We start from the raw sequence: 72,089 nt of genomic DNA, 5'->3' as shown, positions 1-72,089 counted from the left end.
TCCCTGGCACAGACGCTCCTGCTGGGGATTCAGAAGCGTCTGCTGACGTCTTGGGCAGGACTTCCAAGGTCATTCTGATTGGCAGTCAGATCCTTGCTGCCTAACTGGAGAAGCCGGCTGTCGGTCAGAATGACCTCGGAACTCTCACCTCGTCGCAGATGCAGCTGAATCCCTGGCAGGAGAGGTCTATGACCACTCTGTGCCGGTAAAGAACGGTGCCGTGCCCAACAGGCAGATAAGTTGCAACTACCTGCCTGTTTGTGCTTAGGTACATTTCTTGTAAAGTCCTGGATATACCTGTGGCGCCCATGTCTGTAGCGCCACAAAATGACTGCATGTGTGATATACTAAAAATTAGGGGACACTTAAACAACAGAATATAACTCCAAGTAAATTAAACTTTTGTGAAATCAAACTGTCCACTTAGGAAGCAACACTGATTGACAATCAATTTCATATGCTGTTGTGCAAATGGAATAGACAACAGATGGAAATAATTGGCATTTATCAAGACCCCCTCAATAAAGGAGAGGTTCTGCAAGTGGGGTCCACAGACCACATCTCAGTACTGTCAGGGTCCTGACAGCGCCGGCGTACAGTCTCCACTAAGCAGGGACTCACCCGCACCGTAGGGACTCCTGGGGACAAGAACAGTCGGAAAATAAAGATGCACGGGAACTGAATGTAGAAGTTTAGAAAGCAGGCACAGGACCTACGGTCATGTCACTACAAGGGGCGGGGCTTAGCATCCTGCTTTCAAAGAAGGCAGAAAACTCAAAGTCGGGCAAAGCAGGGGTCATGCACAATACAGGCAAGCGAGGTACAGGAGAGATAAACAGACGGGAGGTCAGACAAAGCCAAAGGTCATACACAAGATCTCAGTAAAGTACCAGGGATGAGACAGAACGGATAGTCAGAGCCAAGCAGAGATCAAAACCAAACAGACGTAGAAGGTACTAGGCAGAATCCAAAGCAGAATCCAGAGAACAGACCGAGTCATACACAGAGAATCATGCAACAAGAACACAGCACTAACACACTCAGGGGTCACCACACAATGCCAAGGGCGAAAGTATAACTGACGGGGGATGGGAGCTTCCTGAGGCTATAAGAAGCCTCCCCAGAACCAATGAGAGGCCACCATAATAGGTCCCAGTTGTGCAGGTGAGAGTCTGCACTGAGGTCAGAACATTAACCCCAGCAGTGCCGGTCACCCAGCACTGGTATCATGACAGTACCCCCCTCTCAACGGGGGGCCTCAGGACCCCCAGGCTTGCCCGGGTATCTAGCATGGAAAACCCGAACCAGAGGATCCGCATGCATCAACCGGGCCGGCACCCAGGACCTGTCCTCCGGCCCATACCCCTTCCAATGAACTAGGTACTGTACTGACCGCCGTACCAACCTAGAATCTACAATGTGACCAATCTCATATTCCACATGTCCCTCAACCGAAACCGGAGGAGCAGCGGACTCGGATTCTCCCTGGACTGCTTCAAACGGTTTCAGTAGAGATCTCTGGAAGACGTTAAGGATCTTGAAAGAGGGTGGAAGGCACAGCCTGTACGCTACTGGGTTGATTTTTTCCGCAATCTTGTACGGGCCAATGAATTTGGGGCCCAACTTGGCTGACGGAATCTTTAACTTAATGTTTCGCGTGGAGAGCCAAACTTTCTCTCCAACCTGAAACATGGGACCAGGTGTTCGTTTCCTGTCCGCGAAAAACTTATACCTGCCTTGAGACCTAGATATACGCCGCTGGACTTCTGCCCATGTATTTTTTAACCGCTGAACAGAGTCCTCAGCCCTGGGGCACCCCGAATCCAGACGAGAAAGCTCACCAAAATGAGGACTGAACCCATAGTTGATCTAGAAAGGGGACATACCAGTGGATTGACTCACCTGACTATTGAAGGCAAATTCAGCCAACGGCAGTATATCACACCAGTCATTCTGTCTAGCAGAAGTCAGACATCTGAGGATCTGTTCCAGAGACTGATTAGTGCGTTCCGTCTGACCATTACTCTCAGGATGGTATGCAGACGAAAAGGACAGAGATATCCCTAATTTTTTGCAGAAAGCACGCCAAAACTTAGTCACAAACTGCACACCACGATCAGACACCACATTCAGGGGTACCCCATGCAAGCTGACCACATGCTGCACGAACAATCTGGATAAGGTCTCAGCAGAAGGTAATGCGGACAGGGGTACAAAATGAGCCTGCTTTGAAAATCTGTCCACCACTACCCATACCACCGTGTTACCCCTGGAAGAGGGAAGATTGGTAATAACATCCATGGACAGATGGGTCCACGGTCTTTCGGGAACTTCCAAGGGCATCAGCTCCCCCGCCGGCCGGCTATGGGAGCTTTTAGAACGAGCGCAGACCCCACAACCAGAAATGAATTTCTTTATATCAGAACCAAGAGTAGGCCACCAGAAGATCCTAGCCACCGCCAGTCGCGTGGCTGATATACCAGGGTGAGCACACAACTTGGATTCGTGGAACTTTTGCAAGAGTTTAAGGCGAAGTTGCTCTGGGACAACTTGCCCCCTGGCTTGGCCGCAGGAGCCAGCGACTGGGCCCCCTCAATTTCCCGTTCCAATTCAGACGAGATCCCTGCTAACACCACCCCAGGGGTGCAGGATGGAGGACGGTGGCTCAGGGGCAGACACAGGGTGAAAACTACGAGATATGGCGTCAGACTTGACATTCTTTGACAATGGATGGAAAGTAATAGTAAACTGGAAATGAGAAAAAAAAGTGACCAACGGGCCTGTCTGGGCGTTAATCTTTTAGCAGACTCAATGTATGACAAATTTTTGTGATCAGTGATCACAGTAACCGGGTGACTGGCCCCCTCCAAAAAGTGCCTCCATTCCTCAAACGCCAACTTGACCACAAGAAGCTCTCTATTGCCTACATTATAATTTCTTTCAGCAGCAGAGAACTTCATGGAAAAGAAAGCACATGGCCTGAGGTTGGTAAGAGTGGCAGACCCTTGAGAAAACACTGCCCCCACCCCCACCTCGGAGGCATCCACCTCCACCACAAATGGTTTGGAAGGATCTGGCTGTACCAAGATAGGAGCAGACATAAAACATTTTTTCAGCGTCGCAAAGGCCTCTTTTGCGAGCGAGGACCAATCTCTCACATCCGCACCTTTGCATGTTAGATCCGTGAGAGGTTTGACCACCTGTGAAAACCCCCGGATAAATTTGCGGTAATAATTGGCGAACCCCAAGAAGTGCTGAAGACCCTTAAGATCTCGGGGTTGCACCCAATCCGCAATAGCCTGCACCTTCTTGGAGTCCATGCGAAAACCCTCACTGGATACAATTAATCCCAAAAATGACAATTCTTGCACACAGAATACACATTTCTCCAATTTGGCATACAGATGATTTTCTCTCAGTCTTTGGAGAACAGTTCGTACATTGTTGTGAGTTCATTTTCCCCTTCACTACTGAGGCCCGAGGAACTCCCTCTTCTGGTGAAGAAAGGTAGTGAGCCTGATTGTCAAACACCTGGGGCTGATGATGATGACTGGCTGAGTAGAGTTAATGACTGGATATAAGGCTGCCGACGCCCTTCTGGCCTGCGGGTGATTTCTCTGTGGACATCTAGGAAACCAGTCTGATTCCTGCTCATCTAAAGCTAAGATTTCTGCTTTGCCTTTTTGCATTAGTGTTTTGTTTTCCTTGCTTTTCTGGATTCTGCCATTCCCTGCTGGGGTGAGCTGAATCTCCTTTTGCCTGTAGCTCTGTCTTCAGAATATTCCTGAGTACTGACATAGCCTTTTTTGAAGCTTAGCGTCTTCAGGGCCTTTTTTACTGTCAGTTTGTTGGCTCTTATTTTCATAGGATTTTTCACGGATTGCAGACAGCAGCCTTCCTGTCCTTTCCTATCTAAGCTAGCGTGGGCCCCATCTTTGCTCAGTCTATCTTTCTGTCTGTGTTTGTTCTTTCTTCTTGCTTCACCGTCATTATATGTGGGGGGCTGCCTTTTGCTTTGGGGTCTGCTCTGGGGCAGTTTAGATTTCCCTTTCTGTCTTTAGTCTATGTAGTCCTCCGGCTGTTATCGAGGGGCCTAGGGCATCGTAGGAGCCCCCCACGGCTACTGCTAGTTGTGTTGATAGGTTCAGGGGTCTGCAATCCGATAGCTGCCAACTTCTCTGGTTTTCTGGACTTAGCTAGCATTTCTATTTTTGCCTCCTACGGTGACTCAATCATAACAGTACATGTTCCAAATGTGAATGCTTGTCGGAGGAGTATATCAAAATATCATCTAAGTAGATAACGACAAAACGACCAATGAGATCTGAGAATACCACGTTGATGAAATTCTGAAATATGGCGGGGGCATTGGTAAGACCAAATGGCATGACTAAATTTTCAAACAGTCCCTCGGTCGTGAGGAACGCGGTTTTCCATTCATCCCCCTCTCGGACCCTTATCAAATTATATGCCCCCGGAAGATCCAGTTTAGAAAACCACTTTGCCCCTGATAGTTGGTTACACAAATCGGGAATCAACGGAAGGGGGTACGTATTCCGTACCATAATCTGATTAAGCTCCCGAAAATCGAGACAGGGATGTAACCCGCCATCTTTTTTCTTTACAAAAAAGAAACCTGCCGCCACAGGTGAGACTGAAGGACGTATGTGTCCTTTGCGCAGACTTTCAGCAATGTACTCCTTCATAGCCAAGCGCTCAGGACCAGACAAATTAAACAGACAGGCTTTAGGTAATTTAGCCCCCGGGACCAGCTCAATAGCGCAGTCAAAGGGTCTATGTGGCGGTAACGTCTCGGTCTCGCTTTCGGAGAATACATCTTCGAAGTCCTTCAGGCATTCCAGAATACCTTCCAGCTCAACAGATGATACAGACACAGATTTAACAGGTTCAACCAGCAGTGCGGATTTATCACATAACTTAAAATCATTAATCCCCCATTGAACAATCTCCCCCGTTTTCCAGTTAATAACTGGGTTATGACGTTGTAACCAGGGCATGCCCAGCACCAACCCTACAGGTAGATTGTCCAGAACAAAACAACTTAGGTTTTCCACATGAGTAGTGCCCACTCTGAGTGAAAACAAGTCAGACATAAATAGAATTCCCTCCTTAGTGAGGGGAGAGGAGTCAATGGCCATCACCTTGATCGGAACCTTAAGCCTAACTGTCCCTATCTTACAGTGTGTGACCAATTGGGAGTCAATGAGGTTAATCGATGATCCACAGTCCACGAAGGCTGTAGAGGAAAAAGAACTACCGTCCACAAACAGTTCCACATGCAGTAAGACTTTAGAAAAAGAGGAAAAGGGTACCTGAGGGTCTGAGTAGTCTCCCCGTTGACTACCCAGACCTAGTCGTTTCCCGCCGACCGGGTTGAAGACGGGCAATCAGGACACTCCCTTTTCCAATGTCCCATTTTACCGCAGTAAAAGCATAACTGCTTGTCCTTCTGGCGTTTCCTCTCCGTATCCTTCAGGGAGAGGGCGCCTACATCCATGAGCTCAGGGGCAGTCTTTTTTCCACTGGGGAACAATGGAGTTTCCACCTGCATCACCCCTCTGGCCCGCAGCCTGCGGTTCATCCGGACGGCCTGGGTCATGGCGTCCTCGAGAGAGTTAGGTGGAGGATGTAACGCCAAGGCATCCTGCAGCCGCTCAGACAAGCCTCTGCAAAAGAGTCCTCGGAGTGCGGCATCTTTCCAAGAGATCTCTGCAGCCCAGCGGCGGAATTCAGTACAAAACCACTCAGCTGAGTGTTTCCCCTGACAGACACTCATCACCATGTCCTCTGCCAATCGCACTCGGTCAGGCTCATCATAAATGTGCCCGAGGGCCTCAAAGAATGCATTCACCGACACTCTCTCAGGGGCAGCGGGAGGAAGGGAGAAAGCCCAAGCTTGTGGGGACCCTCTTAACAGAGACATAATGACCCCAACCTTCTGACTTTCGTCCCCAGAGGAACGTGGTCTCAAACTAAAAAAAAGTTTGCACCCCTCCATGAAGACCATGAACTCCTTTTTGTTTCCAGAAAAAAAGTCAGGCAGTTTAACAGGTGGTTCTGGGGACTCCAAAACAACATCACTCGCCCCAGCCCCCAGAGACCCAGCAGCTAGAGCTCCCCGCACTGTCTCAGAAACCTGCTGCTGAGAACGAGCCAGAGCTTGCGGCTCCAGAGATAAACCCTGAAACATCTGACTCAGACTTTTCATCTGGTCAGCCAGAGACTGTATGGGATCCATAACTCTCTGCATAAAAAAAACCCCAAAAACTTAATGGTCAGTTATAATGTCAGGGTCCTGACAGCGCCGGCGTACAGCCTCCACTAAGCAGGGACTCACCCGCACCGTAGGGACTCCTTGGGACAAGAACAGCCGGAAAATAAAGATGCACGGGACCTGAATGTAGAAGTTTAGAAAGTAGGCACAGGACCTACGGTCATGTGACTACAAGGGGCGGGGCTTAGCGTCCTGCTTTCAAAGAAGGTAGAAAACTCAAAGTCGGGCAAAGCGGTGTGTTGCGAGTTCATTTTCACCGTCGATGTCTGATGAACTCCCTCTTCTGGTGAAGGAAGGTAGTGAGGCTGATTACCAAACAACTGATCTGGTAGTTGATGACTGGGTAACAGGAAAGTCTGACTGGATATAAGGCAGCCGACGCCCTTCTGAGTCGCTGGTGATTTCTCTGCTGGATTCTTGGAGACCAGTCTGATTCCTGCTTCCCAAAGATAAGTTTTTGCTCTGCTATTGAACTTATTAGTTTTGTTTTGTTTACCTTGTTTTTTGGAGTTCAGCCATCCCCGGTCGGAGGTGTGCTGAGTTCCATTTTTGTATATGATCAGTTTGTCTCTTTGCTCTGTCTTCAGAATTTACCTGAGTGCTGATATAGTCTTTTTGAAGTCCTAGCGACTTCAGGGCCTGTTTTTCCTATTAGTCGGTTGGGACATTTTTTGGTAGGGTTTTTTACGGATTGCAGACAGCAGCTTTTCTATCCTGTCCTTTTTAGTTAGCTTGGGCCCCATCATTTGCTCAACCTATCTTTCTATCTGTGTTAGTGTTTTCATCTTGCTTCACCGTCATTATTTGTTGGGGGCTGTCTATTGCTTTGGGGTCTGCTCTGGGGCAGTTTAGATTTCCCTTTTCTTTCTTTAGGCCTATTTAGTTCTCCGGCTGTGATCGAGGGGTCTAGGGCATCGTAGGAACCCCCCACAGCTACTGTTAGTTGTTGTGGATAGGATCAGGGGTCTGCAATCCGATAGCTACCAACCTCTCCGGTTTTCTGGACTTAGCTTGTATTTTTGTTTTTTCCTCCTTCGGTGACTCATAACAGCGGGGGTCATGCACAATACAGGCAAGCGAGGTACAGGAGGGATAAACAGACGGGAGGTCAGACAAAGCCAAAGGTCATACACAAGATCTCAGTAAAGTACCAGGGATGAGACAGAACGGATAGTCAGAGCCAAGCAGAGATCAAAACCAAACAGACGTAGAAGGTACCAGGCAGAATCCAAAGCAGAATCCAGAGAACAGACCCGAGTCATACACAGAGAATCATGCAACCAGAACACAGCACTAACACACTCAGGGGTCACCACACAATGCCAAGGGCGAAAGTATAACTGACGGGGGATGGGAGCTTCCTGAGGCTATAAGAAGCCTCCCCAGAACCAATGAGAGGCCACCATAATAGGTCCCAGGTGTGCAGGTGAGAGTCTGCACTGAGGACAGAACATTAACCCCAGCAGTGCCGGTCACCCAGCACTGGTATCATGACAAGTACCAATGCTTTCTGGATGATGTTATGGTCACTTTTGAATGTTGGTTGTGCTTTCACACTCGTGGTAGTATGAGACGGACTCTACAACCCACACAAGTGGCTCAGGTACTGCAGCTCATCCAGGATGGCACATCAATGCGAGCTGTGGCAAGAAGGTTTGCTGTGTCTGTCACAGCATAGTGTCGAGAGGCTGGAGGCGCTACGAGGAGACAGGCCAGTACACCAGGAGACATGGAGGGGGCTGTAGGAGGGCAACAACCCAGCAGCAGGACCGCTACCTCATTTTTTGTGCAAGGAAGAATAGGAGGAGCACTGCCAGAGCCCTGCAAAATGTCCTCCAGCAGGCCACAAATGTGCATGTGTCTGCATAAACGTTTAGAACCCGACTCCATGAGGATGGTCTGAGTGCCGGACGTCCACAGATGAGGGTTGTGCTCACAGCCGAACACCGTGCAGGACGCTTGGCATTTGCCACAGGACACCAGGATTGGCAAATTCACCTCTGGTGCCCTGTGCTCTTTTCAGATGAAAGCAGGTTCACACTGAGCACATATGACAGACGTGACAGAGTCTGGAGACGCCGTGGAGAGCGATCTGCTGCCTGCAACATCCTTCAGCATGACCGGTTTGGCAGTGGGTCAGTAATGGTGTGGGGTGGCATTTCTTTGGAGGGCCGCACAGCCCTCCTTGTGCTCGCAAGAGGTAGCCTGACTGCCATAGGTTCCGAAATGAGATCCTCAGACCCCTTGTGAGACCATATGCTGGTGCGGTTGGCCCTAGGTTCCTCCTAATGTAGGACGATGCCAGATCTCATGTGGCTTGAGTGTGTCAGCAGATCCTGCAAGATAAAGGCATTGAAGCTATGGACTGGTCCGCCCTTTCCCCAGACCTGAATCCGATTGAGCACATCTGGGACATCATGTCTCGCTCCATCCACCAACGTCACGTTGCACCAGACTGTCCAGGAGTTGGCGGATGCTTTAGTCAAGGTCTGGGAGGTGATCCCCAAGGAGACCATCCGCCGCCTCATCAGGAGCATGCCCAGTCGTTGTACACTGGGAAGGTCATACAGGCACGTGGAGGCCACACAATACTGAGCAGCATTTCCTTGTCTTGAGGCATTTCCACTGAAGTTGCATCAATCTGTAATTTGATTTTCCACTTTGATTTTGAGTATCCTTCCAAATCCAGACCTTCATGGGATATTAATTTGGATTTACATTGATCATTTTTATGATTTATTATTCTCAACGCATTCCACTGTGTAATGAATAAAGATTTGCAACTGGAATATTTAAATAAAATAAATAAAATAAATCTTTATTTTTATATAGCGCTAACATATTCCGCAGCGCTTTACAGTTTTGCACACATTATCATCACTGTCCCCAATGGGGCTCACAATCTAAATTCCCTATCAGTATGTCTTTGGAATGTGGGAGGAAACCGGAGTACCCGGAGGAAACCCACGCAAACACGAGGAGAACATACAAACTCCTTGCAGATGGAATATTTCATTCAGTGATGTCTAGGATGTGGTATTTTAGTGTTCCCTTTATTTTTTTCAGCAGTGTATGTATTGCCAGCTATGGTGGGGGCTGGTTTCTCTACTGGGAAAAACTGCATCCACACATTTTACCCGCTCCCTTACTGGAAGATTGTGCACTTTTGCCTGAACCAGGAAGTGTGCACAATCCCTCAGGGGGGAGGAGGTGCTTCTGAGAGGTTGCAATGTGCAAAGCAGTAAAAAGGTAGGAACATGGAGTTCTGCAGGCAGAGGAGAGTGCTCTCTCTGACAGGACAAGCTGCAAGAAGCAGAGTATCAGCCCCTAGAGCACAGAGACGTCCAGAGTCCGTGCTAAACTGAAAGACTGCTCGGTTTTCATATAACCCAGGAGCTCAGCAGCGCATAGAATCAGGAACACTGCTGCAAGACAAAGTATTTTCCACAGGATTCGAGCTGCCTGTTCGCTGGAAGGGATTACAGATCCAGTAACTGTTTACCTTAGACCCCTGGGTGTCCAAGGAACCATTTACTAGAGGTATAATTTGCAGTAGGAAGGCTACTCCATGTCACAGCAGAGAAACTGAAATCTCACCATGCATGCCTGACCAAAACCCTATATGTGAATAATATGGAAGCTTCTGGAACTGTTTGCAGAACTTCAGTAAAAGATAACAAGTGATCATTGCCCTGTCTAATGCTGATTATTCTCTGCTGCACCATTTCTGCTCCGACTCCCCTGGTAGCCAGCCCTAGTTGGGAAGGGGTTAATCATCTGGCACCACAAAGCTCCCATGGACCCTCCTCAGTGCCCGGCCATACCAGGCCAAACATCCCAACTGGCGTCACAAACCTTTTAATTATTTTTATTAACCCAATTGAGAAAGACTGGCGCACGCCCTGGTGGGGCTCGACCAGCACTCGGAACCGCTGTGACACAGTGTCATTAATGCAACGGACCGGCTGGGGCAACACATTTAACTATTTCTTCCGGGTATGAATATAGAAAAGGGAGTGATTTGCACAAAGAATAGTTCAGGAATAACAGGGTAATTACAGAGTACAATATTCAACATATGATAAAATCACAATTGTTATCAACGTCCTATAACTCTTCCAGTGGGATTTCAATACGTTAAATACATCACATTTCTTATGAGAGTAATGCCCACAGTAATAAGGTTACCACTATAATGATCCCCTTTATACAGTAGGAACTATGGGTGTCTCCGGTTATTTTCGCTAGACCAAAAGTCCTTTTGATAAAGTCTATCCATGATCTCTGTGCCTTTCACACTCTGGGGGGTCCCCACCCTGTCCGTTGCACCACCCCCAACTGACCACTGTACTGTACGTCAGTGTCAGAAGTAATGGCCAGGCTCACTTGCGCCTTCCGTTCACCACTTGAGTTTTCCACCACTAGTGGAGCCTCCTTACGGATCTTCGGTGCTTGATCAACAGCAGATCTATCTGGGTCTCGGCTCTTGACTGGCGTCGTCTGGGCTCTAGGTCTTGACCGGCGCCGGTCTGTTTTTCGGGCCTGAACTGGTGTAGTCTGGACTCCAGAACTTGCCTGGCGTAGATCGGGTCTTCAGGCCTTGACCAGCGTCGTCTGAATTCCGGGATTCGTCTGGCGTGGCTAGGATTCTGCTTCCAGGTGCACCACAACCAGCTGCCTCAGGTCTCCTGTCACAGCCCGACAGATCTTGGTTCTGATACCATATCTATGTACTAAACTGAGACTTGCGCTGCTACACCACTATGAATTACATGTATTTATGCCAAACGTGCTGCTTTTCTAATGATAGTTTGCTTTCCCTACAAAGCATCTGCTAGCCTAAAGGGTTAATGACCTTCTGACATTGATTGTCTTGCCTTGTCTGAAAATGCAGTCAGAGCCAAGAAGGGTCTCTGTAAGTGCTGCTGTCTCATCCTATAATCAGATTAGGACATCAGCAAAATACCTTTTACAGTGCAAATTCAGTCTACAATTTGTCAAAATTGTTGTTTTGCACACCAGTCTTCATAAAGAGTGTGCTGGAGGTGTGTGCTTTTTAATGAAATTGGCACATTTTCCAGCTGCTACAACAACAAATGTACTCCTATTTTCTGCACTGTAAAATTGTGGTGTAAATTATCATGTTGAGAAGGCTGAACTTTTTGTTGAGAAGGCTGAACTTTTAAATTCCTATTTTGCATCTGTTTTCTCTCAGAAAGGAAATGTAACATCAACTGTTCTTCACTGTCCTATTAAGGGAACAGAAGAATCCAGGATATCTATAAACAGAAAGATAGTGAGGAAACACTTAGCTAACCTAAATGAATTCAAGTCTCCAGGTCCAGATGAATTACACCCCAGAGTACTGAAGGAGATAGCAGAAGAAATTTTTGAACCCCTCTCCATAATCTTTGAAAATTCTTGGAGAACAGGAGAAGTGCCAGAAGACTGGAGAAGAGCAAATGTTGTTCCTATCTTCAAAAAGGGGAAGAAGGTGGACCCAGGCAACTATAGGCCGGTGAGTCTGACTTCTATACCAGGAAAGATCTTTGAAAAATTATTAAACAACATGTATGTCAGTACCTGGATAAGAATGAAGTGATTAAACAGAGTCAGCATGGGTTTGTAACTAATAAGTCATGTCAGACTAACTTAATTTCCTTCTATGACGGAATCACTGATTGGGTGGATCAAGGAAATGCTGTAGATATAGTATATCTTGACTTCAGCAAAGCATTTGACAAAGTATCTCATACAATCCTTATTGAAAAAATGACTAAGTATGGAATGGACAAGGCAACTGTTAGGTGGATTCATAACTGGCTTAGTGATCGGACCCAAAGAGTGGTCGTAAATGGCTGCACATCCAGTTGGAAGAATGTCTCAAGTGGGGTACCACAGGGCTCTGTCCTGGGCCCTGTATTGTTCAACATCTTTATCAACGATTTAGATGAAGGAATTGAGGGTAAACTGATTAAATTTGCTGATGACACAAAGCTAGGAGGGATAGCTAATACTAGAGAAGAGAGAGAGAGGATTCAAAAAGATATAAATAAACTGGAGAAGTGGGCAGCAACTAACAGAATGGTTTTTAACAGGGAGTAATGCAAAGTACTACATCTGGGCAATAAAAATGAAAAAAGCATATACAGAATGGGAGAAATAGGGCTAAGTGACAGCACATGTGAAAAAGACTTGGGTATACTAATAGATCACAGACTGAATATGAGTCAACAGTGTGATGCAGCAGCAAAAAAGGCAAATGCAATTCTAGGATGTATTAACAGAAGCATACAGTCTAGATCACGTGAAGTCATTATTTCCCTCTACTCCTCTTTGGTCAGACCTCATCTGGAATATTGTGTCCAGTTTTGGGCACCACATTTTAAAAAAGACATCAACAAACTGGAGCAAGTTCAGAAAAGAGTGACCAGAATGGTGACCGGTCTGCAAACCCTGTCTTATGAGGAAAGGTTGCAGGATTTGGGATTGTTTAGTTTGCAAAAGAGAAGACTGAGAGGAGACTTAATAGCTGTCTACAAATATCTAAAGGGCTGTCACATTGTAGAAGGATCAACTTTATTCTCATTTGCACAAGGAAAGACTTGAAGCAATGGGATGAAACTGAATGGGAGGAGACACAGCTTAGATATTAGAAAAAACTTTTTGACAGAGTGATCAATGAGTGGAACAGGCTGCCACGAGAAGTGGTGAGTTCTCCTTCAATGGAAGTCTTCAGAGGCTGGACAGACATCTGACTGGGATGATTTAGCGAATCCTGCTTTGAGCAGGGGGTTGGACCAGATGGCCCAGGAGGTCCCTTACAACTCTACGAGTCTATGATTCTATGAATTTTCTGACTGGTAGTGCCGTCATTTAGGTTACCGCTGGTTGCAGGCAGCGCTTCTCATGCTACGATTGTAGCCAGCTTGAAAACCTCAACAACACAGTAAGCATTTTCTGCTGTTTAGCAGGCAGCAAGCTGTAAACAAAAGAAAAGTGTTAATTTCTCAAGAACAGCTACAAATTTTATTAGTAGTAAATTGCAAAATTGTTTTTTTTCTAGCACTATCCAACAATACCCTTTTATAAAGATTGGAATAACCGTGTAATGCAGCAATTTACACCATTTACTATTTAGAATTTGGGGTTATATACACCATTTGGGGGTTTTGTAAAAAAAAAGCTACATACAGTCATGTCTGAAAGTGTCGCCACCCTTGAAAATGATTGCAATTATGTGTTTTGTTTAACTCGTGTTTATTTCCTTTGTGCATATTGAAATAGCACAAAAAAAAAGGCAAATTGGACACAATTTCACACAAAACCACAAAAATTGGCCAGACAAAATTGTTGGCACCCTCGTCGTAATATTTGGTTGCACAACCTTTGCAATAAATAACTGCAATAAATCATTTCCTATAATCAAAAATCTTCTTACACCTCTCAACTGAAATTTGGCCCACTCTTCTTTTACAAACTACTCATATTTGAAGGGCGCCTTCTCCCAACAGCAATTTTGAGAACTCGCCACAGGTGATTAATGGGATTTATATCCGGACTTATTGCTGGCCACTTCAGATCTCTCCAGCGCTTTGGTTCCATCCATTTGCAAGTGCTTCTTGAAGTATGTTTGGGGTCATTTTCCTGACCTATGACCTAGGAGTCACGCAAATCTAGCTTTCTGAAACTGGGCACTACACTGCAACCCAAAATCCTTTGGTAATCTTAATTTTTCTTGATGGCTTGCACACAGTCAAGGTACTTATAGCCAGAGGCAGCAAAACAACCCCTAAACATCTTTGAACCTCCACTATTTTTGACTATAGGTGCTCTTTTCTTTGTAGGCCTCATTCCGTTTTCTGTAAACACTCAAGTTATGTGCTTTACTTTACTCTCTCTTGGTCTCATCTGTCCACAAGACACTTTCCCAGAAGGATTTTGGCTTACTCATGTACATTTTGGCAAATTACAGTCTAGCTTTATGTCTCTGTGACAGCAATGGTCTCCTGCCATAGCGTTTAATATCATTCAAATGTTGACAGACAGTTCGAGCTGACACTGTTGCACCCTGAGCCTGCAAGACAGCTTGAATTTGTTTGGAACTTGATTGGGGCTGCTTATCCACCACCCGGACTGTCCTACGCTGTAACTTTTCATACATTTTTCTCTTTTTATGTTGTTTCAATACACACAAAGGAAATGAACATGTGTGATTGTAAGAATTTTCTGGGAGAAATGCTTAATTTTCTGGATCAATTTCATGGGTGCCAACATTTTCGGCCATGAGTATAAATAGTACGATGGCCCCACTGCTCCATATACTGTATATAGGCCATAACAAAATTAATACAGCACAGGTTATATCACCAGGATGAGAACATACCCATAACATTTTAAGGTGTCCTCCCTTCAGTTAGATAGAAAAAGAATAAAGCAGTCAAGTATTCTATACAGTACATATTGAAAACTTGTGACATCACCAAAAGATGGAGTAACCATAGACCAATTACCCATATATACTCGTGTATAAGATGAGATTTTCAGCCCATTTTTGGGGGCTGAAAGTCCCCCTCTCATCTTATACACAAGTCATATACCTGGGGGGTCAGCGGGGGAGGGGGAGCGGGGGTGTGAGAGATCATACTGACCCCCCCGGCGCGGTCTCTGCAGCCCCCCAGTTTCTCCAGGTCTCCCTTCCTGCCTTCAGCGATCACGTGGTACTGCTCATTAAACTCATGAATATACGCATATTCATGAGTGTAATGAGTGGTATCACGTGACCGCTGAAGGCAGGGAGACAGTGGGAGAAGCGATGCTGCAGAGACCGTGCCAGAATGGGTGAGTATATTGATATTCACCTGTCCCCTGGTCCATCGCTGTTCACGCTGTCTGCTGCTTCCTGTGTCCGTGACGTTTAGCCAGCAGAGGGCGCGGTGATGTGGTTAGTGCACGCTGCGCCCTCTGCTGGCTGAACAGTCACTGACAGAGGATGCGCAGACAGTGGTGAGCAGCGATGGACCGGGGGACAGGTGAATATCTCAGGTGCTGGGTCCTGAGCAGGAGAGGTGAGTATGGCTTTTTGCAGCAGCAGCATATGTGGGTATAATATATGGGGGCATATTCTATGGGGCAGCATATGGGGGCATATTCTATGGGGAAGCATATGGGGGCATATTCTATGGAGCAGCATATGGGGGCTTATTCTATGGGGCAGCATATGGGGGCTTAATCTATGGAGCAGCATATGGGGGCATATTCTATGGAGCAGCATATGGGGGCATATTCTATGGGGTAGCATATGGGGCATAATCTATGGAGCAGCATATGGGGGCATATTCTATGGAGCAGCATATGGGGCAGCATATTGGGGCATATTCTATGGAGCAGCATATGGGGGCATAATCTATGGAGCATCATATGGGGCATAATCTATGGAGCATCTAATGGAGCATCTTATGGGGGCATAATCTATGGAGCATCTAATGGAGCATCTTATGGGGGCATAATCTATGGAGCATCTTATGGGGCATAATCTATGGAGCACTATATGGGGCATATTATTCTATGGAGCATCTTATGGGGCCATTTTAACCTTTGTGCAGTATTATATGGGGTGTATTTTATATGGAGCATCTTATGGGGCCCATCATGAACTGTATGGAGCATTATATGGGGCTCCTGATTCAATATGGATATTCAAAAACATTTAACCTACTGATGTCTCAATTAATTTTACTTTTATTGGTATCTATTTTTATTTTTGAAATGTACCAGTAGCTGCTGCATTTTCCACCCTAGGCTTATACGCGAGTCAATAAGTTTTCCCAGTTTTTTGTGGCAAAATTAGGGGGGTCGGCTTATACACGGATTGGCTTATACATGAGTATATACAGTAAAACATTCTTCATCTTTTGGTGGTTTCAAATGTTCCATATATATAATATGATGTTCCCACTGCCCCACATATATAGTATGATAGCCCCACTACCCCGTGCATATAGTATAATGGTACCACTGCCCCTAAATATAGCACGATGGCCTCACTGTCCCATATACATAATATGATGGAAAAACTACCCCTATATATAGTATGACAGACTCATTGCCCCATATATATATATATATATTATGATGGCACCACTGCCCCATATATACAGTATAGTATGAATATATATATAGTATGATGGCACCACTGCCCCATATATACAGTATAGTATGATGGCCTCAGTGCCCTGTATATATAGTATGATGGCAACACTGACCCATATACAGGGCCGGTTTTAGGCAAAGTGGGGCCTTAGGCAAAAGTTTAAAATGGGGCCACAAATGCTAACATATTGCACGTCACACAGAATCATTTTTGTTGCATTTACATGCGCTGAGTTCAGGCCGCTAAACGAGTGATTGACAATATTGAAGTCGCTCGACACTTGTTTCCCTGCCTCTTTCCACCGTCTGAGAAAGAATGATGGGAACATAACAATCACTATTAGATCAATCTGTCCAAATACAGCATCATGTTATCAGCAGCACATCTACAGTTTACATTGGCGATATGCTGCTGAGAACAATGATTTCAGTTCCAGCTTAAAAAATCCAATCACTTGATGAATAGGCAGCATTTTGCTTGTTTAGTATAATACACCCCATAGGTCTCCACATAGTATAATGTGCACCACAGTCATCCATATTGTAAAATGCACACCCCATAGTCCTCCATATAATATAATGTGCCCCATAGTCCTCCATATAGTATGACACACTCCCTATAGTCCTCCATAAAGTATAATACACTCCATATAGTACTCCATATATTAAAATACACTTTTCAGTCCTCCATATAGTATTATACACTTTCCATAGTCCTCCATATAGTATAATACATTCCTCATAGTCCTCCATATATTACACTACACTCCTCAGTATTCCATATAGTATAATACACTGTTCAGTCCTCCATATAGTATAATACACTCCTCATAGTGCTCCATATATTATAATGCACCGCCATAGTCATCCATGTAGCACAATTCACTTCCCATAGTATAATGCACCCCATAGTTCTTCATATAGTATAATGTATTCGCCATAGTCCTCGATACAGTATAATGCAGCCACCCCATAGAGCATAATGCAGCCACCCCACAGAATATAATGTAGCCCCCTCAAGAGTATAATGCAGCCCCACCATACAGTATAATGTAACCCCCCATAGAATATAATGCAGCCCCCTCATAGAGAATAATGCAGCCCCCTTAGAATACAATGTAATCACCCCCCCATATAATATAGCCCCGAATAGAATATAATACAGCCCACCTCCCCACAGAATACAATGTAGCCCTCCTCATATAGTATAATGCAGCCACCCATAGAATATAATGACACCCCCAATACAATATAATCTAGCCCCCATAGAATATAATGCAACCCCCATAGAATACAATGTAGCCCCCTCATATAGTATAATGTAGCCCCCTCAGAGTATGATGCAATCCTCCCTCATAGAATATAATACAACCCCCCATAGAATATAATGTAGCCCCATCAAAGAATATGATACAATTCTCCCTCATAGAATATAAAACAGCCCCCCATAGAATATAATGTAGCCCCCCATAGAATATAATACAGCCCACCTCCCCATAAAATATAATGTAGCCCTATCAAAGATTATGATGCAATCCTCCCTCAAAGAATATAATAGAGCCCCCATAGAATATAATGTAGCCCCCCCATAGAATATAATACAGCCCACATCCCCATAGAATATAATGTAGCCCCATCAAAGACTATGATGAAATCCTCATAGAATATAATAATTTGAACTGTACCGGCGTCATATACGCCGGCATACCTGAATGCGGCAGCGGGGGGAGTCGGCGCTTGCGGCAGGCGGGCCCCATAGCGGCTGCGTGATGTGCCACTATTAGCGGCACACCACTGGCTGGGGGCCCCTAGGGGAGCAGGGGCAATAGGCAGCTGCCTGGTCTGCCTGCCGCTAACGCTGGCCCTGCCCATATATATATATATATATATATATAGTATGATGGCCTCACTGCTCTATATAGTGTAATAGTGTATGTATGATGGCCCGTCAGACCCTCTATATATAATACGATGGTCTCCACAGCCTGATCAAATAAAAATAATAAAGTTTATACTAAATACATCTTGATTTCAGGCATCCCAGCCTCCGTCTCCTCTTCTATGGAGGGCCAGCAATTACATCATCACGCCACTTGTGTGACTGCGCCAACCTCTAAGCGGTTTGTGGCTTACAAGACGGACAGTGATCAGGCAGAGAGCTTGTGTCTATCACAGGATTGAACTGTGTCTGTCATGTTGACGCTGACACAGTTCAATGCGGCAATAGCAGGCGATCCGGGGCTCCGGCTAAGAAATTCAGGGCCGGAGCAATGCCGATGTCCTTGGATCTTCCCATCCGGATAGTATCAGTTTGCTGTTGTCATTTTTACCTTGGATGGTTGTGTACAATGAGAGGAGCTCATGTTATTTTTGTTTTCTATCTCTTCATATATGCAGAGTTGAGTAGTCTGCACCCACCATACTGGGGCCATTTATTTGTGTTTCTTCTGAATAGAAGCAGGTAATATTTGCCTTCTTCAATCAATGCAGAAACAACAGCAGCAAACTGATCCACTCGGGTTGGGAAGGTCCTTAGGGAACCTCCTAATCTAAAAATAACAGGGTACAGCCGACGCGGCACAAACTATCACATCGGATGGTCTTTTTCTGGGACCCACCATCTTTTCCCAGTTCACGTGGTGCATTAGGCAGTGAATTAATAGTGAGGTGGGGTCATTTCACACTAAGTCCAAGTAAGAATAATTTAAAGGTGTCTGACAGATACCGCCATTAATAATGCTGTAATAAAGTGTAAAAAAAAAACCTTATTACAAAACCAAAGCACTACCCTACACCATCCCCCTTTGATCATTTTATCAACCGACTAGATCCCATGTTGGTCCAACATAGTCTGTCAAATACATTGTAGTCCATATAGTGGTAAGATGAAAAATCTCTGCTATTTGGCTTCATCTTAATGTACGCAGTGTCCCACTTTTTGTTGCAGACTTTAGCCTTTCTTATTTCTATAGTACATGGACCTGTGTTCTCCGGTCCGACACTGACCAGAGGAGAGATGTAAAAACAACAACTTATGCCATTTACTGTGTATTAAAAATTGCAGCTGTTCATGAGATATTAACATTTGTCCTTTCTTTTGGCCGCTCGTTGCCTAGGTGACCGACTACCGCTGCTTTTTAGCTTATAAACGCTGCGCTGAAACTAGGGATTAGGAGGTAACAGCGCTCCAGCGATCCCAGACAGCTTCAAAACAGTTACTACAAGTGGAATAGAAAAGATCTTGTAAGTGTGGCGCCCCCAGGAGTATGGCCGCCACAGTGGCTTTGCCTTCCTCCAGGGAGGGTAATGCCAGGCTTGGAAGCAGTGAAGGGTCTCTCTCGCAGTTAACCTATACATGCAACACAGTTCCACTCCAGGCCAGCAGGGGGGACTCTGAGCCCGAATTGAGGTGAGGAGTGCTCTCTGAGGGCCAGGGAGGAGTGGTCAGTTAGTGTGAGGAGGTCCACATGTGCAGACGTGTGGAGAGAAGCTGGAGGTTGAGCTGAAGAAGGAGAGCTCCCTCACAGCGAGAGCGCATGAACTGGAGCCTGGTTGTCATGATCTCAGTGCGGGTTTGACTCGCACACGTGGGGTTAATGTCGGGAACCAGTGCTGATGACTGGCATTTCTGGGGTTAAAGGTTGTGATCCCAATGCAGGCTTACCTGCACACCTGGGGCTATGATTGTGGCCTTTCCCTGGTCCTGGGGGAGGCTTCTTATGGCCTCAGGACGCTCCCATCCCCGTCAGTTATACTTTTGCCCTTGGCATAGTGTGGTGACCCCTGAGTGTTTGTGCTGTGTTCTTGTTTATCTGATACTCTGTGTACGACTCGGTCTGTTCTCTGGATACTGCTTGTTGGATTCTGCTTGGTACCTTCTATGTCTGTTTGGTTTTGACCGCTGCTTGGCCCCGACTCTCAGTTCTGTCTCATCCCTGGTACTTTACTGTTATCTCTGTGTATGACCCGGTTTGTCTGACTTTGAGAATTCCTGTATTAGTGTTCTGCCTATCTCTGACAGCATGACGCTAAGCCCTGCCCCCTTGTGGTCACATGACCGTAGGTCCTTCACTGCTCACTGACTTTAGCTTCTCCTGGTCCTGTTTGTTTGAACTATCCGGCCGTGTCAGACCCCGGGCCCCTCTGCAGTGTGGGTGTGACCTTGCTCAGCAGTGGCTGCACGCCAACCTTAACAGGACGGTGACACTGCTCTCCACGGTTGTACGGATACTAATGGTCCTGCAACAGACACCAGAGGAGTAGGAGGCTGTAAATGCCCTACCCCAATCTAAGACTCGGAGGCACAAAAGCACGGAGTGAGCCAAGAGAGGAATAGCGGCTACAGCTGTCTGCCATACGAGGAGTGCTAGTAGAAGAGAATTAGGAGGAACTTCAGTGTAACTCAGTACTAGGAGTACTTCACTCAAATAAGCGCTAAGAAGGAGACTGCACAGCCCATCTGCTGAGAGAGAATCCCTGAGCTGCTTCCAGGCTAGCCTGCTCCGGTACCATCTGTAATCAGGACCCTGGACTGCATTTATCACGTAAAGGTTCAGAAATTGCACCCCGCTGTGTCTTGTCTGCTTCCTACCTTTCCAGCACCGCTACATCCCTGTGCCAACTACACCTACACTGCCCTGGGACTACAGCTTCACCTGTGGGGAGCTTTTACATCTTTGCTGCACCATACCATCAGTCCCAGTGGATCTGCATGCAGCGTCGGCTTAACATCTCACCTGCCGAACACCACAGGTGGCGTCACAAACTATTCCATTAACTACGTTCCACCATTCAATCTCCCCTAATACTTGGGCGTCCAGGGCCACGGACCGGGTCACCGCTGTTGTGACACATCCCGCTGACACCGGCACGGTACCGAGTACCCCACAGCCCTGGGAGGGCGACCCATAAGCACTACACCATGTTCCGCTGTCTTGCAGCAGTGGCTGGTCTTCAAGGCAACAGACTGTGAACAAAAGTTATCTCAAGAATGCCTTAAAATTTTAACAATTAGTGGGTCGCCCTCCCAGGGCTGTGGGGTACTTGGTACCGGGCCGGTCTCTCAAATGGGAATGGCACAGCAGCGGTGACCCGGTCCGTGGCCCTGGGCGCCCAAGTAAAAGGGAGATTGAATGGTGAAATGTAGTGGAAATGAATAGTTCGTGACGCCACCTGTGTTGTTCGCAAGGGAGGTGTTAAGCCGACACTGCATGCAGATCCTCTGGGACTGATGGTATGGCGCAGCAAAGATGTTATATCTCCCCACAGGTAGAGCTGTAGTCCTAGGGCAGTGTAGACGTAGAGGCCAAGGGAAAGCGTAGGTGAGGCAATGTCGAGCACCAAGATGTAGCAGTGCTGGGTGTGTTGGCGCAGGAATAAGTGGAGGACACCAGAGCATGCAGTTCCAAAGCTTTACTCACAGTCTGTTGTGCAAACAGGTGCCTGCCTGGGCGCCTAAGTAAGAAAAGGGGAATTAAATGATGGAATAAAGTTGAATGGTTCATGACGCCACCTGTGCTGTTCGGCAAGGGAGGTGTTAAGCCGACGCTGCATGCAGATCCTCTGGGACTGATGGTGTAGTGCAGCAATGATGTTATAGCTCCCCACAGGTGAAGCTGTAGTCCCAGGGCAGTGTAGATAAGCGTTGCAGGAATGGTGCAGTGTAGGCACAGGGATGTAGCGGTGCCAGGTGTGTGGCGCAGGAATGAGTGGAGGACACCAGGGCATGTAGTTCCAAAGCTTTACTCACAGTCTGTTGTGCAAACAGGTGCCTGCCTCCGTGCCGTGTCCTCCAGGTCAGAGACTCAGTCAACCTCCAGGCCAGATGGAATACTTTCCAACACTCCGCCAACAGGTGCCTTTCTGAACGCCTCCTCTTATAGCGCCTTTAAATGAAGTACTCCTAGTACTGAGTTACACTGGAGTGCCTCCTGTCCGATGTTCCTATGAACTCTACTTGTACGGCAGACAGCTGTAGCCTGCTTCGGGGACTTCTTGCTACTAAGTCCCGGCTCACTATCCAGTTGCTGTTGTGCCCCCAAGTTTTGTGTGGGAATAAAGTGGTCACTACTTCTATTCCTCCGGTGTCTGCTGCAGGACCATTAGTATCCATACAACCTTGGGGACCGGGCCCCGGCCTTGCGCTTGGAACTTCTAGGAAGGGTTCTCCTCTAACCCACGTCCTCTGTTCTCTTTTACTCCTTATGTTCCGTACTAATCTTTCTTATGGAGAGTCAGGCTTTCAGTCTATGTTGCTCTTTCTCTTCCTTTCACATGCCAGCAGACCCAGATCACTGGGATCTGCTGCAGCACTTCCATCCATCTATCACTCTCTCCAGGGATCTTCTTCTCTCCAACTCTCTAACCAGCCAACAACTAACTCTCGTCCTAAACTCTTCCCGCTCTTTTTAATGTAATCTAACTCCACCCGCCTCCCAGCACGTTTCGAGTTCCAAGCAGGGAGCCGCCATAGGTGCTTTGCTACACTACTTTGTGGTGTCGGGTGCAGGTGTTGGAGTGTGGTCAGGTATCTCCGCCTTACCTGGATGGTGGGGTACCACACCTCAGGAGGAGGTGCAGTACCTCTGTGGCGACTGAGCCTCAGGGGCGCCACATTAGTAAATTGCAAAATTGATTGTTTTTTCAAATTCCATTAAACGATACCCATTCATGAAGCTGGGAATAACCCTGTAAGGGATTACAGACCATATAGATCTTTTTGTGGTCATCCACTGTGCACGGCTGAATATCAGGTGACTGGAGCCCTATGTGTTTGTATTTGGACCAGGAGCATTTCTGGCTGCTGCCGCAGAGGCAATGCTCAGGGTGGATTCTCCAAAGTGGATGTGTCACGTGGAGTGCAATCATTGGAACTTTTTTTCCCGTCTCAAAAGACCAGGAAACACAATGCCATGAAGTTTGTCCCCACCGCCTCCCAGTACTTCTCAGGAAAACGCTTCTTACACTCATGCGAGAAAGATTGTCCCCAGTCGCCTTCCGTACTGTAGCGATCATGTGACCGGTGACGCTTCCTGTCCATCAGCACTGCAGGCCGGCGAGCTGGCAGTGCTGGAGACTGTGTATCCGGAATATGTGTCCGGGCTGCGGCTGTCACTCGGTTCCTTTCATGTACTCGCCGTCCCGCAGGGCCCTCCGCGGGTGTCCCGGCCTGTAGACGGGAGGGGGCAGATTCCAGCAGCAGCTACATGACGTTATAGGGAACCGCCGCCATGGACGAGAAGTACAGCAGCAATGTGATGAGCAGCGGCAGGCTGGGGCCTGTGGACGCCCCGGAGTCCAGGTGAGGAGGTGTCCGTAGCAGCGCCTGTGTGTGCCCTTCTCCAGAACTTGTGGGGCGGCAGCTGTCAGCATGCTGGGACTTGTAGTGTCTCCTACTTCACGTGGGGGGGGGCGCGCAGCTGTCAGCATGCTGGGACTTGTAGTGTCGGGAGGGCAGCTGTCAGCATGCTGGGACTTGTAGTGTTTCATCCTGCACATGTAGGGGGCGGGCAGCTGTCAGCATGCTGGGACTTGTAGTGTCTCCTACTTCACGTGGGGGGGGGCAGGCAGCTGTCAGCATGCTGGGACTTGTAGTGTCGGGAGGGCAGCTGTCAGCATGCTGGGACTTGTAGTGTCTCATCCTGCACATGTAGGGAGCGGGCAGCTGTCAGCATGCTGGGACTTAGTGTTTTCTTTACTTGGGAATTATAATGCCTGTGCTACAGGGCAGGCTGCACTACTGATACCCCAATAGGAGCAGGAGGGGTAATCCTCCATTGATCCTGTATATGTCACATAGGGGCAGGTGGAGCTGGGTTGTCCTGGGTGGAAAAATACTTTAAACTGACCTTCCTGACATCCTCCACCTGCAGCATTCGGTAATGGAGGACCAGCACTTCTTACCTCCCATCCACAGGACAGGTGATAACTTATAGCCCTTTTATAGTGGTCCGACTGCCGGTACCGCACCCACCGCTAGGACTTTTATCTCTTAGAATAGACCAGCAGTGCACACGTCTGACCACGGCTCCACTTCCACTCATTCTCAAATGGGGTTGCCATAAAAAAACTGGATGCAGCTGTTGGAAGTCCCCATGGAGAATAAATGTAGCAGAGCTTGGATCAGGGACTTGCACTGCTGCTCCATTCCTCCAGGGATAAAAGTGCCCTATGGCGGTGGGACCCCAGCCATCTAAATGATGTCAAATATCCCACCCTATGGATAGGTGATCACTTCTTCCATTTGGAATATCCCTTTAATGAGATTGTCTGGGATTTTAAGCAAGTGTCCAAAGATTGAGAAATGTTTTAAATCAATAACTTTTAATTACCATTAAAGGGAAGCTGTCCTCTCCAGAAACGCTGCCTGCTGCTATAATGGTAATCTGCTGTCAGCCAAGTAGGTTTAGGTCATTCATTCGACCAGCAGCTTTCTCTGAGCCGACTCTGTCGGGGGCCCTTGTGTGCTCTGTTAGAGAGCTCCTGGGGTTTGCTCACTTCGAGTGGAGAAAAAGAATCAACAGTCTGAAATCAGACATGTCGGATCCTTACCTCTCATCAGTTACCTGCCGGGGCTTCCCATGCACACTTGATCTTCATCCGAACTCGTTTATATCAGTATTAATATAATGTGCGCTTTCCTGTGAATGTGGTGTACCTACTTCACTCCTCTGCGTGCAGGAGGTCAAAGTGCCAGAGTGATGACAGCGCATTCGCTGTACAGTGAGCGACACCCCCCCCCCTGCCTCAGCTGTAGACTGATTAGAAGTTGCTTTCCTCCTGGAGCCAACCAGGCATGATTGGAAGCTGTTTACCTGCAGGTTACCATTACACCTGGAAGTAAATAGCTTTTCTGCAGGTGACCGGTTTCCTTTAAATGGACTCTGTCAGCACAGAATGACTGTTCAAACCAAGTACAGACTCTCGGTGCTTCATGGCGCGGCCAATCCTTTGTATACACCTTCCCACCTGCTTGGTTTCCATCTATCTCCACCCTTCACTGGCTCTGTACAGCCAGAGCTGTCAATCAAAGAAGAGGAGGGAGGTGGCGATAGATGGACAACAAGCAGGTGGGAAGGTGTATTTCATTGTTTGGCCACGACATGATGCACCGAGCGTCTGTACTTTTTTTTTTTTTTTGAACAGTCATTCTGTGCTGAGTCCCTTTAAATCCCCTGCTGTTCCAACACTGTAGCCCTCATCATCACTGCAGCCATTGACTGGCCAGTGCAGTGTTTCTTGCTTGTATGGCACATGATTGTGGCAGTAACGATCATGTGAGTAATGTATATGACATTAGCACTGCAGGCTGGAACACCGTATCAGATCTGCAGGGGGAGCCGATCAGATTAATATACTTTAAGTAAAAAAAAAAAAAAACAGTAAATTGTTTATTTTATTCGTTGGATGGTCTTATTTATGGTCCTTCCTAGTTTGCATGCATGAGGAGAGAACTGTCAATCACTAGTAGGACCGCCCACTGGACTCCAATCTACACAAACACCAGGGATTTCAATGAATAACATAGAATTTGAACATTACGTACAATGAAAAAAACCTCTTCCAAAAAACCTGTATATCATTCTGTTCAGCTTCTTCTCGATACTGTGGCAACTTTGAGATCATGGTGTTGCATTGGGAAACCTTTACAGGTGTTGTCCAGTTGAAAAGAGATTTTGATTGTGTATGTAATATAAAAATATAGAACTGACAGATATACTCGTATTATCAGAGGTGCCCCCATCTTCAGTACAGTCCCAGGTTCCCTCCAATGTGTGTGTGACGGGACCTGGCTCATTTCAGATGCCAAACCAGACACCCTTCTCTGTCTTAATTATTGAATGAGCCAGTCAGCCTCTCCCCGTCACCTGCATGGGGTGTGGAGCTGCAGAACCGCACGATACTTAGAAATCAGGACACTTAATAATACAAGTAAATTGGGTATAAATATTGCTGTGTAGCCCAATCCCTCTTTTATCGGCACGGACACCCCTACCTCACAGCTTTGTCTTCCAGGCTTTAATACCTACATAGGCCTCCGATACTGTTAGGTTCTAAGCAGCGGAGGCTTCAGGAGGGCACAAGTGCCTAATGGATGACCAGTGTGAGACAAGAATCTTGTGTGGTCACAGCCTCATATGACGGTGACATTGGCTCAGGTGCCATTATACATCGGATTATCACATTACCATCTTCTTACATGACTTGTTTCTGTTTTGCAGACTGACCAGATACATTGTTCTTCTCTGCTTTATAAAGTTCCTGAAGGCACTTGGTATTTTTGAGTCCTACGATCTACTAAAAGTAGTCCATATTGTACAGTTTATCTTTATATTAAAATTGGGGTAAGTAGCTGTGTCGCCATGTATGTCTTCTGCGTCCTCCTGCCCTGTAGGGTAACTATGAAGGGGGATATGCCACTCTGCAGGCACCAGGGTCTTTGTGCCTGTCCTTACAGGGGACTTTTCAGAGTAAGGTATTGTGTGTACATGAGGAATTAGGCCTCATTCAGTCTTCCGTTTTTCGTGCCCTCTGTGGTTTTCACAGACAGCACTTGTACTTGTGACAGTCTATGGGGCCATTCACACGTCTGTGATTTTTTTTTTTCTTTTGCGATCTGCAGAAAATCGCAGAGACGTGTCTGATATCAATCCGAGCGTCTGATCAAAATCAGCCATGCAAGTCAATGCTTCCATGAAAATATCAGAGCACATTCGGGTGCAATCTAAGTGCAGTCTGCTTTTCACAGCCTGTCACATAGGAGAACGTGGAGACACTTTTTTTTTTTTCCACGTACAAGAAAAACTGATCTCACTCAGTGGTCTGTTTTTCTCGTGGACGTGAGAAAAGTGTACATCTGAATGAGGCCTAATAGGGTTTCTGGCTATTAGAAGACTTGTGTTCTGAATTATTTGCAGTCTCCTTTGCTGGCTTTAGTCACAAATGGCTGCACTAGATTCTTTTTGCTTCTGTTTCTTTCCAACTTCTTCCTCCTCTCCATAGACTTTTAGAGACAGCCAGTATTATGTTATCTCTTAGCTTTTGAGGACGAATGATTAGTGCAGGATTGAAGAAGTGTCTGACAAGTGAGGAGAGAAGAATATTTCTCTGAGAACATATATCCACAGTTTCTTGTATTATAGATTTATGGAAAAATCAGCTAAGTTGAGTTGCACTTTAGCTGTCAGTGGTGTGCGTCGCCTGTCCAGCTCTGTGGGGGGCTCCTAGATGACTTGTGTAGCAGGATACATGCTTGGGAGTGATACTTGTCAGTGCACAGCCTCAGATCTAGGAGCAGGGATCCAAAGTAAAGCGGCTTTATGGAACTTCAGACAGGCAGAGATTTAGCAGGTTTCTTGGACAAACATTGTGTTGTTTGTAAGGCTGCATTCACACTACCGTATTTTTGGTCCAAGTGCTGTTCCATGAAATGACTGACAGCGCTCATGCCAGTGTTGTTCAATGGGGCAGTGCTAATGAAAAAAAAATCCATAGCAAGCACTGGTTTCTTCCGTGTGTCGGATGAGATTCAGCCATTGAAGTCTATGAATGCTGTAGAGAACCATTCTCTCAGGTAGGCGTTGGGTAGCATTCACACCGGCAGTTCCGTTTGGTCCAAACTGGTGCTGTTTTATTATTTTCATAAAACTCCAAGGGATTCTAAGCCAAAAACTTCTGGGCACAAAGGTATCACAACACATAACCAGTTTATATAGAGTGCGGGCTCACCCGAACAGAGTAGTCCTTTCTCCCAGAGCAAACGTCAGATACAGAAGAGGCCCAATCCCTTCAGCCCGATTTCCAGCACCAAGCAGAAGGATTCAACTCCAGGAATAGTTCACACTGAACCGGCTGCAGCTTCCACATGGTTCTCTACAGCAGGGTTCCCCCACTCCAGTCCTCAAGGCCCACCAACAGATCATGTAATTGCATCACCTGTGCAATACAAAGGAAATCCTGAAAACATGACCTGTTGGTGGGCCTCGAGGACTGGAGTGGGGGAACCCTGCTCTACAGCTCCCACAATCAAACTGCTCCGCTTTCCCAGCTGACCCATGTGGTCTCAATTCAGAGAGAGACCTGGGCACATATGTCTTGTCAGCTACAGCTCACATTTTGGCTGGACACTTGCCAGCTTCCGCACACTCCACTGTGCTCCACCAGTAGACTCATACACCTAGTGAACACAGGCTCTGGTTCATAGTTTAAAAAAAAAAAAAAGCTGGGCAGGTGCATCTAGTCAAATCCTACAGAGCTAGGACTTAACCCTGTCCTTCCTGTCTCTGCTACATTGTGCATGTAACCTCCCAGTTTTATGGACACATTGCAATTCATCTTGTAATTTTTAAATACCTGCTGTCATTTCTTACATACTGAATTGCACATGGATGGCAAATCAGAAAAAGATGTCAGAGGTGTCTTGAAAAAAGTCAGACTATCTTTTCATACATTCATGTGAACGTAGCCTCACACAAATACTGTCCACTGCCATTTTCACACTACGGTTAAAATGGTTGTCAAGACTCCATAGGATGGATCATCAGTATCAGATTGGGGAATGTCCAGCACTCAACAGATGTGACCAGGGCTTGTGACAGATGGATGTACACAGTGGAAGATCAGCACAGTCCTGTTTTGTGGCTGTTCTGTTGTACTGCAGCTCAAGTTTCATTGAAGTGAATATGATCTGAGCTGCAGTACCTGAGAACAGGGAGGAACTAATGCACAAGATAAAAAAAAAAAGGTCCCTGGGTCCTTAAAGGGAATTTGCCAGTAAGATCAAGCTTCCTAAGCTGTTTATATGGACAAACAGGTCATAGGAAGCTGAATAAAATGGCACCTTGATATCTGCAATCTGATGTCTTCTTCCAAAGAAATCCATGTTTTTCTTAATATGTAAATGAGCTGTTAGGATCTTTGGGCCAGTCATAGATCTCCCCGAGAATCCTACTCCAGGGATTATTTTAAATGAAAAGGCAGTTACCAGTGTGAGACATGTATTGACTGACAGTCTGCTCTCTGCAGAGCTGGTATAATATGTCAGATCGCATTTTGCAGATATCAAAGTATCATTTTATTCAGCTTCCTATGACCTACTTTCACATATAGAAGGGTTGGTCCTACTGACAGATTCCCTTTTAAGGGGTTAATGCTTTTCATGTAATTGGTAATATCTGCAGTCACTGAATAACCTGTTTTGCTTCATCTGACTCCAGGATGATCTCATGGCTGCAGTTGTTTGTTTTTTGGATTATCTTCTTTGAAAATATGTGTCTGTCTATAATTTTAAATATATATGTGTATATATATATATATACACACTGAAGGCAGCACTCCTTTTCAGAGAGTAAACTCTTTGAAAAGAAGTGCTGCCTTCAGTTCTTTCATATGTGAATTTTGGCTTTGTGTGTATATATACACTCACTGGCCACTTTATTAGGTACACCTGTCCAACTGTGTGTTAAGACTTAATTTCTAATCAGCCAATCACATGGCGGCAACTCAGTGCATTTAGGCATGTAGACATGGTCAAGACAATCTCCTGCAGTTCAAACCGAGCATCAGTATGGGGAAGAAAGGTGATTTGAGTGCCTTTGAACGTGGCATGATTGTTGGTGCCAGAAGGGCTGGTCTGAGAATTTCAGAAACTGCTGATCTACTGGGATTTTCACGCACAACCATCTCTAGGGTTTACAGAGAATGGTCCGAAAAAGAAAAAAAATCCAGTGAGCGGCAGTTCTGTGGCCAGAAATGCCATGTTGATGCCAGAGGTCAGAGGAGAATGGGCAGATTGGTTCGAGCTGATAGAAAGGCAACAGTGACTCAAATTGCCACCCGTTACAACCAAGGTAGGCAGAAGAGCATCTCTGAACGCACAGTGCGTCGAACTTTGAGGCAGATGGGCTACAGCAGCAGAAGACCACACTGGGTACCACTCCTCTCAGCTAAGAACAGGAAACTGAGGCTACAATTTGCACAAGCTCATCGAAATTGGACAGTAGAAGATTGGAAAAACGTTGCCTGGTCTGATGAGTCTCGATTTCTGCTGCGACATTCGGATGGTAGGGTCAGAATTTGGCGTAAACAACATGAAAGCATGGATCCATCCTGCCTTGTATCAACGGTTCAGGCTGGTGGTGGTGGTGTCATGGTGTGGGGAATTTTTTCTGGGCACTCTTTGGGCCCCTTGGTACCAATTGAGCATCGTTGCAACGCCACAGCCTACCTGAGTATTGTTGCTGACCATGTCCATCCCTTTATGACCACAATGTACCCAACATCTGATGGCTACTTTCAGCAGGATAATGCGCCATGTCATAAAGCTCGAATCATCTCAGATTGGTTTCTTGAACATGACAATGAGTTTACTGTACTCAAATGGCCTCCTCAGTCACCAGATCTCAATCCAATAGAGCATCTTTGGGATGTGGTGGAACGGGAGATTCGCATCAGGGATGTGCAGCCGACAAATCTGCGCCAACTGTGTGATGCCATCATGTCAATATGGTCCAAAATCTCTGAGGAATGCTTCCAGCACCTTGTTGAATCTCTGCCACGAAGAATTGAGGCAGTTCTGAAGGCAAAAGGGGGTCCAACCCCTTACTAGCATGGTGTACCTAATAAAGTGGCCAGTGAGTGTATATATATATATATATATATGTGTGTAATATGTATATATATGTCTGCTCTTACTGTCGGACTGAGTAGTTCTCTTGTTTTATCCTATAGCCATAGCTTGTACATTAGGATTTTGCTCTCATGTTGGTCTTTGCTTTCTACAGGTGTGCAATTTTTATGGTTTTGTTTCAAAAACCATTTTCTTCTGGGAAGACGGTTACAAGACGCCAAGTGAGTTATCCATGTTATCTCAGTAGATTATATAATGTTTCGGGAACGTGGCAGCGATCATTAGGCCTTCACTAAGGAGAAAAGGCCATGATTTCCACACAGAGCGAATGGTCACCAAATTTCACAACACAAACTACGTTTTATTAAAGGCTTCCTCCTTTTATATTGATGACCTATCTGAAGAAAATAATTTGTCACCTAATCACGCTGATCAGCTTTTCTGGTGCCGGCGGCTTGATGTTAGCAGATGCAGAGCTGAGCAGCAATGCTCTGACCTCTGTGTAGCGGCCTCGGCCCGGTCCTGCACATCAGTGCTATCTGAATGAATGGCGCTGGATCTGCAGTACCCCGCTGCGGCCACTACACAGTCGATACCTTTCCACAATCAAGCCTGCCAGAAATTGTATGCTCTTTGGGTATGTGCATATTTTAAGGCTTTGCTGCAGATTTCTTTACTAAAATCGTGTCTGTTGGTCGGAAAAATGCAGCGTAATATTTCATTTGCACTGATTGCACAAATGATGCAGACAGTCCGATTGTGCTCTGCCAGACATCATTGTCAGCAGTGTCCACTTATTTGGAGCGTGCACGTGGTCTGCTGTGCTCCGGTGCACTCTTAAAACCGGTGGATGCTGCCGATAGATGTCTTGTCTAATTTTACAAAACCCATTTTCCATTTCTTTAGACGTAAACCCCAAGAGGGCCACTGTCAGGACCTTAAACTGCAACATGAACTCAGCCCAAGAGTATACGGTCCTGGCAGGTTTGATTGAGGAAAGGAATCTGAAAAAAAAGTACAATGACATAATCAAAAGAACTGAAGCATCAAGTAAATAAATACATTAAGCCGCACAAATCAGTGACCAAAGGCAAAATATATGCCAATCGGACAGGAATAAGGGAATGCAGATGTCCGCTACACCTGACGCGCGTTTCACACAATGTGCTTTGTCATGGGATATTTAGCCCTGAGAAAAAGCATTCCTTTAGTTTATTTGCAGCTAGCTCAATTGACCTTAAAAGTATTTTTTGGCTACTTTTTTATTTTATTTTTTTAACAGATGTGGGAACGTGATTTTTTTTTTGTATACTTAGTATTATATAAGTATGCCAGTTTCTTCTCCAGCACTTATTAGAAAACTGCACTATCATGTCCATAGTGTGACTCCTGGTTGTGGAGCCTCTGAACAGATTGGTCCACACACCACCCCAACACATTGGTATCTGCCAGCTTAGCAGGGAGGCTCACTCGCCTTCCCAAATAGTGAGACCATGGAAAACCCCATACCAGTCTCCCTCTCTTAAGGAACCGGATCGATTATCACTAAATTAGAGTGGAAATAGTTTGTTTCCCTGACTATGTAAATTTGATAGAGGTTTTATCGTTTGGTGTCGTTTTATTTCATGAAGAAGGTGATAGGTGACCAAACCTTTGCAAGCTAGTCTATCAGCGGTTAAAGCTTTCACTATATAGGATCATAGTGGTACACGACATTCAGTATAAGTAGCTGTAAGGGGATCTGTGCATGACTGTATTAAACCTTGCTTATTGTCTTTTTTTCCTAGTGGATCAGTATTGTGAAACATTCTTTCGTTGGCTGCATTATTTCACTCCTGTGGTTCTTTGGCCTTACACTTTGTGGGCCTTTGAGGTAATTGCAATTTTCTTAAAAAAAAAAAAATCTTTATTCCTCACTGTGGTGGAATGAAACTGAAAGGGAGAACTTACAAATTTTAAATTAGAAGAAAAACTTTTTGACAGTGAGGGTGATCAACATGTGGAACAGGCTGCCACGAGAGGTGGTGAGTTCTCCTTCAATGGAAGTCTTCAAACAGACAACTGTCTGAGATGGTTTAGTGCAGTGGTTCCCAAACTCCAGTCCTCGCGGACCCCAACAGGTCATGTTTTCAGGATTTCCATAGTGTTACACATGTGAGTGAATTCCTGATGCTTTGATGATCCTTCCATCACCTGTGAAATACTAAGGAAATCCCGAAAACATGACATTTTGGGGTCCGCGAGGACTGAAGTTTGGGAAACACTGGTTTAGTGAATCCTGCATTGGGCAGGGAGTTGGACACAATGACCCTGGAGGTCCTTTCCAACTCTAATATTCTAGGATTGATGTGAAGTCTTCCAAATCACCAGAAAATTAGAGGGATTATATCATCAAGACACGAGGTATCACTAATCGGCGCTAGGATGTATCACTTACAATGGCTGCACCCAGTAAATTTACAGAGTTTTTAGGTGTTACAAGAAGCAGAGCTGAGGATGCTAACCCCGCCCACACCAGGATCTCCATGTACAATGTCCATAGACAGTAAGCTCCCTATCACAGGAGAGGGAGTGTTGGACTAGCATGCTGCTGTGTCCCAGCAATGATAAGCTCTTGGTGCTGAAACAATCATTGCAAGCAAACAACACCTTGAAGCTTGATAAGGGAGACATTGTTGAAATCTGTGTTTTAACCCCTACAGCATGCTGTCTTCAGATTGCAAAGCAAAAATCTGCTGACAGCTGCCCTTTAACAGCTAAATCAATGGCTAAAGTGTGTGTCTGAGGCCTTATACTAGTAATGTTCACTTGACATGTAAACCAATTAAAAATGCTTATTATATGTAAAACTGGTAACTGAGGGCGGAACGTCAACCTCTGCTGCCTTATGAAGTGTCCATGGACCATTATCAATGTAAAATTCCAGCTAGTTAGTTTTTAAGTTGTGTTTATTCATTTCTCAGCTCAGTGATGGCGTTTATATAATTTTTATATTCTGGTATCTTATTTGGTCATGTGCATAAGTGTTTGTTGCTCTTTTATGATTCATGGTCTTTGTTTTCTAGGACTTTGCTGCTCTTTGAACATAGTGATATTGTAGTTGTAACATTGCTGACTGTGCTCTTCACTGGTTCCAGCGGAGTACCGTCCAAGGTATTGTGTGTGTGAGACATCTTTTTGTTGCCTCTTTCCATTAGACTATTGACTACTTGAAATTGTTTTGTCTTGTGCTCATTCTCTACCTCTGTCTGTCTCCCTCTCCTTTCTTGCCCCCCCACCCATGAAAAAAATATACACTGCTCAAAAAAATAAAGGGAATACTTAAACAACAGAATATAACTCCAAGTAAATCAAACTGTCCACTTAGGAAGCAACACTGATTGACAATCAATTTCACATGCTGTTGTGCAAATGGAATAGACAACAGATGGAAATTATTGGCAATTATCAAGACAAACTCAATAAAGGAGTGGTTCTGCAGGTGGGGACCACAGACCACATCTCAGTACCAATGCTTTCTGGCTGATGTTTTGGTCACTTTTGAATGTTGGTTGTGCTTTCACACTTGTGGTAGCATGATACGGACTCTACAACCCACACAAGTGGCTCAGGTAGTGCAGCTCATCCAGGATGGCAAATCAATGCGAGCTGTGGCAAGAAGGCTTGCTGTGTCTGTCAAGCGTAGTGTCCAGAGGTTGGAGGTGCTACCAGGAGACAGGCCAGTACACCAGGAGACGTGGAGGGGGCCGTAGGAGGGCAATAACCCAGCAGCAGGACTTCTATCTCAGCCTTTGTGCAAGGAGGAACAGGAGGAGCACTGCCAGAGCCCTGCAAAATGACCTCCAGCAGGCCACAAATGTGCATGTCACACCCTATTTGTACTGAATACAAAAATGCTGAAGAAAAACCAAAAAAACTGAACTGGAGTAGACTTGAATGACATGCATGATGTAAAAGCATGTTCACACTGGCCATAAAAGCAAGCAAAACCAAAGGAAAAAGCAATGTGTGTATATGCCCTAATGAAAATAAATAAGTAAAAAAGCAAGTGCTTTAAATAACATAGGGTACTTGGTAAAAACTGTTTTGATCAAAAAGTATAAAGCTGTCCCACCACGGCAAGGTGTACCCATTTGAGACAGTAACTGCACTAACTGTTAAAACCTACCTAGTGTGAATAGTGGCAGAGACTCTGGGTCTCAAACGGACACCCAGCTTCAGAGGGACTATAAGTGAACTACACAGCTCAGTAGAAAGGAGGCCACACCCTATTTGTACTGAATACAAAAATGCTGAAGGAAAACCAAAAAAACTGAACTGGAGTTTGGTTTCACAAATGTGCATGTGTCTGCACAAACGGTTAGAAACCGACTCCATGAGGATGGTCTGAGTGCCCGACGTCCACAGATGGGGGTTGTGCTTGCAGCCCAACACCGTGCAGGACACTTGGCATTTGCCACAGAACACCAGGATTGGCATATTCGCCACTGGCGCCCTGTGCTCTTCACAGATGAAAGCAGGTTCACACTGGGCACGTGTGTCAGATGTGACAGAGTCTGGAGATGCCGTGGAGAGAGATCTGCTGCCTGCAACATCCTTCAGCATGACCGGTTTGGCAATGGGTCAGTAATGGTGTGAGGTGGTATTTCTTTGGAGGGCCGCACAGCCCTCCATGTGCTCGCCAGAGGTAGCCTGACTGCCATTAGGTACCGAGATGAGATCCTCAGACCCCTTGTGAGACATATGCTGGTGCGGTTGGCCCTGGGTTCCTCCTAATGCAGGGCATTGCCAGACCTCATGTGGCTGGAGTGTTTCAGCAGTTCTTGCAAGATGAAGGCATTGAAGCTATGGACTGGCCAGCCCATTCCCCAGACCTGAATCCGATTGAGGACATCTGGGACATCATGTCTTGCTCCATCCACCAACGTCACGTTGCACCGCAGACTGTCCAGGAGTTGGCGGATGCTTTAGTCCAGGTCTGGGAGGAGATCCCTCAGGAGACCATCCGCCGCCTCATCAGGAGCATGTCCAGGCATTTAAGGGAGGTCATACAGGCACATGAAGGCCACACACAATACTTACCACCATTTTGATCTTAAAGGACATTACATTCCACTTTAATTTTGTGTGTGACTCCAGATCCAAATTTGTGTGATTTTTGTTGTCCGCACATCCAACTTTGTACATAACAAAGTATTCAATGAGAATATTTCATTCATTCAGATCTAGGATATGTTATTTGAGTGTTCCCTTTATTTTGTTGAGCATTGTATATATATTTTTGTTTCTTTTTAGAATACATTCTAAAATGCGATGAGGAAAAATAAGATCCTGAAAATAGATTTTTTTTTTTTTTCTACAGTGACCTGGTCAAAATTACTGTTACTTTCATCTTCAACTTGCTTATCTCTAAAAGGCGTAAAGTTAAAGATCACTCGTTTCGTTGTATTTTGGGCAAATATATATAAATATTTATATAATATGTCATTTTTCACATTTTAAAAATGACAAAAAGGAAAATGGACCCATGCAAATGTTTGGGCACCTTTTAGAGATTTGTTTGCTCAAATAACTTTGACCAAGGTTTCAGACCTTAATTAACTTATTAGGGTTATGGCTTGTTCACGATCATCATTAGGAAAGGTCAGTTGGTGCAAATTTCCCAGCTTTATAAAATCCTGGCCTCCTCTAACCTTGTGCCATAAAACATCAGCCATGGGGTCTTCTAAGCAGCTGCCTAGCACTCAGAAAAAGAAAATGGTGGAGGCCCACAAAGCAGGAGAAGGCCATGAGAAGATAGCAAAGCATTTTCATGTTGCCGTTTCCTCAGTTCGAAATGTAATTAAGAAATAGCAGTTACCATGAACAGTTGGGGTCAAGGTAAGGTCTGGAAGACCAAGAAAATTTTCAGTGAGAGCTGCTTGTAGGATTGCTAGAGAGACAAATCAGAACCTCCACTTGACTGCAAAAGACCTTCGGTAAGTTTAGCAGACTTTGGAGGTGTTGTAAATTGTTCTATTGTTCAGAGACACCTGCACAAATATGGCCTTCATTGAGTCATCAGAAGAAAACCTCTCCTGCATCCTCACCATAAAACTCATTGTCAGAAGTATGCAAAAGAACATTTAAACAAACCTGATGCATTTGGAAACAAGTCCTGTGGACCGATAAGGTTAAAATAAACTCGTTGGCCACAATAATCAAAGGTATGTGTGGAGAAGAAAGGCATGTCATTTCACGAAAAGAACATCTTGTCAACCAATAAACATTGGGGTGGCTCAATCATGCTTTGGGGTTGTGTTACAGCTAATGGTACAGGGAACATTTCACAGGTAGCGAGAGCGCGAATAGATTCAATGACATTTCAACAAATTCTTGATGCAGACATAACACCATCTGAAAAAAAAACAAAAGATGAAGTTGAATAGAGGATGGCTTCTACAAATGAATAATGATCCTACATCACGTTAAAATCCACCATAGATTACCTCATAAGGCACAAGCTGAAGGTTTTACAATGGCCGTCACAGTCCTCTAATCTGAACATCATTGAAAAGCGGTGACTAGACCTCCAAAATAGCAGTGCATGCAACACAACCCAGGAATCTCAGAGAACTGGAGAAATTTTCCAAGGAAGAATGGATGAAAATTCCACAAACAAGTATTGTTTCTGGACCCATAGAAGCATTGGATTAACACGAGATGGCCATCGTCCTGTTTGTCACCCCACATTCATCTACTTCCCTGCATACCCATGTCCATGTCATGAAGTAAGGAATAAAGGACTTTTTATCTTTCTCATGGACTTAGTGAGTGCCGCCTTTCTCTCACTTCATGCCTGGATTTAGATGCTTGTTTGGTTGAGCACCCCAAATCATTCAATGTACTGCATAGCTCTGGAGATTGGTTTTACATGTGATTTTTACGATACCATTAGTTCCCTGGTGCCGATACACCTGCTCTGCTTCTATTGAACACTCACATATGCGTATATGATGAGGACACAAAGAAGGTAACCATCAGTAATAGCCTATTAAATTTTCATATATTTCAAAAAGAGCAAAGAGCCGTCACATAATATTCCACAAGGGTTGCCTGACACATTAGACTACGACTCCTAACCCTAAGGAGGGAACAGGACATGCTTGCATGGTAATGAATTAAGACCATAAGAAAGACTTTAAATGAAAAGAAAGTGTTTGGCAGAATATCAGGTATACTTTCGTGACAACGCCCCAACGCACGTTTCGCATGTTGGTCTTCTACAGGGGGGCTGTTTTCCAAGGAAGAATGGATAAATATTCCACAAACAAGAATAAAAGACTTGGCGGGCTGCAAAAAGCATTTACAAGCTGTGATACCTGCTTCTAGGTGCTAACCATGCAGGGTTCCCAAACTATTGCATCGGCCCATTTTCCTTTTTTTTGTAAATTTTTAAAATATCAAAAATGACAATTTTTTTTTTTCTTTTGCTAAAATACAAAGGAAATGGGTCATCTTTAACTTTAGGCCTTTTAGAGATAATTTCATCAACTTGCTTAACTGTTCACAATAACAGTGACCTGGGGTGCCAAAACTTTTACATGCCACTGGATATTTGCATTTCAAATAATTTCAGTAGCCAAACCTTTTTTTTTTTTTTTTTTTTATTGGCATGGCTGTATGAGGGAGAACATTTTAATTCATGCTATTTTCTGTATAATATAAAAATTCTCGCTCATAAAACAAGGTCTCATATAGCCATGTCAGTAAAAAAAAAAAATAAATAAAACGTTATGGTTACTGAAATGTGGAGAGGAAGAAAAATTGTAAAATCTAAATGTTGGGTACAGCAGGTGAAATAAGTATTGAACACGTCACCAGTTTTCTAAGTAAATATATTTCTAAAGGTGCTAGTGACATGAAATTCTTACCAGATTTCAGTAACAACCTATCCAATCCACACAGTCAAAGAAATCAAACCTTAAATGTCCATAAAGTAAGGGTTTGCTAACCCTGGCGTATAACTCAAATGAGTGCAATCCGATAAATAATCGGATTGTTCTCAGACTAATGTTACTCAGTGACGCCTTGCGGATCTGCGTGTTTTTTCTTAGTTGTATTTGACATGAGAAAAAAAATGCAGCGTTCTGTGATTTCACTTCGAAATCAGATGGGTGTGATGAAAAAAATTGCATGCCATACGGACCATCAGTACAGCATCCGATTTTACCGGACTCATTACAATTCTGTAAGATGGGGAAACTCTAAATGGTCCTGTAAAAGAACAGATTGCATTCGGACTGCATACAGATGACAAGTGAAAAAAAATTCATCCCATTTTTCTGGATGAGAATGGGACTTTTTTTTTTTTTTTTAATACGCGAGTTAGAGAAATTCCTAATGAGAAATGAAGAAATGACACAGGGAAAACGTATTGAACACATGAAGGAGAAGTACAAAAAGCCATGGATAGTCATGACGCTGAAATCTATCAGTAATTAGAAAGCAGTCCTGCCACTTAGTGGAAAATAATATCAGCTGGTTCAACTGATGGCCTCAAAAAGGTGTCTCATTACCAAGGTGCCACACAAAAAAAATCTCATGATGAGTAAAATCAGTCACCTGTCTCAAGACCATTGTAACCTTATTGTTGCAAAACATACTGATGGCATTGGTTACAGAAGAATTCCCAAACTACTGAAGGTTCCAATGAGCACTATTGGGGCAGTAATGAGGAAGTGAAAACAACGTAATTTCACCATAAACTGGCCAAGACCGATATGTCCTTTGCAAGATTTCAGACAGGAGTGAAAATAATTATCAGAAGAGTTGTCCAAGAGCCAATAACCACCTGTGGACCGCTACAGAAAGGCCTGGAATCAGCAGGTACAATTATTTCAAAGTAAACTATAAGGCTGGGGTCACACATGCGAGCAACTCGCAACTTAATACCTGGCACTGGGGAGTGGAGCGTGCGACGGCATAGAAATACATGCCGCCACACGCTCCGCTCCCGAGTGCCGGGTATTAAGATGCGAGACTCGTGCGAGTTTCTCGCATGTGTGACCCCGGCCTAAGTAATGCACTCAACCTCAGTGGCCTGTATGCATGCTGACCACGCAAGACTCCATTGCTGAACAAAAAGCATGTTCAAGCACGTTTACAGTTTGCTCATCAACATTTAGACAAGCCTATAATATCCTGGAAAATATAGCCTGGTGCAATAAGAAAAAAATTGATCTCATTGGATGCCATAACACACACCATGTTTGGAGTCCAAAAGGCACTGCATATCAACCCAAAAACGCCATACCAACAGTGAACTTTGGAGGTGAGAACATCATGGTGTGGATATGTCACAGGCCAACTTCATATAATTGGAGGAAGGATGAATGGACAAATGTACTGAGACATTCTTGATCTACTTTAATCTTCTGCCATCTACCAGGATGGTGAAGATGAAACGAGGGTGGACATTTCAGCAAGACAATGATCGTAAACACTCAGCCATGGAAACTCCCAATTTGTTTCAGAGAAAGGAAAATTAAGCTGCTAGAATGGCCCAGCCAATCACCTGACCTGAATCCAATAGAAAGTTTATGGAAGGGACTAAAGCTCAGAGTTCATAGAAGGAGCCCAGGGAACCTTCAGGATTTGAAGAATGTTTGTGTGGAAGAATGGGTCAAAATCACAGCTGAGCAATGCATGCGACTAGTTTCTCCATGCAGGAGGCGTCTTAAAGTTGTCATCTCCAACAAAGGCTTTTGTAGAAAGTATTAAATAAATTTCAGTAGAAGTGTTAAATGCTTTTTTTCTGTGCCATTTCTCATGATTACACATAAGTTAATTTTATAGACATCTATGGTTTGATTTCTTGGCCTGTGTGGACTGGATGGATTGTTACCGACATCTGGTGAGAATTTCATGTCAATAGCATCTTTACAATTATATTTTCTTAAATCTGGGTGACGTGTTTAATACTTATTTCACCCGGTGTGTGTACCACTGTAAGCTTTTATTTACAGCACTTTTCATCTGGACTGACTAGTAGTTTGCAGCGTCTTCTGCTGGTGATATTAGCGTTTATTGACTTGTGTTTCTATTTCCTCAGACTCGGGGTGCTGCGTTTTTCATCGTTGCTGTTGTATGTTTGCTACTCTTCGACAATGATGATCTGATGGCTAAAATTGCTGAGCACCGTATCCTTTTGTGATGCCTCCGGATTTTGGGAATCTAATGGTACCCATGTAGCAGATTGATCAGTGTGAGCGCCTCATTAGTGCCTTCACTTCTTGAAGACAGACGACACGGTACTTTTGAGTGGCAGGCAGTACCGACATTATAACTGTATCATACAGATTGTGCCATCTACAGAGCGTTAACATAAATCTATGAATAGTAAAGGTGCTGACCCACTAGCAAAGTACACGTTATTCCACAATTGATATTTATCCTTTGATTAAAAATAAGTTCCACAATTGGATGTGTTTAAAAAAAAAAAAAATGTTCCTGTGCTGAGATAATCTTACAGTACAGGAACATGGTCTGATCATACACAGCTCCTGGGTAGTGGGGAGCAAGCTAAAGAGAGTATACATGCAGGACAGCACGGGATCACAGCTGCTGCTTTCTGAAAGCTAAACCTTTTTCTTGCCTGTTTGAAGCATATTTGACCTCACATATGTTAATGGATATCTTTTTAGTTTAAAAAAAAAAAAAAAAAAGTGCATTTCAGTTTGCAATCTTTATCCCTTCCTTCATGTTCATGCCTCCAGATTTGCAATTTCCAGCTTGAACCACAGTTTATATTTTTCTGTTGTGAGACTGTCCCTTTCAGTAATACAGGCTGGATGTATGGTCTTTGTGTATACAGGGCGCTGCTGGCTTCATTAGTTTCTGTATCAGTGCTGTTCCAATTCTATATTTATTTTCACTTCATGTGCTTTCCTCCTTTTCAATTGTTTTTAGATTTCTTTCCTTCTACTTTGGAAATGTAGAGTGTGTGCAAGCGACATCTTTTAGAAATACATGAACCCGCCGAGTTATTCAGGATGACGACGCATCAGGATGCGCAGCAACTTTTGTCCTTAAATGCCTTTTCTTTTTTTTCATCTTTGCTCTTGTTCTATCCGAACATAAAGTTCAGTGTACCTGCAAGAGAAATTGACGTGTTGTGTTTCATGTTGTGTTTGCTGCACAGTGAAGCACTCATTGTGAAAACTCAAAGCATCACGCCAGCATTTTTTTTTTTTTTTATTGCAGCGCTGGAGTGGTGCTTCTAATCTAAGTTCTCTGCCCCTAATCTCAAACTTACCCGCCACCATCTTTACCTTCTATCACCGCCACTAACTTCGATCTCCATTGTTTCGTGGAGGTCACTTTTCAATGTAAGTCTGAGGGCGTCATTCTGGCTGTCATAGACTGACATTGAGAGCTTGTGACTGTTACTTCTTACTTCCAGACAGTCAGAAGTTGCGGTTGGTCATATGATGGCTTTGCAAGAATGGAGCGGTGCTGATAAAAGGTGAAGATTATGGCGGGTGATTACAAGACTATGGGCAGGGAACGTAGATTAGAAGCACCGCTCCAGTGCTGAATACAAAATCGCCGGAGTGGTGCTTTAACCTAAAGGTCCGGTCATTTATTTGGACACAGCTAAAACTTTACTGTTATAGTAATGGGGAGTGCTAGAAAGGCACTATAGACCGTGCAAGGTGTTTCCATCGGAAAATGTGCTAATTGCTGGAAAGATATATTTGTTTATGCCGCTGTCTGGATGAAGGTGCCACCTGGGAAATAATTCGGGAGACAGCAGCTTGGGATGACGAGACAGCTGCTCCTCTGTAGGTATAGACAGGATGGTCAGTCTTGTCATCAGCAGTACTTGCAATCTGCTGTGACCTCCATGGACAAAACATACCCAGTTGATGCCCACTTTAAGAGTCTATCGTTTAACCCTTAACGCTACTCATCTAGCTGAAGGACACCATGACAGTGCACTTACACACTTCTTGTACACTGCCTTCTCCCTCTTAGGAGTTGCTGACCACAAGGTAAGAAGAATCTGCTGGTAATTCCTGACCTCTGTGACTCCGAACCTTCAGTAAGAAAAAAAAATAAATGTCTGTCTGCTGTACGGAACAAAATGATGTGTGAAATGGTTGCGGAAGTCTCGCACTGTCCTGTGTTCGGTGGTGTTTGGGAACACGCTCCGTATTCTCAAATGGACACAGATTTCATCAGTTCTCCCAAAGCAAAGGGCCAAGTCTATCTTTGTAAATTAGGATAGTCCTAGACAGATTATGTATAGGTCCAGTATATCACAAAAGTGAGTACACCTCTCGCATTTTTGTAAAGATTTTATTTTTTCATGGGACAACACTGAAGATCTGACCCTGTGATGCAATGTACAGTAGTCGGTGTGCAGCTTGTATAACAGGGTCAGTTTGTTGTGGCCTCCATAACTCCACACACAGCCATTAATGTCTAAACTGCTGGGAACAAAAGTGAGTACACCCCTAAGGGAAAATAGCCAAATTGTGCCCAATTAGCCATTTTCCCTTCACCCATGACAGCACCACCTGAGAGAGGGATCCGCCCCGCCAGGACAGGAACCTACTGAGACATAAGGGGCGGCACCTCTCCCCCGCTTCAGTTGGGTTCCTGTCCTGGAAGGAATCCCACTGTGGCGGTGCCTGTCATGGGCGAAGAAAAAGATAAGACCCAGGCCCGTCCCGGCGCGGGAAGAACAGGTAGCTTACCTGTAGCGCCGGCCGTCGGGTCCTGGAAGCGCAGTCCCTGGGGCTCCGGGTTCGTGCGGGCGTGGATGGGGTTCCGGGGGCTCCGGGAAGCCCCCACCGCCCCGCCCTCCCCTCGCGCACGCCGAATCTCGATCCCCGTGGTAGGGGAGAGACGCTGGCGTCTTCCGGCCGCTGACGTCAGCGGCGCTTGGAATGCTGGGTGCGCCGGCTGACGTCAGTAGAAGGCGATGGTGTAATGGCGCTGGGTGCGACGCCGGCCGGCTTCTGAAGCGCTGAGCCGGCGGTCGCAGGGGGGAGAGGAGGAAGACGCTCACCAGGCGGAGGCATGCAATTTAAAAGGAGGAAGACAGCTGTAGATCGGCGGTGCAAAATGGAGTCCGAGCAGGAACGTTCAGCGTCCCTGCCTCCCTCACAGCCCTCTGGCAGGAAGCATGGAAGCCATTCAAGCAGCAGTCGCCCCAGCCGCAGGTCGGGGCACTCCTCAAGGTCCAAAGAGCGCGGGTCAGGTGCTCCGATGCAGCCTCCAAGTCCGGTACCCTTGATTACGGGTGGTGAGTGATCTTCGTGTATGTTAACAGTATATTAATAGGGGTTTTCTATTGTATGCTTCACCCTGTAGGAAAGGCCCAGAAAAGCGGGAAGCAAGAAGAAGAATAGGGATTGTGCTATATGTAAATCTCCCCTAGCAAGAGACTGGCAAAAAGATCTCTGTGGTTCGTGCATTCAGCGGACTATGGCGGAGGAAGCGCCTAGTTTCGCAGCCAATCTAATATCTGCCCTCAGGTCAGAAATGGAAGGCTCAATTAAGTCCTTATTGAAAAAAGGAAAAAAAGCAGGAAGGATTTCCCTAGTTCCCCCTCAGATTCCGCGTCAGTATCATCTCAGGCGGAAAAATCATCCTCCTCAGACTCCTCAGATAGTGACACAGGGGGTAAGCCATGTTTCCCTGTAGAAGATACAGATGCCCTCCTAAAGGCCATTAGAACCACAATGGGCCTACAGGAAGAAAGGGCGGCTAAAACCCTAGAGGATGTCATGTTTGGGGGGCTTCAGGAGAGGAAAAAACGAACCTTTCCAGTAAACGCGAAAATCCAGGCGCTTATTGAAAAGGAGTGGAAAAAGCCTGAAATCGGGGGCCCTTTCATCCGCCTCTAAGAGACGATACCCCTTTGAATACAAGGATACGGAGGTATGGGACAAAGTCCCAAAAATAGATGCAGCGGTGTCCAGATCTTCCAAAAGGTCGGCCCTGCCCTTGGAAGATGCAGGGGTTCTTAGAGACCCGCTGGACAAAAAAGCGGACTCATATTTGAGGCACGCATGGGAAGCGACAGCAGGAGGTCTAAAGCCGGCGATAGCGGGCACCTGCACGGCACGCTCCCTCATGATCTGGCTGCAGCAGTTAGAAGAGAAGCTGGCGTCAAGGGTCCCAAGAGAGAAGATCTTATCAGACATGTATCTCTTGCACGGGGCAGCGGCTTTTTTGGCAGATACCTCGGCGGACTCTATGCGATTGACAGCCAGAGCAGCGTCACTATCAAATGCTGCTAGACGCGCGTTATGGCTTAAGGGCTGTCCGGGTGACCTTCAGTCCAAGGCCAAATTGTGCTCTCTCCCCTGCGATGGTCGATTCCTGTTCGGCAAGAACTTGGACGATATTCTGGAGAAAGCAGGCGATAAGAAAAAAGGCTTCCCCAGATTCCCTATGGATCAGAGGAGACAGCCCTTTCGGAGGGGGAGATTCAATAGAGGGCGTCCTCCCGCTGACAGGAGAAGATGGGAGGATAAAAGAAAGAAAGAATCAGGGTTTATGTTTGGTGGAGGCACCTCCACCTCAAAAAAGTCACCACAATGACGCCGGTATTCCAGTAGGAGGGAGATTGGCACTCTTTTTCCAGGCCTGGGAAAAGATCTCCTCCAATACCTGGATTCTGAGCATCCTAAAAGAAGGCCTGAAAATCCCCTTTATTCGTCAGCCAAAACCCGTGGTCGTCATCACACCTATCAGGAAGATGACCGAAGAACAACTGGCCTTAGAAACAGAAATCCTGAGCCTGATAGACAAGCGGGTACTGTCCGAGGTGCCACGCTTACAGGAAGGAAAGGGGTTTTATTCACCCCTTTTTCTAATAAAAAAACCGGATCAGTCGTTCAGGACAATCATAAATCTCAGACGCCTCAATCTTTGGATAAGGAACCCGACCTTCAAGATGGAATCAGTGACTACGGCAGTGAAGCTGCTACATCAAGATTGCTTCATGGCCGTAGTCGATTTAAAGGATGCGTATTATCACATCCCTATCCATCCAGATTACCAGAAATACCTGAGGGTAGCGCTTTATATTCAGGGCACACTAAGGCACTTTCAGTTCAGGGCTCTTCCGTTTGGCATATCCATAGCCCCGAGGGTCTTCACCAAGGTCATAGCGGAAGTGACAGCCTTTCTCCGGATTCACGATACGGTCATAATACCATACCTGGACGATTTTCTTATAGTGGGCAGTTCAGAGGACCACTGTACAGCACAGTTGACTCAGGTGATCAACATCTTGCAAGAATTAGGGTGGATAGTCAATTTCAAAAAATCAAAATTACAACCCCTAAAGAAACAGACCTTCCTAGGATTTATACTGGACTCAGAAAGGCAAGAGTGTCTGCTCCCAGAGTCCAAGATAGAGAAGGTACAAAATCTGGCCTTGGCGGGCCGAAACCAACCATGTATGACATTAAGAAAAGCAATGTCCCTACTAGGTACCCTAACATCCTGTATTCCGGCGGTCAGGTGGGCTCAGTTTCACACCCGGCAACTCCAGGGGGAGATACTAAGAGCACAAAGATCGCTAAGAGGGCGTTTGGAAGGGAAGCTGGAGCTTTCCTCAAAAACCAGAGACTCTCTCAACTGGTGGTTGAACGGGACAAATCTGACCTTAGGAATACCATGGGACAGACAGGCGACAGATATAATTTTAACAGATGCAAGCTCCTCGGGGTGGGGGGCACACCTAAGGGGCCTCATAGGTCAGGGTTCCTGGACACCTCAAGAAAGGAAGGCATCCTCCAACCTGAGAGAACTGTGGGCAGTGGGCAAGGCCCTAAGCCACTTCATTCCGCTACTCCAGGGTCGAGACGTACGCATCATGTCAGACAACAAGGTAGCAGTGGCATACATCAACCACCAAGGTGGGACAAAATCACACTCCTTAATGGAAGCAGCAACAGACATTCTGAACAGTGCAGAGGAACACCTACACTCCGTGACAGCCCTACACATAAAAGGGGCAGAAAACATAGAGGCAGATTTCCTGAGTCGCAATACCCTGAGGCAAGGAGAATGGGCGCTAAACCGGTCCATTTTTCAAAAGATAATTCAGCTTTGGGGGGAACCGGTGATAGACCTCTTTGCAAACAAGCACAACAGGCAAACAGAAAGGTTCTGCTCTCTAAACCCGAGGGAAAATCCATGGGCAGTGGACTCGTTGCACATCCAGTGGAACTTCAGACTGGCTTACGCGTTCCCCCCAGTAGCTCTGATCCCAACTGTGGTAAGAAAAATCAGAAACGATCAAGCCAGGGTGATTCTAATAGCTCCATTCTGGCCAAAAAGGCCCTGGTTTGCTCTGCTACGGAAGATGTCCCTCTCCGATCCATGGGTTCTGCCAGAAATCCCGGACCTACTAGCTCAGGGTCCAATATTGCACGCTCAGGTCAAAGGATTCCATCTGACGGCGTGGAATTTGAAAGGTCGCTTTTAATGGATAGGGGGTTCTCCCCTGGGCTGGTGGCCACTCTGCTAAAAAGCAGGAAACCGGTGACTACTAACATCTACGGCAGAACATGGGATAAGTTCCTACAGTTCTTGGGTAAGCCGTTAGGAAAAGAACCCCCGATTAGGGCCATCCTAGAGTTCTTACAATCTGGGTTGCAGATGGGGTTAGCAGTAAACACACTTAAGGTTCAGGTGTCGGCACTAGGGGCGCTCTACAATTGCAAACTGGCATCAGATAGGTGGATAGCCAGATTTATTAAATCCTGCCATAGAGCTAAGCCTATTCCAATACCCAGAATAGCCCCCTGGGATTTAAACCTGGTGTTAGAAGCCCTTACAAAAGATCCGTATGAGCCATTACATCAGCTACCCCTAAAGTTCTTGACCCTAAAAACAATCCTGTTAGTAGCCCTCACATCAGCCCGCAGGATAAGCGACTTACAGGCTCTCTCAGTAAATCCTCCTTACACGCAAGTCTTTCAGGATAGGGTAGTTTTAAGGACAGACCCCAGTTATCTGCCCAAGGTAGTATCAGATTTCCATCGGGGTCAGGAAATTGTCCTTCCATCCTTTTGCGAAAATCCAAAAAATCTGGGGGAGGAAAAATTCCATAGTCTGGATGTTAAAAGGGCTCTCGTAGAATATATATCTGCCACTAGCCAGTGGAGGAGGTCACAGTCCCTATTCGTAGCTTTTCAGGGTGCCAGGAAAGGCTATGGGGTTTCAAAAGGGACTATTGCTAGATGGATTAGGGAAGCCATTAGTGTAGCCTATTCAGCTAGTGGTATCCCGATTCCTGACGGCATCAAGGCTCATTCCACCAGAGCCGTGGCGACCTCCTGGGCTGAAAAGGCAGAGGTATCAATCGAACAGATTTGTAAGGCCGCTACCTGGGCCTCACCTTCAACCTTCTTTAAGCACTATAGATTAAATCTATCCTCCTCTGCTGACTTAACCTTTGGTAGAAGGGTGCTGCAAGCGGTGGTCCCTCCCTAAGGTGTTTCGAAGTCTCCAAAAATCTCTCAGGTGGTGCTGTCATGGGTGAAGGGAAAACCACCATGGTTACTTACCGGTAGCCGGTTTTTCCGGAACCCATGACAGCACCCGTACATTCCCCCCCTTTTTCACTGTATGGGTGTGCACAATTAGTAGGGTGTTTTGAGTGTTGTGGTGTTGGATTAAACATGTAACTAACCGGGAAGTCCTCTCAATGCTCTGTAACCCAACTGAAGCGGGGGAGAGGTGCCGCCCCTTATGTCTCAGTAGGTTCCTGTCCTGGCGGGGCGGATCCCTCTCTCAGGTGGTGCTGTCATGGGTTCCGGAAAAACCGGCTACCGGTAAGTAACCATGGTGGTTTTTCCCTCATGGTGTCATGTGACTCAGTGTTACAAGGTCTCAGGTGTGAATGTGGACAGTTGTGTAAAATTTGGTGTTATCGCTCTCATACTGGTCACTGGAAGTTCACCATGGCTCCCCAAAGAATTCTCTGAAGATCTGAAAAAAAATCGTTGTGCTCTACATCAAGATGGTATAGGCTATAAGAAGATTGCCAACACCTTGAACCTGAGCTGCAGCGTTACGGTGGCCAAGACCTTACAGCGGTTTAACAAGACAGGTTGCACTCAGAACGAGCCTCGCCATGGTCAACCAAAGAAGCTGAGTGCACGTGCTCCGCGTCATATCCAGAGGTTTTCTTTTAAAAATAAATGTATGAGTGCTGCCAGCATTGCTGCAGAGGTTACAGGGGTGGGGGTCAGCCTGTCAGTGCTCAGACCATACGCCGCACACTGCATCAATTTGGTCTGCATAGCTCTCATCACAGAAGGAAGCCAATTCCAAAGATGATGCACAGGAAAGCCCACAAACACTTTGCTGAAGACAAACAGACTAAGGACATAAATTACTGGAACCATGTCCTGTGGTCTGATGAGACCAAGATAAACTTATTTATTTCAGATGGTGTTAAGCAAGTGTGGTGGAAACCAGATGAGGAGTACAAAGACAAATGTGTCTTGCCTACAGTCAAGCATGGTGGAGGGAATGTCATGGTTTGGAGCTGCAGGAGTGCTGCCGGCTGTGGGGAACTACAGTTCACGGAGGGAACCATGAATGCCAACATGTACTGTGACATACTGATTCAGAGCATGATCCCCATCGATTCGGAAACTGGTCTGTGGGGCAGTATTCCAAACACACCTCCAAGACCACCACTGCCTTGGTAAAGAAACTGAGGATGAAGGTGTTGGACTGGCAAAGCATGTCTCAAGACCTAAACCTTATTGAGCATCTGTGGGGCATCCTCATATGGAGGTTGGAGGCGCACAAGGTCTCCAACATGCACCAGCGCCGTGTTGTCATCATGGAGGAGTGGAAGAGGATTTCAGTGGCCACTTGTGAAGCTCTAGTGAACTGCATGCCCAAGAGAGTCAAGGCAGTGCTTGAAAATAATTGTGGCCACACAAAATAGTGATACTTTGGGCACAATTTGACTATTTTCATTTAGGGGTGTACTGACTTTTTGTTGCCAGCAGTTTAGACATTAATGGCTGTATACTGACTACTTTACGCTGTATAAAACTGTCAGATCTTCAGTGTTGTCCCATGAAAAGTTATAATAAAATATTTGCCAAAATGTGAGGGATGTACTCATTTTTGTGATGTACTGTATATGTCTCTGAACCTACAAAAGACAAAATGAAAAAAACCCTGCTATAATTAAATAAGTAAAAATCAAAAGTGCATTTAAATCATACAGAGTTCTTAGTAATACTGTATTTGATCAAACATAGCTTAAAAGCCGTCCCACCATTGACAAGGTGACTCTGTGGTCGGGGTGGTCCTACACTGTCTAGTATTAAAAACCTTATCACGTGTCAAAGTTGACGTCTGTGTGAATAAGGGCAGACAAGGACCGGGTCCCAACCACTGGACACCAGTCAGGGGAAGCCTTTAAATACAATTTCCAGCTCAGGAGAGGGAGGCCACACCCCAGCTTGCACAGAATGCAAAAATACAAAGAAAAAACACAAAAAATGAGCTTGGTTTGAGTTGGTACACATGCAGCATATAAATGCATGTTCACATGGCCAAAAAGCATACAAAATCTACAAAAGACAAAATCCCTGCTATAATTAAATAAGTAAAAAGCATAAGAACTCTGTATGATTTAAATGCACTTTTGCTTTTTACTTATTTAATTATAGCAGGGTTTTTTTTCCATTTTGTCTTTTGTAGGTTTTGTATGCTTTTTGGCCATGTGAACATGCATTTATATGCTGCATGTGTACCAACTCAAACCAAGCTCAATTTGTGTGTGTTTTCTGTATATGTCTCTGAGAAAGCTTGATATCAACCAATATGGCCACCTCTATTGCTACAATACCCATGCTCTTGAATCTGTCTGGTTATGTAGGGAAGGCGTCGTGGTGGACTTGATGTTCCTGAGTGTGGGCTGCCTGGATAGCTGTAACATACTTGTGGCGATCTGACCACTATGATCTTCAGGAATGAAGGGATTAATGTCCTTTTGGCCTTTGTCCTGTGCGGTGCCACTCCAGGTCACCTGCTGAGCCGAGAATTGCAACTCCACTTAAGTTAAAGGGTTATTCCTATATTTGACATTTAGGACACGTCTGCCGTGAATCTCCCACTGATCTACCGGTTCAGTAACTCTTAATCACGTGTATGGGAGTTATAGAAACCGAGTAGCACAGTGATCCGGGCTGACGCCACAATCCCATCGACCCGTCCAATAACGCTTGCTGCAGCCATCGGGCTGGACGGGGTTGGAATAGGTCGATGGATGCGGGTCATAAAGGCAGGACGTGCATTTATCACAGATTTAGGGCTCGTTCAGACCTAGTATAGTCGGTCCGGGTGATTCTGTATGCAGACAGCACAAGGACCAATGCAAGCTAATGCGGTAGCTCACAAACACTTTTACATGGATCGACGGTCTGCAAGTAATAAATCACAGCATGCAATGAGTTAATCCAGATCAGACTCGCCCATTAAAAGTCAATGGACGCAGATAGATCTGATCACATGCGGGTGACCTTCTGTACGCCATGTTTTTCTACATCCGTCCTTTATAATTATTAAGAGATTAAGGAAAGTGTATTTGACCTTTGTTGTTCCTGTAAAACCTTTCTTCCATACGGATGTATAACACGGACACACTGATGCAATATGGATATTAAAAACGGACATGCACTACCCAGTACAGAAGCAAAAAGGTTTTTGTTTTTTTGTTTTCTGTTCGAAAACTGATGATTTTGATTCCACTCGTGTGAAACCGTCCTTACGGCGTACTGTGCAGATATACCCCCTAACGAAGCTGTGTTGCATGTGACCATTTCTTCATTACTTCTGCTCTTTGTCTGGATCTGTACAGTTTTTTTCCTGTATTACTATATTAATGGCCGTGCCTCTGTTTTCTTGTTGATTTCAGGGCGGAGTGCTGTTGCTTGTGTTGGCTTTATGTTTCAATGTTGGTTTCCACGCAGCTTCCCGAAAGCTTTCTCTAGATATCGGAGGAGCCAAGCGTCTGCAAGCCTTGTCTCACCTTGTCTCTGTCATATTGCTGTGCCCATGGGTCATCGTACTCACGGCAACTACCGAGGTAATCGCCGCGCCCATCTGTAGACGCCTGACGTCATGTCTTAGACGACTGTCCAGACGACATCTGGTTCCTACATATTACATTTAGATAAAGGAAGAGAGGAACCAGATCTGTCTGCATCTCCTCAGCGAGTTCAGCCTCGGACGGATTGGTCCATATGGCTGGGAATGACGATCTGCGCATCTTTGGGGACTAGTTTCTTATTTAAATGCATGTATTTTTGTGCTAAAAATCACTTCGACTGTCTGTATTTTTTTTTTTCTGAGCTCTTCAGCTGACTTACAGCCACAGAGGTAGCTCAACCTTCATGTGATCATAAATCAGCTGACATGGGCTCGGAAAAGATGAGCGTTATGAACTCCCGGTCAGAACAAGCTCGCTGACAGATTCTGTTAGCTCATACAGCTATAAAAGGAAAATGGGGCTAAAGTTTTAATGAAACACAGTTGCAACAATTTAATCCAAAATACATGCATTTAAGTAAAAAAGAATACAGTGGGTTCGGAAAGTATTCAGACCCCTTTAAATTTTTCACTGTTTCATTGCAGCCATTTGGTAAATTCAAAAAAGTTCATTTTTCTTTTTCTCATTAGTGTACACTCTGCACCCCATCTTTACTGAAAAAAAGCAAATGTAGAAATTTTTGCAAAAAGAAAAACTGAAATATCACATGGTCATAAGTATTCAGACCCTTTGCTCAGTATAGAATTGAAGCACCCTTTTGACAGGGCTGTGGAGTCGGAGTCGTGGAGTCGGTATAAAATGGTCCAACTCCTAAAATATTTAATAAATTGGCTACAGTAGTTCAATGCAGAATGTGCTGAATATTTTTTCATAGGAATTTGGGAAAGTTATGAAATGTCCTATAAATGGCTGTTCTATTCCTGATCTAAGGCTACATTCACACACAGCGTTTTTGCTGCGGTTTTCAGCTGCAAAAGCAGATCAGATTTTTAAAAAACCGCATCACCTGAAAGGTTTTTGAGCTCATAGATAATGTTTTCAATAGCAAAAGCAGATTAGAAATCTGCTCTATCTATATATCCATTTATCCATATCTGTCTATCCATATCTTATCTGTACCAAAAAGAATGAAAGCCGGGTAGCACACAGACTAACACTCCTTTTTTTTTTTTTTTAGCACCAGTCAGGTACACCTCATAGCTGCCCAAAAGGACGCCCAGGACAGGCATTGCTCGTCTTCAGTAACACATCAACATCAATTGATAGTTGGAATAAATACACTGCATTCACCACATCTTAAGGTGCAGGCTTTATTTTCAAGTGTAGGAGTGTGCAGTATAAGGTTCTGCAGCAGCTGAGGTGTGCAGTATGAGATTCTGCGGAACAGTATGAGGTTCTGCCCCCCGTAACCCAAAATGAAGGTCAATGGACACAGGTGGCTGAATTGAAGGAATTCCTTAATCACCCATTTACTGTGACTAAAAAATTACAAGCTGAGGATTTAACTCCTGGCATTTTCATAAGGGAGTGGAAGAACTTGCTATTTTGCCTGTCCCAAAGAGGAGATTTAATTGCAGATGGCATTTCTGCTTCATTGAAACGGAGAGAGACACAGCTATTGGAAAATAAAAATTTTCTGGCAGCTGTTTATGTGGACCCAAGTCATCATATACAGCTTGATGATCAACATCTTACTAAAGGAAAAGAATCTCTGACTGAAGTAGCAGTTAGGATGAGTGGCCTACAGGAGGACTGCCAGGTGCAAGTGGACTTGGGTCCTGACAGAGCTACTGCTGCCATATCTTCATCCGCATCAGATGAGGAGTTTGACTTTGACAAGTATTTGGATGACATGGAGCAGGCAAAGCGTTGCTGCAAGGAAAAAGATTTCACTCCATCTCCTATAGCAAGAAGATTGACCATATTTCAGCAAAATGTTTCACTTGCTCTCAAAGAAATAGAAAAATTCAACCGTTCATCAAAACTGACTGTGCATGAGGCAATTTATACCCGGAAATTGTTAGAGATGTTCCCATGTGGTTACGGCTTTGCCTCCAACCCAAGTTAGTGTAGAGAGGTTGTTCTCTGGCCTTAATATTATTAGGTCAGATTTTAGGTCATCTATGAAGGAGGATCTGATGGAGGCAATTCTATTTCTTAGAACAAATTCATAGACTGCACAAATATTATTTAGTATGTTTTTGTTGAAAACTGTTTTTTTGCCACTTACATAGTTTATTACATAGTGATATATATATATATATATATATATATATATATATGTAATCGATATTACATATTTACAATTTATTACAGTTTTTTGTATTCTAAAGTTGTATTCCAATAAATATATATTATGTTCTATCTAAATTTATTGTATCATAAAAATGATTACATGTCTGATGTTCACATTGTACTACAATACATTTTTCACTTAAATATAAGCAATATATGTTGGAGTCGCAGGTTTGGCTTACTGACTCCACAGCCCTGCCTTTTGAACTAGTACAGCCATGAGTCTTCTCGGGAATGATGCAACAAGTTTTTCACCCCTGGATTTGGGGATCCTCTGCCATTCTTCCTTGCAAATCCTCTCCAGTTCCGTCAGGGAAAAAAAAAGTCTGAATACTCAGCTAGTCACTAAAATCTAACGCTATGGTGCACTCGTGGTGACTGGTCATTGCCATGAGAGACATTAGAGTACGTGTCGGCCCTCCTGGCTGATCCATCTTAGTACATCCTTCCATTTCTGTTTATGACACCTGTGATCAATGGCCCAGGATGTGGTTACTGCCACCGCTCACTATGTACTGAACGCTGACGGTATCCGCGCCTCTATGACTGAAAGCCGGATGGTGCTGGGAGGAATAAAGGTAGTTTCCTCCTAGTGCTGCGGCCGGGCAGCGTAAGCGCACTATTAATCTGCAGGTTTATAGCATTCAGGGACATGACAGATTCCCTTTAAACAGGCCCCCTCAGGTCGGTGGTTATAAACTATATAATTGCTGCTCCCAAATGTTATGTTTTCTCTCATTTCAGAGCAAAGTGGAGTCTTGGTGGTCCCTGGTAATGCCATTCATCACCGTCATTTTCTCAGTTATGATTCTGGATTTCTACGTGGAGTCCGTTTGCGCGGTGAAAATGGAAATATCAAAGTGTGCCCGCTACGGGTTCTTCGTCATCGCCCTGAGCGCGCTGCTTCTTGGCAATTTCTGGACTCATCCTATCACTGACCAGCTTCGAGCGATGAATAAACCAGCGCACCAGCCGAGTACTGAACACGTGCTGTCCGGAGGGGTGGTCGTCAGCGCCGTGTTCTTTTTGTTGTGTAAGTCGTAGTGGTAAGGACGGCTCCAACCAAGCCCATACTCTGCAGTAATGCCTGATATTGAGACTGAGGATATGCGCAGAATCACAGGTGCAGGTTGTACCTTGTGTGCTTTCTGCAATAATGAGTGGTAATTGCTATCTGATTGCATTGGACGCGTCAGGCTCCTTGTGCAGCTCTGCGTGGTCATCCACAAGGCATCCATTATTACAGTCCGTAAAACTTACCAAAGTAGTACGTGCTGCTGTTTTCCACACAAACGGTCAGTCCACATCTGCCACGCGTGGTCTGTAGCGCAGACGGACAGCACACAAACTTATTTTACTCTCATCTGAATAAGCTCTAACTTGAAAATATGTTTGCAGTTCTACCATGGAGCCACTAGGTGGCGCTCTGATGTCGTGTTTCAGCCCATAGACGTGCTAGATGTTGATGACATTCTGGTATCAGCATCATTCTATATCCAATTTCATAGTTGTCACAATGCATTTTTTGTGGAAGACTAGCTAATTTTCCAAGAGTATCTGTTTTAAAGGAGTTGTCCAACACTGAAATATTTTTTTTTCTAGGCATGAACGGTTTTATAGGAATCATCGGTATCATACTCTCCTAACAGCCCCGCTGTAAACCCTGCACAAGCCTCTCCGGAGGGCGGTCCGCACCAGCTCTGGAAGTGATGTCTGGTTTATTTGGGAAGTCATCAGGACCGCTGCAAACTGAGATTGCCTGCAGTGGTCAGGAGCGAAAGAGAAACATCCGATGACACGCTTTTCTAGTCAACTGACCACTGCAGCCAATCATAGGCTGCTGAAGCCTTCGTGACTTTTGAATGAAGCAGATATCGCTTCCAGATCTGGCATGAACCTCTAGAGTGGCCTGTACTGGATCCATGGAGGTTTCTGAAGGAGATTATACCTAGGTTTTTTTAAAAGCCATCCATACCCAGAGAAAAAAAAAAACTATTCAAGTGTCAGACAACCCATTTAATGACTGTTCAAACTAAGTCTCATCGCTCGGTGCTTCATGGCGACCAGTCATTTATATACACCTTCTCACGTGCTTGTTTTCCCTCTACCTTCACCTCTGACCCCTTATTTGACTGACAGTTCTGGCTTCATAGAGCCAGAGAAGGGCAGAGATGGAAGGAAACAAAGCAGGTGGGAAGGTGTATATAAATGATTGAAGCACTGAGCGCCTGCACTTGGTGTGAACAGTCATTCTGTGCTAACCGTCCTTTAAAAGGACTATTGTCATGTTTTTTTAATTTGCTTTAGTCATATAGTCAGCATGAAAATAAGCAAGTTTGCAATTGAGTTTTGTTCTATCTGCTGTCAGTCACTTGCAGTGAGAACTTTTATCTTTTATAGAGTACAGCTGGTTTCCATGGAGCTGAGAGCAGGCTCAGGAGCACTAGAGCCTGCCCATACCCTGGTCGAGAGTGCACTTTATCTGACCACTGGCTTTGCACTGTATCTATGCAGAGGGAGCTGTCGATCCACATGTCAAGGCATGCTTACCTTGCCGACATCCCTCTAGAACTGAAAGCCGGCGGCTCCCTGAAGAAACAAAGTTAATTTTCTCCCCACTTTCAGTACACTGTTAACCTACAGATTAACCCTACAGTTGTGGCCAAAAGTATTGACACCCCTGCAATTTTGTCAGATAATACTCAGTTTCTTCCTGAAAATTATTGCAAACACAAATTCTTTGGTATTATTATCTTCATTTAATTTGTCTTAAATGAAAAAACACAAAAAGAATTGTTCTAATGCCAAATTGGATATAATTCCACACCAAACATAAAAAAGAGGGTGGACAAAAGTATTGGCACTGTTCGAAAAATCATGTGATGCTTCTCTAATTTTTGTAATTAACAGCACCTGTAACTTACCTGTGGCACCTAACAGGTGTTGGCAATAACTAAATCACACTTGCAGCCAGTTGACATGGATTAAAGTTAACTCAACCTCTGTCCTGTGTCCTTGTGTGTACCACATTGAGCATGGAGAAAAGAAAGAAGACCAAAGAACTGTCTGAGGATTTGAGAAACCAAATTGTGAGGAAGCATGAGCAATCTCAAGGCTACAAGTCCATCTCCAAAGACCTGAGTGTTCCTGTGTCTACCGTGTGCAGTGTCATCAAGAAGTTTAAAGCCCATGGCACTGTGGCTAACCTCCCTAGATGTGGACGGAAAAGAAAAACTGACAAGAGATTTCAACGCAAGATTGTGCGGATGTTGGATAAAGAACCTCGACTAACATCCAAACAAGTTCAAGCTGCCCTGCAGTCCGAGGGTACAACAGTGTCAACCCGTACTAACATAGAGTTTACAGGAGAAAAAAAGGCATTCAAAGAAAAGAACACCGTCCCTACAGTCAAACATGGCGGAGGTTCCCTGATGTTTTGGGGTTGCTTTGCTGCCTCTGGCACTGGACTGCTTGACCGTGTGCATGGCATTATGAAGTCTGAGGACTACCAACAAATTTTGCAGCATAATGTAGGGCCCAGTGTGAGAAAGCTGGGTCTCCCTCAGAGGTCATGGGTCTTCCAGCAGGACAATGACCCAAAACACACTTCAAAAAGCACTAGAAAATGGTTTGAGAGAAAGCACTGGAGACTTCTAAGGTGGCCAGCAATGAGTCCAGACCTGAATCCCATAGAACACCTGTGGAGAGATCTAAAAATGGCAGTTTGGAGAAGGCACCATTCAAATATCAGGGACCTGAAGCAGTTTGCCAAAGAAGAATGGTCTAAAATTCCAGCAGAGCATTGTAAGAAACTCATTGATGGTTACCGGAAGCGGTTGGTCACGGTTATTTTGGCTAAAGGTTGTGCAACCAAGTATTAGGCTGAGGGTGCCAGTACTTTTGTCTGGCCCATTTTTGGAGTTTTGTGTGAAATGATCAATGTTTTGCTTTTTGCATCATTCTCTTTTTGTTTTTTTTCATTTAAGACAAATTAAATGAAGATAATAATACCAAAGAATTTGTGATTGCAATCATTTTCAGGAAGAAACTGAGTATTATCTGACAAAATTGCAGGGGTGTCAATACTTTTGGCCACAACTGTATATCTATTATCTTTTACAGTTATCGGAGCTGACAGGTTCCTTGTAATATACATGAGCTGCCCGCTACATTTTACATTTTTGGCAGAGTATATGCTATTAAACTTTTGACTTCCCTTTGCAAACTGAAGCCCCCAACAGTTTCTGTGATGTGACTGCTGCCTGAATTCCCATTATTTGTGTGAACATAACCTGTTATTTTTTTTAGTTTGTCATTTTCCACTTTAACTAGAACATGCATGAAAGCCCCAGTTACAGTGGTGGTTAAATGCCTCCTGATCTTGGCCTTGGCTTTGCCAGGGGTATTGTCCATGTTCACTACATACTACACTAAACTTAGAAGAGCAAAGTGCTTATACACCTATGAATTCTTACCTCGCCTCTGACTTTATATGAAGGTTTATACAGAATCTAAGAGGGAAGCAACATGGCTTGCTCCAATAGTTATGTATATATGGCACCTGGGTTACATACTGTACAGCAGCACAATGAGACTGTAGGACTTCACACTATAGGGCTTTTTGGGGTTTTTTTGCTACAAATAATGTATGATCTCAATGTACTTATGTCCTGTTTTAATTTATCCTACAGCTGCAAATATCCTGGCATCTGCCTCCAGGAAAGGACAGAAAGGCACCCTTGTAGGATACTCGCCTGAAGGGACACCCCTCTATACCTTTATGGGAGATGCCCTGCACAGCACATCCCCGTCCTTGCCAAGGTTTATAAAGGATTCACTAAAACAGATTCTCGAAGAGTCTGACTCCAGACAGATCTTCTATTTCCTGTGTCTAAATCTGGTGGGTACTGCGTCTGCTGGGCAACATTGTTATCACGGAGTTACAACAACCTCTAAGGACCTTGGTGCTAAAAGATTAAGACTCCCCCAGCTTAGTGTGTGTATACTCCTCAACATTGCAACACTAAGAAGGAAATGTCATGACATTATGGAGCTCACAGGATTGATTTATACTCAATATATCAAAATATTAAACTTTGTGTCCATTTTTTTCATGGTTTGCATACCAATAATACGTATGTGTGGCACACTATGACAAATCGTCAAGATCCCCTTCTGGCAGCTCCCTTTGCAATTACTGACCAATGGCATTTCAGATGTGCTCAATGGGAGTCATGTCTGGAGATGCTGCAGGTGTTTTAATTCCAGGTACACTAACCACTCGGCGTTACATTGATTTGGATGCAGGACCAGTGGTACAACCTTTTATCCAAAGTGTACCGGGATCCATTTTTCAACACAACACCACATTGCATGTTGCACTTGCTACTTTGAGCAGATGCGTGGCCTGAATGTCCTACCATGGCCTGCAGTGTCTCCGGACCTGTCTTCCATTGAGTACATTTGAGACGTTATTGGTCGGCAATTACAAAGGGAACTGCCAGCAGTGGATCTTGATGATTTGCGTGGAAGAACATTCCTCAGACAACTAATCAAGGCATGTTGGTGCAGGGATTTCTGCACATGATGCTCATACGTGATACTGAATAGATCGAGATGTTTTGGAAATGTGTAAATTATTTCATCATTTTGCATATCAGTAACGACCTGTGATTTCCACAATTCCACGACTTTTCCTTGTTGTTACAATGTTAATTGCGGGGAATGTAAGTATAGAGTAAGGTGTGTCTAAGAGGGTGCATGTCTATTTGGAGCACAGCCAGTGCCATGGACCAGATTCTGTTCTCTGCTGTTGGATTCATCATCCTCATCTGATTTTTAGGCGTTCACATTTGTGGAGATTTTCTATGGCGTGTGGACCAATAGTCTTGGATTGCTATCTGATGGTTTCCACATGTTGTTCGACTGCTCTGCTCTCGTCATGGGACTTATTGCTGCACTAATGACCCGATGGAAGGCAACACGTATATTCTCTTATGGGTAAGAACTCCTATTTATCTATAGATGTCGTATGGCGTGTCCCCGCACTATATACCCATGTTACTTATATAGGATTTTTAACATTATATATTACATATTTGTTGGTGATTATTTCAGGTACGGCCGAGTGGAAATACTGTCCGGGTTCATTAATGGCCTCTTCCTGGTGGTGATCTCATTCTTCGTGTTTATTGAGGCTGTTGGCCGGATCTTTGATCCTCCTGACATCAATACCGATATGTTAACAGTAAGTGCCATTTATCATTGAGGCCTTCTCCAGATATATTGGGCTAACCGTATGCCTCAATATGTATGCATTGCAGAATCGTGGAAGATATATAGATGGGGGAACGGGATTCATAGGCCATGCAGTGCTCCTTGGGCAATTTAAATGGGTTGTCCACTACTTGGACAACCTCTCCTGAATCACTGTCCCCCAACCCCCCCCAGTAAAATAACCACACTTATAGTCTCCTCCAGTGCCATCTCTCTCGGGGATTATCACGCAAGTCCTGTGACAAATCAGCTCTGGCTTCACTTACGGTCCCCTTCTTCGGACAAATCAAGATATCCTGTGGAAGGGAGAAAGCACCCACAGCTCCCACTTCCTCCAGATGTCAATTGGGTCCATAGAGTGCTGATTGGTAGCAGGGATTGAGTGACATAGCAGTGTCACGCAATCCTCAGGAAAGCCACTGCTGAGAATGTTGGTACGCCACTGGCACCAGAGGTGAGTATAATTGTTATTAGTTTACTGGGGGGGGGAGCACTGTGATTCAGAAGGTGTTGTCCGAGTAATGGACAACGCCTTTAAATTTGTAGAGAAGAAGAGGACATGAACTCTAGGGCCAGCTAATGGAGGTAACAATCCTAAAAGTCAAGATCATCTTTTCTGATTTGTCAAGCCTGATGTGACGTCATGCGTGTGTCACGCCGCAACAATGACAATGCATCGAGCTTACCAATCATAAGGAATTCCAGGATTTTGGAGGCAGTTTGCATGGATGCCCTTACGGCGGTAATGTAATACTGATATGGTTACCGGACTAGGGTCCTGCAGATGTATTGGCTCATCTGTATGAACCATTACATGTATTGGAACACCTGACTCTTCACTATGGCAGATATCGGGGGAGAGACGCACGGCGCAGCTACATTTCAAAATGCCTGATTCTTCTGTTCCCCCAAGAAGATAAGTGGCCACCAGAGGTTTGTAGTACCGTAGTAACTAGTCTGAAGATTACATGTCATAAAGTAGGATACTAGGAAGCGGCTGGCTGCTCAGTGATGGCTACCTCCTGACCTTCTGGGCTCCTGTGCAATTGAACGGGTTTGCACATCTGGTCTATCAGCCAAGAATTTCTTTATTCTTCTCAGTTTGTTGTAGTTAAGTCATTACTGCTGCTTCATAATATACAAATTAAGGGGACTGTAAAAAAGAAATAAAAATAAAGAAGTTTTTCTTACGAAAAAGATGCAAAACATGCTCATATTGTTATTACAGCCTTGCCACAATTACTAGATTGAGGCTGAGCTTCAATACTAAACGCTGCCTCTAGAAGGGTGGCGACATTTATGGGGACTTTCTTTTTATCAATCTTCACACACTGTAGAAATGAAAATCTCATTGTCCATACCTGAAGATAATATCAGTCCAAATACTGAGCGGTCTCTTCTGTCTCTCAACAGCCAGTGTCGGTCGGGGGCCTTCTTGTCAATCTCGTTGGTATTTGTGCCTTTAGTCATGCCCACTCCCACGGTGGCTCCCGAGGAGGATGTTCTTCCCACGATCATGGCCACTTGCACCATGGACATGGCCACAGTCACGGACACGGCCATGGTCATTCACACGGTGATCACGGACATGCGCACAACCATGGTCACTCTCATGGATCAGGTGGAGGAGGAATGAATGCAAACATGCGTGGTGAGTGCAGCTTTCATGGCAAATTTCTAAAACGTTGCGACGTCAGAGGTTGGGTTGTAGTTTGCTGTGACCATTCTTCCCTCTCTCCAGGTGTGTTTCTGCACGTGCTGGCTGACACTCTAGGCAGCGTGGGTGTCATAGTATCCACCATATTGATTCGACAGTTTGGCTGGCTGATAGCTGATCCTCTGTGCTCCCTGTTCATTTCTGTCTTGATATTTGGGAGCGTCCTCCCTCTCCTGAAGGATGCTTGCCAAGTGATCCTCCTGAGAATTCCTCCTGAAATTGAGAAGGGAATAAATGTGGCGCTTGAGAAGGTGAATTCACTTATTTTGTTTATCAGGTTTTCTGCGCAATTCATTTACTAAGTAAGGCCTTATTCAGACATCCGAGGTCAATCCATTATTTTTTAATGGCTACAACAGATACCTGTAATAATCTATGGCATTGTTCACATATCCTTGTTTTTTCAGGGACTGTATGCCTGTGCAAAACTGACAGACATGTCCGTTTTTCTCCAGTATCACGTATGAAAAGGGCCAATACAAGTCAATGGGTCCATGAAAAACACGTACAGCGCACGGATGGCATCAGTGTATATTCCAGGTGCTATCCAAGTATAACATCGCAAAGTACAGGAGAAGCTTTGTAATTTATTAATCCATCTGTGAAAAACACTGATGGTAAAAACAAACACACTGACCAAACACTGATGACACACTGATGATAAAAACGGACACGCTGATGGTAAAAAGGGACACACGGACCAAACCCTGCTGACACACTGATGGTAAAAACAGACACATGGACCAAACCCTGATGACACACTGATGGTAAAAACGGACACACTGATGGCAAAAACGGACACATGGATCAAACCCTGATAACGCACAGATGGTAAAAACGTACCAAACCCTGATGACACACTGATGGTAAAAACAGACACACGGACCAATCACTGATGACACACTGATGGTAAAAATGTACCAAACCCTGATGACACACTGATGGTAAAAAACAGACACACGGACCAATCACTGACACTGCTACTATCTTTTCATGTACGTGATTAAACACAGACATGGGAATGAGGCCTAATGATTGTTAAAGTGGTTCTGACACTTTATTTCACTGCAAAATGCAGAAACTATTAGGGTATGTTTCCACGTGGTGGATTACATCAGGATTTGCTGCGGATTGGATGACGCGTACAGCCGCAGAGTCCATTCCGCAGCGTCCAGTTGTTACAGCATAGTGGAGGGGATTTTATGAAATCCCATCTCCACTATGCGTCCTAATACGCGGGTGACACACCCACGAATCCAGACATGCGGGCTTTCCGCTCCGTCCAAAGCGCAGGCAATGTGCTTAGTGGAAAACTACCCTTAAAGGGAATCTGTCACTCCATTTTTCAACTATGAACTGCCGGCACCGCCATCAGGGGATTATCTACAGCATTCTGTAATGCTGTAGATAAGCCCCTGATGTAACCTGAAAGAGAAGAAAAAGGAGTTATGTTGTGAATTCACTTTCTGGTCTACCTCTGGTTGCTGGCGAGGGTGGTGGAGCTGGTTGTATTGACGGAGGAGTCGTGAGTTCTCTTTCCGGGCTCCCTTTGTTGGTTGCAGGAGGTAATGAAGCTGATCTAATTAGCAGAAACCTGCCACCTGATAATGAGGACGACGATTGGACGTCTGAAGTCTCTGACTGTATTTAAGACACCCGACTCCCTCTATCCCATGCTGGTGATTTTTCCTGCCTCCTGAAGTCTTAGTTTCCAGCTCAGTCCCCGCATTCTCAAGATAAGTGTTCTTTGCTATTGTTCACATTTGATTTGGTTTTGTCTATTCAGTTTTGTGTGGTCAGCCAGCCCCGGCTGGGGCTGTGCTGAATTTCCATCCTTATGTTACTGTTTGTGCCAGTTTGCTTTTTGTCCCTTATTAGATTGGCCTCTTTTTGCTCTGTTTTCAGAATATGCCGGAGTGCTGATATAGTGGGTGAAGTCTAGTGACTTCAGGGTTTTTTTGCTATCGTAAGTGTTGGACATTTTTGCAGGGTTTTTTGGCGTGATTGCAGACAGAGTCTTTCCTTTCCTGTCCTTTCTAGTTAGTGTGGGCCCCATCGTTTGCTCAGCCTATTTTCCTACCTGTGTTTGTGTTTTCATCTTGCCTCACCGACAGTATATGTTTGGAGGCTGTCTATTCCTTTGGGGTCTGCTCTGGGGCAGTTTAGTTTTCCCCTTTTCTTATTTTAGGCTTATTTAGTCCTCCGGCTGTGTCAAGGCATCTAGAATCATCGTAGGTACGCTCCACGGCTACTGCTAGTTGTGTGGATAGGAGCAGGGGTCTGCAATCCGCTTAGTTACCAACCTCTCCTCGGTGACCCATTCATAACAGAGTTAGATTATACTCACTGGGGGGGCGGTCCGGTCTTGATCCGAAGGGTGTTGCGGTCCGAAGCCTCCCATCTTCTAACGGTGACGTCCTCTTCTTTGCTGCCTCTCGTGGCTCTGGCGCAGGCGCACTGCTCTGCCCTGTTGAGAGCAGAGCAGAAAACTGCAGTGTGCAGGCGCCGGACCTCTCCTGTCGCCTGCGCACTGCAGGACTCTGCTCTGCCCGGAACAGGGCAGAGCAGTGCGCCGGAGCCACGACAGGCAGCAAAGAAGAGGACGTAACCATTAGAAGATGGAGGCGCCGGACCGCGACACCCATCGGACCGGACCGGACGCCGGGGTGAGTATAATATAACTCTTTTTTTCTTATCTTTCAGGTTACATCGGGGGCTTATCTACAGCATTATAGAATGCTGTAGATAAGCCCCTGATGGCGGTGCCAGCAGCTTATAGTCGAAAAATGGGGTGACAGATTCCCTTTTAAAGATGTATGCCCATCTTCATAAATTATTAAAATTGTAAAGTGCTTATAGCATTTTGCTTCTTTTTATATAATTCCTCTCCATTCTCAAGTCCATAGGAAGTTTTAATTGTAATGTTTACCACTTGTTGGCTTGGTTACCGACCACCTCTGCATTCTATCAGCGGTGGATGATCTCCAAGCAAGGAGCTCTTACAGACTTCATTAGAGCTTGTAAATTCTATTCTTGAGCTGGCCAGCTTCAGTGCCCCTACATACTTCCAATTCTTACCTCCATAAACTCTGACATAAGCGACTCACATAACATAATTATACAAAGGTAAGGCTAGGGTTACACATCCTTGCGCCACGGTTCGAGAATGGATGACTCAATATTGATCCATGCTTGAACCATGGCAAAAGGATGTGTGGATCTAGCCTTACCCTTGGATAATCATGTTATGTGGGTTGTCCTGTCTGTGATTCGGGGAGGTGCTGTGCTAAGTGCGGCCATTATCTACCATACTATGATCGATCTACCATGGAGGTCTTGTATAAGTTATGGCAATGCTTCCCGGCATAAATCGAAAATTATGAATATAACATACATAAACTGATCTACTCCTCCTTGGCAACATATATTCAGCACAGTACTTTGCTCGCGCCTTATGTTTTACGGACCTGATTCATAATCTCATGATTCTGTACTAGATACATGAGCCGCCAGTGAAACAACCTGTTCTTCTTCCAGATCTCAAACATCGATGGTCTGATCTCTTATCGGGATCCACATTTTTGGCGCCACTCGGCCTCTATCGTTGCAGGGACTATACACGTGCAAGTGATGTCAGATGTGGTGGAACAGCGGATCATTCAGCAGGTATTGTACAGATTAATAACTAATCTCCTGGAGCTGGAGGTCAGATTCTCATATGGGCTATGGTAAAGGATTTACAGCTTTTATTTTATGCCAGCAACGAGAGTGACTCTCACTCTGGCGGATCTGACATGTCCATGATTGCAAAGATGGACATAAATGCTGAAGTACTATCTGCCATTATTACATCTTGCAGCCGAGCATGCCATAGTCTCAGACTACTCTGTAAAGAGCCTTTTCCAATTTAGCCGCGGTAATAGCTTTCCCTGCAGGAGACATTACTTGTGGAAGGAAGGATTCTTTACAGTTAGAGCAGTCAGACTGTGAAATGCCTGAACCCAAGGGATCGTAATGTCAGATGGAAAGGGCTGGATGCTTTTCTCACAACAATTGGCATTGTGGGTTATCAATCATCTACTGATAGACAATGTAGAGCTGGTGTACAAAGGTTGATCTCGATAGACCGGTGTCTTTTTTTCTTTTTTTTTTTTTTCAATCTGCTCACCCATTTAGGATGATCCCCGTATCTTTCTATTCCTATAGGTAACTTCAGTTCTGAAAGATGTTGGCGTCAATAACCTCACGATCCAGGTGGAGAAGGAAGCCTATTTCCAGCACATGTCCGGCCTCAGCACTGGCTTTCAAGAAGTTCTGGTCATGACCCAGCAGATGGACACCATCAAGTATTACAAGGATGGAACCTACATTATGTGACCACCCGGCGGCCCCCCACTCAGTAGTCTACCAGTGTACCACAAGGGAACCACAGACTTGAGCCCAAGTGTACAGGAAGCATACGTTGTATAGACCTGGATTTTATACATCAGATTTTCTTGTCTTTGTGTAGAGTAAATGAGGATGTTTTTATACAATGATATAAAGCTGAATTTACCATTTACTACTTTATCTCGGATAAGAGGGGCTTTACCTTAGAGTAGACTGTGCCCGTCATACCAGAAAGAAGTCACCGCAGAAAAGTGACCACCAATCTACCATTCCTTTTTTTCTTTTATCGATCCACGCAGACAATGGATTTACCTCTGTATTGCACAGAGCTATAAAAATGGAATATTTATGTGTTTATCATATGGGATATAATATATTTTATTTTTGCCCTTTTTCCCCCTTCCTTTGTATTGTGCCTTTCAGTAAAATGTACATTTTGTGGCGTGCCCAGATAACTTTATCAGCGTCCGAGGTCTGGGCCGCCCGTTCCCGGTTTCCACCTGAATGACTATGGAGGGAAATATAGATTGACAAGAATAAACATGATGACGGGGTCGGTGTGTGCAGACAGTACTGCAATGTAACCATGCATGGCACTCGCGTTCTCTGAGATTGGAAGGACCAATCATTCTAAAGTGCTCCTTTTCTACAGGGATGTGAGACTTTAAGAGATGAATATTTATAATTAGGCTTTATTTTTCTATAATTGTTCAATAAAACCTCCAGACATAAGACGTTCTCCCAGGAGACCTCATTCTTCTATACTGAAGACGCTAATCTGATATCCGTTTTTAAGGGAAAACGAAAAGAAAAAAAAACGGTCCACAATTTGTGATCAGAAGTCCTGTCGCTGCTTGATTTTATATGGTTGATCACCTGGCCTCACCTATGCCACGAGCTCACAGCAGGATTTATTATGAGCCTCCGGTCTTATGAATTGCGGCAGCTTTACAGGCGTCTGATTGAAACCTTATCCGGTAAGCATGTACACAGTTTATACCGAGCGACCACTCCTACAGTCTCTTAATTTTACGGTACACCAAAGATGAATTGTCTCTGCAAACCAATAGTCCAGTAAATATAAAAAAACAACCAGACGGGTCTGATTTTGTTCCAATTTGTGCAGATTCAGAATGACCAAGTCAAGTCAGTGGGATCATGAAAACAAAGGACAGCACACAGATGTCATCCATCCAAGTCCTGGCCATAAGGTTTTTCTTCAATATTTTGGATCAGATTTTTTATCACTGTTTGGTCCGGGTGTTCCTTTTTACCACCAGTTTTATCAGTGATAGGGTTTTCAAGCTTTTCCAAAAAAGCAAACATGAAAGTTTGAAGGCACCTAAGTGATGTCCAATAATTTCATGGACTCAGACTTACATTAGCTAATTTCATCGGTGATTTGGATCAAAATCAGACATGGCTCCATGTTTTGTCACAGACAAATCGGTCCACAAAAATATGTGGATAATTGAATAGTCCCATAAACCAGGGCTGTGGAGTCGGAGTCGTGGAGTCGGAGTCGGTGCTCATTTTGGTGGAGTCGGAGTTGGAGTCGGTGTAAAATGGACCGACTCCGACTCCTAAAATATATAATAAATTGGGTACAGTAATTCAATGCAGGATGTGCTGAATATTTTTTCATAGGAGTTTGGGAAAGTTATGAAATGTCCTATAAATGGCTGTTATATTCCTGATCTAAGGCTACATTCACACACAGCGTTTTTCCTGTGTTTTTTGAGGATACGTTTTTCAGCTGCAAAAGCTGATCATCTTTTTAAAAAACTGCATCACCTGAAAGGTTTTTGAGCTCATAGATAATGTTTTCAATAGCAAAAGCAGATTAGAAATCTGCTCTATCTATCCATTTATCCATATCGTATCTGTACCAAAAAGAATGAAAACCGGGTAGTACACCAATATATATTCTGTTCTATCTAAATATCTTGATTATTGGATCATAAAAATGATTAAATGTCTGAGGTTCACATTGTACTACAATAAATTTTTCACTTAAATATAAGCAATATGTGTGGGAGTCGGAGTCGTGGAGTCGGAGTTGGAGTCGGAGACGGTGTAAGGGAAATTGAGGAGTCGGAGTCACAGGTTTGGCTTACCGACTCCACAGCCCTGCCATAAACTATGATGGTAAAATTTATACTTCTGCATGGATGGAAATTGGATGTAAAAAATTGACATCTGAATGGGACCTTATTCAGATTTATTTTTCCTGGCAGCCACATGGATGTCCATAAGGTCTTTTTCAGACTTCTGTGATCATCAGTCCAATCGCTGATCACAATACATGAAGGCCTCATAGAAATAATATAAAGTTGTCATGATCAAGATTATAATGGCCCCACATAGTGCACCATACAGTATTATGGGCCCCACAACACAGTGCTCCATACAGTGTAATGGCCCCACATAGTGCTCCATACCGTATAATGGCCCCACATAGAGCACCATACAGTATCATGGGCCCCACATAGTTCTCCATACAGTATAATAGGCCCCACATAGGGCACCATACAGTATCATTGGTCCCACATAGGGCACCATACAGTATGGGCCCCACATAGTACTCCATACAGTATAATGGCTCCACATACTGTATGAAGCACTATTATGGGCCCCATACATAGTGCTCCATACAGTATAATGGCTCCACATAGTGCTTCATACAGTATTATGGGCCCCATACATAGTGCTTCATACAGTATTATGGGCCCCACACATAGTGCTCCATACAGTATTATGGGCCCCACACATAGTGCTCCATTCAGTATAATAGCTCCACATAGTGCTCTATACAGTATTATGGGCCCCACACATAGTGCTCCATACAGTATTATGGGCCCCACACATAGTGCTCCATACAGTATAATGGCTCCACACAGTGCTTCATACAGTATTATGGGCCCCACACATAGTGTTCCATTCAGTACAATGGCTCCACATAGTGCTTCATACAGTATCATGGGCCCCACACATAGTGCTCCATACAGTATAATGGCTCCACACAGTGCTTCATACAGTATTATGGGCCCCATACATAGTGCTTCATACAGTATAATGGCTCCACATAGTGCTTCATACAGTATTATGGGCCCCACACATAGTGCTCCATACAGTATAATGGCGCCACATAGTGCTTCATACAGTATTATGGGCCCCACACATAGTGCTCCATACAGTATAATGGCTCCACACAGTGCTTCATACAGTATTATGGGCCCCATACATAGTGCTACATACAGTATAATGGCTCCACATAGTGCTTCATACAGTATTATGGGCCCCACACATAGTGCGCCATACAGTATAATGGCTCCACATAGTGCTTCATACAGTATTATGAGCCCCACACATAGTGCTCCATACAGTATAATGGCTCCACATAGTGCTCCATACAGCATAATGGCTCCACATAGTGCTTCATACAGTATTATGGGCCCCACACATAGTGCTCCATACAGTATAATGGCTCCACACAGTGCTTCATACAGTATTATGGGCCCCACACATAGTGTTCCATTCAGTACAATGGCTCCACATAGTGCTTCATACAGTATCATGGGCCCCACACATAGTGCTCCATACAGTATAATGGCTCCACACAGTGCTTCATACAGTATTATGGGCCCCATACATAGTGCTTCATACAGTATAATGGCTCCACATAGTGCTTCATACAGTATTATGGGCCCCACACATAGTGCTCCATACAGTATAATGGCGCCACATAGTGCTTCATACAGTATTATGGGCCCCACACATAGTGCTCCATACAGTATAATGGCTCCACACAGTGCTTCATACAGTATTATGGGCCCCATACATAGTGCTACATACAGTATAATGGCTCCACATAGTGCTTCATACAGTATTATGGGCCCCACACATAGTGCGCCATACAGTATAATGGCTCCACATAGTGCTTCATACAGTATTATGAGCCCCACACATAGTGCTCCATACAGTATAATGGCTCCACATAGTGCTCCATACAGCATAATGGCTCCACATAGTGCTTCATACAGTATTATGGGCCCCACACATAGTGCTCCATACAGTATAATGGCTCCACACAGTGCTTCATACAGTATTATGGGCTCCATACATAGTGCTTCATACAGTATAATGGCTCCACATAGTGCTTCATACAGTATTATGGGCCCCACACATAGTGCTCCATACAGTATAATGGCTCCACATAGTGCTTCATACAGTATTATGGGCCCCACACATAGTGCTCCATACAGTATAATGGCTCCATACAGTGCTTCATACAGTATTATGGGCCCCATACATAGTGCTTCATACAGTATAATGGCTCCACATAGTGCTTCATACAGTATTATGGGCCCCACACATAGTGCTCCATACAGTATAATGGCTCCACATAGTGCTTCATACAGTATTATGGGCCCCACACATAGTGCTCCATACAGTATAATGGCTCCATACAGTGCTTCATACAGTATTATGGGCCCCATACATAGTGCTTCATACAGTATAATGGCTCCACATAGTGCTTCATACAGTATTATGGGCCCCACACATAGTGCTCCATACAGTATAATGGCTCCACATAGTGCTTCATACAGTATTATGGGCCCCACACATAGTGCTCCATACAGTCTAATGGCTCCATACAGTGCTTCATACAGTATTATGGGCCCCATACATAGTGCTTCATACAGTATAATGGCTCCACATAGTGCTTCATACAGTATTATGGGCCCCACACATAGTGCTCCATACAGTATAATGGCTCCACATAGTGCTTCATACAGTATTATGAGCCCCACACATAGTGCTTCATACAGTATAATGGCTCCACATAGTGCTCCATACAGTATAATGGCTCCACATAGTGCTTCATACAGTTATGGGCCCCACACATAGTGCTCCATACAGTATAATGGCTCCACATAGTGCTCCATACAGTATGTAAAAATAAATGGGAAAATCCAGCACTACAGGGAAACCTCTTAATGAGACATGCACTGCAGCCACTGGAAATCGTGGCGCTCAATTTCAAAAAGTAGTAAGACTTCAAATATAGAAAACTGCATGCAAGAAGCCAAATATACTCGCGCTGTGGCGCAGATTTGGCTAGCGGGCCAGAGTTGTACATATGTGACTTAAAGAACTTGAACTACAGTATTGCTGTATATATTGAAAATTGCGGTCTCATAAAGCTCAGCCAGTCGCTGAGGTTCACAGAAATACGCAGATC

At 44.9% G+C, this 72,089-nt stretch overlaps 1 protein-coding gene across 3 annotated transcripts; it reads left to right on the top strand.

The window, feature by feature from the left end:
* Positions 1-23,301: 23,301 nt before the first annotated feature.
* SLC30A5 (solute carrier family 30 member 5) lies at positions 23,302-67,576 on the top strand. Of its 3 annotated transcripts, none has more exons than XM_073584185.1 (16): positions 23,302-23,747; positions 26,668-26,790; positions 31,228-31,294; positions 32,861-32,946; positions 34,139-34,226; positions 41,167-41,254; positions 43,032-43,108; positions 52,033-52,203; positions 55,207-55,495; positions 59,154-59,362; positions 60,305-60,462; positions 60,580-60,709; positions 62,152-62,389; positions 62,480-62,706; positions 65,993-66,121; positions 66,662-67,576. In XM_073584185.1, exons 1-16 carry the CDS (start codon positions 23,677-23,679, stop codon positions 66,830-66,832), a joined length of 2,322 nt encoding a protein of 773 aa, XP_073440286.1. In that variant the 5' UTR covers positions 23,302-23,676; the 3' UTR covers positions 66,833-67,576. The 3 variants fall into 3 exon arrangements, with proteins under 3 accessions (XP_073440286.1, XP_073440287.1, XP_073440288.1); XM_073584187.1 differs by lacking the exon at positions 23,302-23,747 and adding an exon at positions 24,239-24,367; XM_073584186.1 differs by lacking the exon at positions 26,668-26,790.
* The last annotated feature ends 4,513 nt before the right edge of the window (positions 67,577-72,089 follow it).

Source organism: Dendrobates tinctorius, unplaced genomic scaffold (genome assembly GCF_039654945.1).
Source record: "Dendrobates tinctorius isolate UK_male_01 unplaced genomic scaffold, ASM3965494v1 ptg000083l, whole genome shotgun sequence".
NCBI classification, from domain to species: domain Eukaryota; kingdom Metazoa; phylum Chordata; class Amphibia; order Anura; family Dendrobatidae; genus Dendrobates; species Dendrobates tinctorius.
The sequence above is the reverse complement of the archived record's forward strand: the minus strand, read 5'-3'. Positions and strand labels throughout refer to the sequence as shown.

Coding starts and splice junctions, on each gene's coding strand:
- SLC30A5 (XM_073584185.1), top strand. CDS start 23,677: ATGGACGAGAAGTACAGCAGCAATGTGATGAGCAGCGGCAGGCTGGGG. Junction 23,748..26,667: donor GTGGACGCCCCGGAGTCCAG/GTGAGGAGGTGT, acceptor TCTGTTTTGCAG/ACTGACCAGATACATTGTTC. Junction 43,109..52,032: donor TAGGAGTTGCTGACCACAAG/GTAAGAAGAATC, acceptor TGTTGATTTCAG/GGCGGAGTGCTGTTGCTTGT.